The sequence below is a fragment of the Jaculus jaculus genome, chromosome 23, assembly GCF_020740685.1.
Source record: "Jaculus jaculus isolate mJacJac1 chromosome 23, mJacJac1.mat.Y.cur, whole genome shotgun sequence".
Lineage (NCBI taxonomy): Eukaryota > Metazoa > Chordata > Mammalia > Rodentia > Dipodidae > Jaculus > Jaculus jaculus.
In genome coordinates this window covers 4,799,390-4,870,901 of record NC_059124.1, presented here as the reverse complement: position 1 = coordinate 4,870,901, position 71,512 = coordinate 4,799,390, and the positions used below count along the sequence as shown (strand labels likewise).

Here is a 71,512-nt window from a genome sequence, read left to right as displayed (position 1 = left end):
GTAACCTAAGCCAGCATCAAACTCACAGTGACCCTCTTGCCTCAGTCTTGCAAGTTATGAGCCACCAAGCTCAGCCTCACTCTTCTAAGTTCCGTGCATACATATTATTAACTGTTCGTCACCGTAGAACACCTGAACAACTATAAAGAAATAAGTAGAAATACTATTTTAGGTCTTTAAAAAGCTCACAGGGGATATAAAAGTTAAAACTGGAGTAACTATAAAATTTTTAGGCTGGAGAGATGGCTTAGCAGTTAAGGCGCATGCCTGCCTTAGCCTAAGGACCACAGTTCGATTCTCCAGGTCCCACGTAAGCCAGATGCACCTGGTGGCACATGTGTCTGGAGTTCATGTGCAGTGGCTAGAGGCCCTGGCGTGCCCATTCTCACTCTTTCTCTCCTTCTCTCTAATAAATAAATAAATAAATACAAATAAAAAAATTTAAAGGGGGGTTAATCATGCATGTTAACATAGCATTATAATAAATATTCTCATTTGAAGGTCCCAGTAGAAGAAGCTATTTAAATGTGGTACAGTCTTCCATAAGATTTTATCAAGCAAAGTCTTGTGTGTTCAACGGTGCTTTTACGTATAACAAGTGATTACAAACATGAGCCAGGCCACGTCTGAGTCATCCTTGAATACGGCAGCAGTGTCCATGGTGAAGCCTGCAGATACAGCATGTCCCCCAGGCCTCCATACACCTCCATACACCACGCTACATGCTGGATCCTTACCGGGGTCCAGGGTGCTGACTAGAATGGGTTCCAAGCAAGAGCTACCAGTAACATGCCTGACAGACTCAGCATCTTATTCTTTAAATATATAATACTTTATTTATTTATTTTATGTTATTAATATTTCATTAATATAATATATTGAATATGAAATATACTAACTGAGGGTCATCTCTCACTTATAGCGAAGTCCTAAGTTAAATATATTGTTTCTTTCCTATTCTTCAATTTTTCTCACCTACAAGTTTTCAAATCACTCCTTAGGGTCTGTGATTTGATCTGTCCATTCTACGTGCCATATTTTCTCAATTAAAATCCCAGAATTAAAGCTTCAGTTTGAGACTTGCTGCTCAGCCCGTGTAATGGCTCAGCCCATTTGTAGCGACCTGGGGCAGTAAAGTGAGCAGTCATGAAACAGCGAGCCACTGAATCAAGACTGTCGATGATATATGTTCGAAGAAAAGAAAGACTCAATTTTTACTAGAGGAAAAAAAAAAAGACGTGGGTAAAAATATCTCCATATTAACGTTAACTAAAACCAGTTGCTAGCAAGCTGTTTCAGGTGGAAATTGGCATGTAAAGCTTCCTGGATCTAGCTTCAGAGAAGCTGGTACTGGTGAGGGCTGCATGCTGGCACCGTGTGGGCATTTTTTTGAGAAGATAGGATGCGAAGCTCATGCCATGTTCACAAGCAAGACAAGGTTGACATTTTACAGCCAATGAATGCAACCCGTATCCACACAACTAGATTCAGATGGAGAGAGATGTGAGCGTGCATTTAAATGTTGGAAAACATGGAAAACCAGTAAAGAGGATTGTTTAAAGGAAGGTTTTAGCCCCCTACACATAGACAGCAGAGAAGAAATGGTGAGCACTGTTTTATGATCTCATATCATTATTAAAATACCAAGTTGCTATAAAGGTACTGATTCTTATAAGACAGAAATTCTTAAATTTCAATAGCACACACACACACACACACACACACACACACACATTTGAGGCAGGGTTTCACTCTAGCCCAGGCTGACCTGGAATTCACTATGGAGTCTCAGGGTGGCCTTGAACTCTCGGCAATCCTCCTACCTCTGCCTCCCAAGAGCTGGGATTAAAGGCATGTGCCACCATGCCTGGCAGCACTGGTATATTTTTTAAACTAAGTAATTGAGAGACACAAAGTAGAGGTTAGCATGATTTCTTATCCTTTTCACGGGAAAGTGAGGGTGGTTTTCCAGCAGCCAAAGAGAACAAGTTAGTTCTATGTTCTTGGTTAATAAAAGGAGAGGGATAAGAGGAATACTGATGTGTGGCATGCTAATCCAGTGCAGCACACACATACATTACAATTGTTTAAGATTTTAAATGTGCCACAGCAGTCTTATAATTCACACACACACACACAAAAACAGAAGTCATCTTCTCAGAGTTTGTAACATATGCCTATAAACCCAGTATCAGGGGGGCTGAGACAGGAGGATATCGAGTTTGAGGCCAGCTTGGCCTCAACTAAACAAAGCAAGAAAACAAACAAGGGCTGGAGACATGGCTTAGTGGTTAAGGCACTTGCCTGCCAAGCCTAAGATCTCATGTTCAAATCCCCAGTTCCCACGTACCCAGACATACACTGGCACAAGCACGCAATGTTGCACATGTGCCACATGTGTGTGGAGTTTGCTCATAGCAGGCTGAAGGTCCTGGCACACCCATTCTCTCTCTCTCAAAAATAAAAATAATAGAGCCGGGCATGGTGGCACACACCTTTAATCCTAGCGCTTGGGAGGCAGAGGTAGGAGGATCGCCGAGAGTTCGAGGCCACCCTGAGACTCCATAGTGAATTCCAGGTCAGCTTGGGCTAGAGTGAGACCCTACCTACAAAAACCAAAATAATAAAAATAGTAATTATTATTATTATAAATCAATTAAACAAACCCAAATCAAGCAGTGGCTAGAGGACCTGTAACCCCAGTCCTGGTTGGGAAGGCCACTCTGTCAGTAAAAGTGCTTGCCGAGCAAACAGGAGGACTTGAGTTAAGTCTCCAGTAGCCATATAAACACTGGGCATTTGTCATCCCAGGACTGTGGAGGTAGAGACAGGCGAATTCCTGGAGCTCACTCCAACCAGCGTAGCCTACTTGGTGAGCAACAGGCTGATGTGAGAACCTGTCTTATACAGAAGCAGGGTGTTTCTGAGAATGGCATCCGATGGTCGTCCTCTGGTTTCCACATGAGGGCACACACAGGTATCCACATGCATGTGCACACGCATGCACACCATACACGCATAGACATGCAAAAACAACAGAGTGAGCTTGATAGCTTCTATATCTTACTCCTTTTCAACTCTGTTATCACTTGTCCTCTGGAAAACCTCTGCCATAATTTGAACATCTGAATAAACATTGGGATCTACTGAGAGCACTGCCTTGACGTCGCTTCGCACTTTGAGAGCCCTCTCCTGAGGAGATTGCTGTAATAATAGCTAAGCGAGGGCTGGAGAGATGGCTCAGTGGTTAAGCACTTGCCTGTGAAGCCTAAGGACCCTGGTTCGAGGCTTGATTCCCCAGGACCCACGTTAGCCAGATGCACAAGGGGGCGCACGCATCTGGAGTTTGTTTGCAGTGGCTGGAGGCCCTGGCGCGCCCATTCTCTCTCTCTCTGTGTCACTCTCAAATAAATAAAGTTTAAGATATCTATTAAAAAAAACAAAACAAAGAAAGCTAAGCGATTTCCAGAGTTAGCTTTTCAGATAGAACTGGGGCAGAATGGGTGTGCAGAATCAATTACCTTAGTGTTTTGAGAATTATGAGTAAGGAGAAACATGCTTGCTATAGTCCAACTTTGCTTGATTTCCTTTATGATTGTTCAAATTATACAATGGCTGTTATTTCAGGAAGATAAAACTACCACAGGAGGTTTCCATATGCAAGCAAAGCAAAGCCCGAGACATCTCTCAGGATCTAACCTCACACATGCTGCCTTGCTATTCCAGGCCACGGACAGAAAGACTCCAATCCACTAATCAAGACTGTAGATACATCAAAAACAATATGCTTTTCCTGGATAACTGCAATGCTTAGAAATATTTTATCTGCGAGCAGAATGCATTCCGATGCTGCTCCGGAAAGAAGTTTCTCAAAGCCATCTCTCTAACACCAGTCTTGGAAGCAAGCCACTGGGAACCCTTCCGGAAAAGCTGAGAGCAAACAAAGAAGGGGGGCTGGGGAAATAGCTTAGCAGTTAAGGCGATTGAAAGCAAAGCCACAGGACCCAGGTTCCATTCCCCAGCACCCACGTTAGCCAGCTGCACAGGTGGTACGTGCGTCTGGAGTTCGTTCGCAGTGGCTGGAGGCCCTGGCGCGCCCCTTCCCTCTATCCGTCTCTTTCTCTCTCTCAAATAAATTATTATTTTTTTTTTTAAAAAAGAAGGGAACCAATGTGTGGGCTATGAACTCAAGCTTGTCTCCGTATTTACACTTGCAAATAGACTTCAAAGATTTTCAGGCTTCAATTGACATTGTTCAGTTCTTCAGGAGTGAAATTGACCGAGAGTAAGATGACCTGGTGAACAGAGAACAACCCGAAGAAAATCATTTCCTGTTTGTTTGAAGCTCAAAGGGACAGCAACTGCCCCATGAAAGTCTCTTGGTCATTGTGGGGATTGGTACAGTTACCACACTGACAGATATAGTTTTTTGAGGCAGGGTCCCAACTGAGATTATATATATATATATATATATATATATATATATATATATATATACACACATATATATATATGTATATATATATACACACATATATATACATATATATGTGTATATATATACACATATATATGTATATATATGTGTGTATATATATATATATACATACACACATACATACACATATACATACATACATACATACATATACATACACACACATACATACATATATATATGTGTATATATATATGTATATGTATATATTTATATTTTAAATAAACAACTTTGGCTTAGTAAACTTATTGCAAATGTTGCATGTTGTTTTCACCAGGATAGAGAGGCGGATTTCCAAACCGGATCGTTACCGTTTATAACTGACTTGGGCTCCTTTTGCTGTACTCAGATAGAAATTCTGATTATGGGAGGAGAAACTTTCCTATCATGAGGGATGTTCTAGGCCTGTGAGGCACAAAGCCCAGGCTTGGACTCCACAGAAGCGCACGTGGGGGCTCGCAGTTCAGAGACCAGAGGGTAAGGGGCCCATTGCTCTAAGCTCTAGGTGTTCGCCTGAGGATGTGATGCTCTGAGCTTTCATCACCATGGCCCCAGCGGGGAGCCACAGCCGCCGCTGGCAACTGTCGGTGGTGTGATGGCTCCAGAACCATCTTTGAATGACGAGGCGCTCAGCTGAGCAGTGACCAGGGTCATCAATCTCTGACCTAGAATGCGGAGCCCTTAGCCACAGACTATTGCTAGGGTGTCGGAAACCCTTAGCTGCTAAGGCTTGGCTGCTCCCTGGAAGGCTCCCAGACACCTGAGCCACAGTCTCTTTTTCTGTCTTTCTTCAGCCTCGGTTCTCTGCCTCCTCCTCTCCCATTCTCTCTCGGTCCATCGTCGTCCTGGTCACTTTCTGGAATCCTTCAGGGGCTCCTAGTGGACCACAGGGGTCTGCCACCTCTGCTGCGGGTTCCCCACCTTCTTCCTCTCCATGTTGCCAGCTCAGCCCTCTCTACTGACCATAAAGGTCAGAACTGCGGATGAAAAGAGCATTCAGAAAAGGCCTTTTCTTGGGCCTGATGTTGGAACGTCAGGGGGACCATCGGAGGGGCATCTCCCGGCTCTTTGTGAAGCTGAGCGGATCGGCTGGCTTCGCAGCTAGAAAGGGGGCGTGGCCAAGGAGCAGGCGTATGCAAATGAAGGACTGCGATTACCCCAGGCACCGCCCGCCCGCCCGCTGCGCCACTAGGGGCAGTGCTCCCCCTGCTGGCCGGACTGAGCGTAGCTCCAGACTGCTTCTGCAGAAGAGGGTCTTCTTTCTACCGCCAGGCTGGGCTGTGGGGAGGGGTCGCAGCTGGAGCACGCCTCCGGGTGTCCCTGGAGGGGTCCTGTGCAGCTGCTGGAGTGTTCTCAGAGTGACTGCAAAGTGCCCATCAGCTGGGCTGCCCTGAGGGGCAGACTGGCCTGCTGTCAGTACAAGGGCCTCTTGGCTGACAGCTTTTTTAAAAAAATATTTTATTATTTATTTATTTATTAGAGAGAGAGAGAAGGAGAGAGAGAGAACGGGTGCGCCAGGGCCTCTAGCCAATGCAAACGAACTCCAGATGCATGCGCCGTCATGCGCACCGGGCTTACGTGGGATCTGGAGAATCGAACCTGGATTCCTCAGGCTTTGTAGGCAAGCTCCTTAACCACTAAGCCATCCCTCCAGCCCTTAGCTGACAGTTTTAATCATTCACAGAAAACAGTAAAAGTGTGTTTATAGGGCTGGAGAGATGGCTTAGCGGTTAAGCGCTTGCCTGTGAAGCCTAAGGACTCCAGTTTGAGGCTCAACTCCCTAGGACCCACATTAGCCAGATGTACAAGGGGGTGCACGCACCTGTTCTCTCCCTCTATCTGCCTTTCTCTCTGTGTCTGTTGCTCTCAAATAAATAACTAAAAATAAACCAAAAAAGTTTTAAAAGTGTGTTTATAAAACTCCAATACCTAATTAAAAATTCTAACAGTATTTTTTTAAATTTTATTTATTTATTTGAGAGCGACAGACACAGAAAGACAGATAGAGGGAGGGAGAGAGAGAATGGGAGCGCCAGGGCTTCCAGCCTCTGCAAACGAACTCCAGACGCGTGCGCCCCCTTGTGCATCTGGCTAACGTGGGACCTGGGGAACCGAGCCTCGAACCGTGGTCCTTAGGCTTCACAGGCAAGCGCTTAACCGCTAAGCCATCTCTCCAGCCCTCTAATAGTATTTTTAATAAAATTTGATGGGCTGGAGAAATGGCTTAGTGGTTAAGGCACTTGCCTGCCAAGCCAAAGGACCCAGAGGTTCAGTTCTCCAGTACCCATGTAAGCCAAATGTACAAGGTGGCACATGCATCTGGAGTTTGTCTGCAGCAGCTGAAGGCCCTGGTGCGCCTATTTTTTTTATTTTTTTTCTCTCTCTCTCAAATAAACAAAATAAAATATTTTTTAAAACAACACAATGTGACACTTGAGAGTGTTTAGCTGTGCTCCTGAGAGGTAAGCTGCGTTCTTGGGAACTGTCTGAGAAGGAGACAGGCTTCTTGTGAGCCAGCAGAGTTCTGCGGGAGAAGCACACGGGTGAAGGAATAGTCAGGACACTAGCTAGCATCGGATGTTCTCCAATACGGCTGGAAGCTTCCCTCCCCTACTCACCAGTCAAATAGCTTGAGGTCTGAAGTCCTAACAGCCCAACACTATTCAAGTGCAAATCTTAGTCTCTCACTGTCAACTATTTCAATGACTCACTTCACAATAGTGCTGGAAAACTCAATCACAAATACATGTTCCCTTGGAAGCGATGTCCTACACAGAGGCGAACAAGATCAGTTGCCAGCTCTGCTACCTGGGCAAATGACTGATCATTTCTAGGCATTGACCTCCTGTGTGTATTCTGGACAAGAAAGAAAAAAAGATTCCTTCCCCTGTTCACATGCAGGCATAGTAAGAAGATAAAATTTATATGTAAGTTGCCAGAAAAATCTCTGGAAAGAATAGCTGCTCTAATTTTTTTCTTTCAATTTTTTTTTTATTAACAACTTCCATGACTATAAAAAAAATATCCCATGGTAATTCCCTCCCTCCCCCCACTTTCCCCTTTGAAATTCCACTCTCCATTATATCTCCTCCCCCTCTCAATCAGTCTCGTCTTTTATTTTGATGTCATGATCTTTTCCTCCTCTTATGATGGTCTTGTGTAGGTAGTGTCAGGCACTGTGAGGTCATGGATATCCAGGTCATTTTGTGTCTGGGGGGAGAACGTTGGAAGGAGTCCTGCCCTTCCTTTGGCTCTTACAGTCTTTCCGCCACCTCTTCTGCAATAGACCCTGAGCCTTGGAAGGTGTGATAGAGATATTGCAGTGCTGAGCACTCCTGTCACTTCTTTCCAGCTTCATGATTCCTCCTGAGTCATCCCAAGGTCACTGCAATCTGAAAAGCCAAGGTTCTCTACCAAAAGTGAGAGTAGCATTAATACAAGGGTTTGAACATTAAGAAAAGTGCTTACTGGGCAGTTTGACAAGCATAGTATAGGTGTTCTAATTTTAATGACTTCTCCTCAATGAAATCTACCGACTTGCCATTTGCAAAGTCTTCAGGCTCCTTACATCACAGGCTGCTTGTTCTAGGAAAGTGAGTTTGGAAGCACTTGTCATGTACAGGAAGGGGAAATTCACTCATTATTATCGGATCACTTTTCTACCACATACCACTCCTAGAACATCTTTCCACCTAGTAGGCTCTTATAAAATATTTGCTGACTTCAACATCATCCCACTTAATCTTTCGTTCTGACAAGAAGTAGCTGAGAGACATTTGATTCTTACTGTTTCCTTTCTATAAAGAGGCATGACTTGGGCAGAGGTAGTAGGGTCACCATGAGTTCAAGGCCACCCTGAGACTACATAGTGAATTCCAGGTCAGCCTGGGCTAGAGCAAGACCCTACCTTGAAAAACAAAACAAAACAAAAGCATAACTAAAATAAGACAAAAGTAAAACCTGACTGAGGTAGTTGAAATTATTTAAATGAAAGTATATATCCTCTAATTGAAATGTCCTTTATACTGGATGAGGCCTTGTAAGAAAGATAAAACCGGGCTGGAGAGATGGCTTAGCGGTTAAGCGCTTGCCTGTGAAGCCTAAGGACCACGGTTCGAGGCTCGGTTCCCCAGGTCCCACTTAGCCAGATGCACAAGGGGGCGCACGCGTCTGGAGTTTGTTTGCAGAGGCTGGAAGCCCTGGCGCGCCCGTTCTCTCTCTCTCCCTGTATCTGTCTTTCCCTCTGTGTCTGTCGCTCTCAAATAAATAAATAAAAAATTAAAAAGAAAAAAGAAAGATAAAACATGCCTTTGTTTTCTTTTTCTGCATACATCTATGGAATGGCTAAAAGGTGGAATAAGAAGAGAGAAAGAAAGTCCATCCATCAGCTTTCTGCTGGTCCTGGGAACAAAGACTAGGCCAGAAGACAGCAGACATGTGTGCTGTGTTTGGCTTCCACATCTGGCTACTAAATATAATAACCTGGGATAAAGGCTAAACAATGGCCATTTTCAGACCTAAAGACTGTTTGCCTTGAAGATTCTTCAAAGGATTGTCCACCAGCTATGTTTAGAGAAAGGACAGGAACATTTATAATTCTTCTTAGAAAAGTACAATGAAACAAAAGGCAGACATCCTCCGTTGATGTGATAGCCAGGGTAGAGGCTCTATTTACCGCTTAGTTTATCTAGCGTAGATGACACAGCCTCCCCTGCCCCCCCCCACACACAGATGTCTCAGCTTGGAGGGAAGAGGTTTCCCTGCTGGCTGCTCCTGGTCCTGAATACCCAGACTTGAGATATATGCTTTCTATCCTAGTCCCACCAACAATAAATTGGGTATCTTTGATCCAGCTCACTGAGTTCTGAGTAAACTTAAACAAAAAGAGAATATAAAAAAATTTTCTAAACAAAAAATATATATTTTTCTTCACACGTAAACAGGCTTTGTTGTGTGTATTGTACATTAGATGAGCAAAAGAAAACCTGGAATAATAATACTGATAAAGGGCGGAAGAAGATGGCTTAGTGGTTAAGGATTTGCCTGCAAAGCCAAAGGACCCCATTTTGATTCCCCAGGAACCACGTAAGCCAGATGTGCAAGGTGGACCATGTGTCTGGAGTTTGTTTGCAGTGGCTAGAGGCTCTGATGCACCTATTCTCTCACTTTCTCTCTGCCTCCTCCTCTCTCATAAATAAATAAATAAATAAAAATATATTAAAAAATAATACTGACTGAATAGCAATAGGTGTCATTAGAGTCTGAAAGTCTATTCAGCCAATGAAACTCGTGCACCTTCAGTCAGAAAGTGCTGTTTTTATGTCTTTTCAAAAGCTGTCACTGGGGGTTGGAGAGATGGCATAGTGCTTAAGGCGCTTGCCTGCAAGGCTTACTAAGAATTTATGTTCGAATCTGCACGTCCCACCTAGCCAGATGCAGTGACGCAAGCATGCAATATCACACATGCACACAAGGGGGCGCGTGTCTGGAGTTCGTTGGCAGGGGCTGAAGACCCCGGTGAACCCATTCTCTTTCTCACACACACAAAACAACTAGTAATAATATGGCTGCAATGTGAGAGAGGGAGCGAAATAGCTTTGTTAGGCAGTTATGTGCCTGGGCCCCAGAAAATAGAGGCAGGAATGACTGTCCTTGCATTCTCCACTTTGCTAGAGCTCAGAGGAGCTGGCTTCTCCTCATCTTCTTGCCTAAAGGAGTTTCCTGGATCTGCTTTTCTGCAGACACCCTGAGCCTCTCCTGGGAGAGCGGTCCCCTTCCTAGAATTTAAATCTGACCCTGAAGTTGTGACTGGTCAGCTGCAGGCCCCAGAAGTTGGCATCGTGGCTGGCCTCTTCCTGAGACAGCACGTAGCCCAGGACCCATCAGCGGTCCCTCTGGCTCACCTGAGCTGGAAGGTAGGGCCTCTGCAGTAAGGTCTAAACTTGTTTCCCCGGGGAGGGCAGCGCTCTTACCTGCGTTCATCACTGCCGAACCTCCGGTTCTGGTGAGTCACCCCTTCACCCCTGTTCCCGCTCGGGCTCTTTATCCCTTCCCTCCACCCTCCACGGGGCAAGAGCCCTTTCTATTTTCCTTCTTTTTAAAAAAAATTTTTTTTTAGGGCTGGAGGAATGGCTTAGCGGTTAAGCGCTTGCCTGTGAAGCCTAAGGACCCCAGTTCAAGGCTCCATTCCCCAGGACCCACGTTAGCCAGATGCACAAGGGGGCGCACGCGTCTGGAGTTCGTTTGCAGTGGCTGGAGGCCCTGGTGCACCCATTCTCTCTCTCTCTCTCTTTCTCTCTCTCTCTCTCTCCCTCTTTCTCTCTGTCTGTGGTTCTAAAATAAATAAGTAAAAATAAACAAAAAAAAATTTTAAAAATATTTTATTTTTATGTATTTACTACAGAGAGAGAGAATGAGAATGGGCATGCCATGGCCTCTAGCCACTGCAAATGAACTCCAGATGCGTGTCCCCCCTTGTGCATCTGGCTTACGTGGGTACTTACCTGGGTCCTTAGGCTTTGCTGGCAAGCATTTTAAGCACTAAAGCCCCTCTCCAGCCCCTGTATTTTCTTTTCTCTCCTCTCCAGCTGTCTTTTGATGTTTCCTTGAGGCTCACCACATGGGCTCTCAGACCTCATGAGTGTTATCTATTCTCTTTCTCTTGATTTTGTACTTCATTAAGTAAATATAGTAATTCAGTAATTATCCTTCTCAGTCTTATTTCATCCAGTTCGTTGGTTAAAAGTAGACACAGACCTAGGGTTTGGGGCTCAAGGACTTTCCTGCGCCCCAGTATTCCATTTCAGTACCTGACTCCCACACATTAAGGTTGGCCCCTGAGAAAACCTGATAAATTCTTGTATGTAGTTCATAATCTGCGTTATTCCCCAACTCTGAAAATTGGCTCTACACTTCCACACTTCCTGCTGTTGCCGGCTCAGGACCTGTTTCCTGTTGATAACTGGGGAGAGTTGCTTCTAATATCCTCAGGAAAGCCATAGCTCATTGTTACTCAAGGGAACTCACTCTACCAGGAAAGGCCATGTTCCTTGTTTGACTTTTCCGGCAAACACACACACACACACACACACACACACACACACACACACACACAGTCAGAACAAAGTGTTGTTCAGCAGAAAGGATTCTTGTGGGATTCCTCTCTCATTCTCAGCTGACAATTGTCAGCGCCTTATTTTCAAAGTCATTCTGGGATCAGTTCTTATTCGCATGTTGAACGATGAAGGAAATGTTCCGTTCTCTTGAAATGACTATAACATGTCCATACTGTAAATTTTGTGAACCAGAAGGGGGGATTGAGGGCAAGGATGAAGAACATGCCTCAGGAAAGAAAATATATCAAATAAATGCTGCCCTTTCCCTCTTGCTCCAAAAATACCACTTTCCTTGAAGTCTTGGATAGAAATGAGGACACCGTTGTCCACTCACCCAGACTCTTCAATGCATAAGATGCAGGCTTCAAGATGTCAGTGAGTGCCACATCCCCCATTTTTGGTTAATTCTGCAAATTCATTGGCTTACTACAATTTCTGTCTACAGTAGAGAAGTTTAAGAAATTGCTTAATGGAGGATTAACGTTTATTAGCCACCTTCACTGGACACAGAAACTATTCATCCTTCATCATAGCAAGTATGTCAGTGAAAAGAGAGGAAAATATTTTCCCAACTGTTGATGTAGATTCAGTTTCCCAAGGGGGGAATGGCTGTTCATGCACGTTTATGTCCCTTCTATTTCTATGTGAATTACCAAATCCTTTTAAATATCTTCCTAATTTTCCTTCCATTTCACATTGTAACCTAGATTATGAAACTAATTTTGCACTTATATCATATTAATCAACAGTAACATCATGGGGAAATTATGTAAATATTTCCACTTTATTTTTAATAAGTTCCATGGAGATAAATGGTCTAGACATCAAAATCAGATGCATAAAACCCTCATGTTTGTTTCTTACCACAAATGAATGTCTCGTTGTATAACACATTAAAGGAACACAAAAGTTATTCAACATTGAAGACACTTCCTAGCTAAGCAGAAGAAAATTAGAACTTCCCAAGGAAAAATCTGCCAGTAGTGTTTAGATAAGTGACAATCTTATCAAATGACATCTTATAAAAATGAACACAGAATTGTTGTTTCCTCACATAATTACTAATCTAAGACAATTTCATCTCATGACTTATTCATCCTAAAAATAAAATGGAGGCCTTCTAGTCTGAGAGCCATTGAAAAATACTCTAAAATGCTGACTCTTGTTTTAAAATTGATTTTTGTTTATTTATTTGAGAGTGACAGACAGAGAAGGAGAGAGAGAGAGAGAGAGAGACAGAGAGAGACAGAGAGAGGGAGAGGGAGAGAATGGGCGTGCCAGGGCCTCCAGCCACTGTAAACGAACTCCAGATACGTGTGCCCCCTTGTGCATCTGGCTAACGTGGGTCCTGGGGAATCGAGCCTTGAACCGGGGTCCTTAGGCTTCGCAGGCAAGTGCTTAACCGCTAAGCCATCTCTCCAGCCCTAAAATGCTGACTCTTTTTAGTGTTAAACCTCTAAGACTGATTCGCCTCTAACCAAAGATCCTTGCTATGGTTATGCAGACAGCCATGGTGAGAAGCCCGTGTCCTCTCAAGACTCAGGCTATGCAGATGTCACAGCCTCTCTTTATTTTCCATGGCCTGTGCACAACCATGTGCTTGACCATGACTTGGGATACTCAACAATCATGCCTTGATGGCATGACTTTGCTTCCAAGTATTTAATTTTAGGGAAATATAAAAACAATCCTGTTGAAGACAACATGTATTTCACAGACTATTTCTCAGATAATCCCATCAGCAATGTTTTCATAGAGTCCCCACAAAATGCCAAGACATAAGCATTCGAAACAGTGACTGTCACCCACGTTGTGAAAACTACATCTTGCTGAATTCCCGCCCCCATCACAAGTCTGTCTAAAATAACACATACTTCACATTTTTCTGTCATTAAATATTCAGTACCTGAAAGGTATAAGAGGCATCCAACGGGATGAAGGAAGACTTCAAACTACTATCTGTGCAAGTAAAAATACTTCGGCAGCACACATACTAAAATTGGAACGATACAGAGATTAGCATGGCCCCTGCTTAAGGATGATGCACAAATTTGAGAAGCATTCCATATTTTTTTTTTTTAAAGAAAGAAGATACCAATTTTTTTTCACCTTTAGTTTCCCTAGATAATGAACAGGAACAGTAATTCTGATTTATGATGGAGACAGAATTACTCTTTCCTAGGAGAAACGTTTAAGGGAAAACCCACAATTGTTGGAGTCTTACAGGGGAATAAATTTGTACTTAGAAGGTAACATTGTCATATGAGAGTGTTCTCAGTTGCAAAGCTGGCCACGGATATATAAGTATTTAGGGAGAGCCCAGGAATGGAAAAGTATTAACTGTAAACAAACAGAAAGAACCCGTCCTGTATTTAGCAGCATAGGATGGAGAACATCTGGTAATTTCTCTTGGTTTATTGGCACAAATGGCGTGACATCTGTGGTGGTTTGATTCAGGTGTCCCTCCATAAACTTAGGTGTTCTGAATGCTACTCTCTAGTTGATAGCAGTTTGGAAATTAACGCCTCCTAGAGGCAGTGTATTATTGGGAGTGGGCTTATGGGTGTTATAGCCAGTTTTCCCCTTGCCAGTGTTTGGCACACTCTCCTGTTGCTATTGTCCACCTTATGTTGGCCAGGGGGTGATGTCCACCCTCTGCTCATGCCATTGTTTCCCCTGCCATCATGGGGCTTTCCTCAAGTTTGTAAGCCAAAATAAATCCTTCCCCCCCCCACAAAAAAAAAGCTGCTCTTGGTTGGGTGATTTCTGCCAACAATGTGAACCTGACTGCAACAACATCTTTTGGTCTTGTTGCTATCATTTCAGTTTTTGTTCTTTGAGAGAAGGGTCTTATGTACCCTTGATCTTCCAGCGTAGCAGAGCTGACCTTGAACTCCAGATCTCCCGCCTCCCTAGGGCTGGGATGACGGGCAGCACACACCATCACCCAGAGCTTGCTACTCCTTCGTTTCTTTGTTTCAGTAAGTTTCTCACTTTCCCAAATGTCGCGGAGACATAGGAGCCGAGATGGTAATGACGCTGGGCAGGAAGATAGCTGAAGATCATCTGTGAGTCAAGAAGACGACCTCCTTGGTTTCTGGGGTTTGTTGGCGGCCCACGGAGAAGAGTTTTTATGACTGGTAAACATGTACTGCTCCAACCAAAGCTCCTAAAAGCATGAGCCTGTGTAGGAAACAGGACAGCCCCGCATGTCAGTGATAACCTCCCTGTCCTGAATGTTTGCCACTTGCCAAGGTCTCAAGCAGCCCTTGCATGGGCCTCAACGGGGCTCAAGCTCTTGCTGGTCATGCAGCCTGGATGCCTGGGTCCCTCCTGATGCGCCGTGGAGTCTAGAGGAGATGTTCGGCGACCACGCTGCCCGCCTTCTTCTCACAGGCGCACCGCCGCAGCTCCCTGCAGTCCTTCGAGAACGCTCTCCCGTTGAGGATGGTCACACAGTCCCTGTGCCTTGAGGTGGAAGCATCTATCATAATCTCAAACCTTAAGAAAATAAAAAGAAGCTAATCTGACTGTGACTTACTTCTAAACTGGCATAGTAACTAATCATAAAGAACATGAAAAGTCTTCCTGTAGCAATAAAACTCATGACTATGTACTGGGAAGTTGGAATTGCTGAACATTCTGAGCCCCTCAATTTCCATCACATTCTTAGAAACAGCCACTCCAAGCAACCAACTATTTTTAACTAAAACAAAGAAACATGTTCTGATCTTACTATGAATTTAAAGTTAACTACCCTTTCTAATAGTCAGTTTACTTCACTAGAAAATGCAACTGGTTGTGTCAATGTACCTTGTTTCCCGGGAGAGTAAATGCTTTACTGTACATGAGGAAGAATATTATCTGCTTAAATATGGCTTCAAATGTAATACACTTTGTCACAGAATTCCATTCGTGCCCCATCTAACTGTTTCCAGCATCGATAAAATGAGTTGGGCATGGGCTAGAGAGGTGGCTTAGTGGTTAAGGCATTTGCCTGCAAAGCCAAAGGACCCAGGTTCGATTCCCCAGGACCCACGTAAGCCAGATGCACAAAGCAGCGCATGTGTCTGGAGTTTGTTTGTGGTGGCTGGAGACCCTGGTGGGCCATTCTCTCTCTCTCTCTGCCTCTTTCTCTCTCTCAAGTAAATAAATAATACAATTTTTTTTTAAATGAGTTGAGCATGATAGCCCAAGTCTGTAGCTCCAGCCCTTGGGAAGTACAGGCAGAAGGATCAAGAGTTGTTCAAGGTCATCCCCAGCTACAAAGTGAGCTTGGGTCAGCCTGGGCTACATGAGATCATATCTCAAAACAAAAATAAAAGCACATAAGTAAAAGAGTGTTTTTAAGTTTTTCTTTTTCTGGTGTGTGTGGGGGGCATGTGTTGGAAGGGGGTCATGTGTGCAGGCATGTTTACACATGTGTGTTCATGCACGTGGAGGGCAGAGATTGATGTCAGGAGTCCTCTCAATAGCTTCATACCTTAGCTTTTGAGATAAGGTTTCTCCCTGAACCTGGGACTCACCAATTTGGCTAGACTAGCTGGCCCCCAGGAGGGCCCTGTCTCCACCTCCCAAGCACCAGGGTTACAGACCTGGCACGATCAGCTTCTATGTGGGGTGATGGGGATAAACACAGGTCCTTACTGGCTGAGCAACTTCATCATCATCAAAATTGTACTGTCAGTGAATCAACTCTTGGAAGTGTGTTTTTAATATATATATATATATATATATATATATATATATATATATATATATATATATATACATACATATATATATATATATACACATACACACACACACACATATATTTACATATATATAATGGGTGCACCACTGCAAACAAACTCGAGATGCATGCGCCCCATTGTGCATCTGGTTTACTCGGGTACTGGAGCATTGAACCGGGATCCTTTGGCTTTGCAGGCAAACACGTTAACTGCTAAGCCATCTCTCCTGCCCAGAAGTGTGCTTTCCAACAGGTGCTTCTTACCTCCCTGTGGGGACAGCCCTGAAAACCGACGTCGTATCCCGTCTCTGACTAATGACAGCTTGTGTGACCTGTACCATCATATCCTGGGCTTCTGTTTATCTATTAATTCATTCTGGAAAAGATCTCTCCTCTTCCTCTCCTTCCCACCCCCATGCACTCAGTCTACTTTCTGTCTCTCTTCCTCCCCTACCTGCACCCAGCAAACAGTTCCCTGATGTTTTTGAACTAACTGGGGCTCACCAGTTCCAAACCATTCAAGGACACGTCCTGGCGTCCTCCTCCTGCCTTATCTGGTGCAGGGCAGAAGCTCTTCTTACTCGGGCTGAGCCGAGCTGCTGAACTCCATCCCTGACTTTCTGGCTTCCTCAGCACCTCTCCCGCAGGAATGTGCTGGAGACTTACAGTTCCGAGGAGCGCGGGGTTCCATCCGTCCACAGCCAGGCCTTGCCGCTGCTGTTGCGGGAAAGCCCCGTCCAGTACGAGTAGAAAAACTCCGAGTAGCTGTGAGGCATGGCAAAGTCCTGCGGAGAGCACACGGGGAAACCTTGAGCTTTGAGGTGTGCAGGCATCCCTGACCCCATCCTGCCCAATCTGAGCTCTCCCCCACACCCCACAGGCCATCTAGCCCGCTGGCCTCCTGCCCTGAGCACTGGCCCGCACCCTCTCCAGCCCCCCTCCCCCTGGCCCATCAGCCAAGCCCCCAAAGGCATGGGAATAAAAGGCCTGGAAACGTGCATTCACTCTCTCGTCCTCTTCTGGTCTCTTCCTGCAAAGGTGCTTGTCTATCTCTCTTTCTGCCTCAGCCTTCTATTCTGTTTTCCTTATACCAATCAATCCCTCTCTCTCTCTTCCTTGTTCTCTTCCCCTGCTGACCCACTGCAGATTCTGTGCCCCTTTGTGAAGGACTCCCCATCTCCTAAGAGTGAGTGGTCTCGGGCCTCGTCCTCAGACCTCTGTTACAGATGGTCTTTCAGCCCCATCAACAGGGGTAATTTCTTTTTTTAAAAAAAAATTAATTATTTATTTATTTGAGAGCGACAGACACAGAGAGAAAGACAGATAGAGGCAGAGAGAGAGAATGGGCGCGCCAGGGCTTCCAGCCTCTGCAAACGAACTCCAGACGTGTGCGCCCCCTTGTGCATCTGGCTAACGTGGGACCTGGGGAACCGAGCCTCGAACCGGGGTCCTTAGGCTTCACAGGCAAGCGCTTAACCGCTAAGCCATCTCTCCAGCCCAACAGGGGTAATTTCTGATGCCACGATTTAGTGGGCTGTTTCTTTGCCTGCCTATCTCTCTCTCTCTGTCTCTCTTTCTTTCTCTCTCTCTCTTTCTCTCCCTCTCCCTTTCTCTCTCTATCTCTTTCTCTCTTTCTTTCTCTCTCTTTCTCTCTCTCTCTCCCCCCCTTTCTCTCTCTCTCTCTCTCTCTCTCCCCCTTTCTCTCTCTCTCTCTCTCTCTCTCTTTTCCTTTGAATTGCTTCTCCCGAGTCTGTTTTCCCACCACTCCCACTGACCCCGCACGCCCCCCGGCGACAGCTCCGCGGCCTCCGCGTGGATGCCCTGCCTCGCGTCAACGTCTCAGCGCTGAGCCAGGCTCCCCCACGGGGCTGCGATCGCGCTGTCCCAAACCCGAGTGGACTACAGAATCACCTGATCCCCACCGGAATGGCTCCCGCATGGCCCTGGCTCAAGCATTCGGAGGGAGCCAGACTTTGGGGGACGCTCCCTAGCTCTGACTGTCCACCGAGGTGACTTTTTCCCAGCGACTTCCCCGAGACGTCTCTCTGGAGCCAGACAGCTCCGCGGTGGCGCGCGCACGGTCCCACCCGCAGGCGGTGACAAGATGCGCAGCCAGCTCGCTTTCCGCCCACTCATATTGCTCGGTATTAGAATAGCTCCCGCTATAGTCTGCGGACCGCAAAAGGACAGTGGAGCCATCCGCTCTCATCCCAGAAGCTTCCTCCCAGCAGAGCGCCCACTGGCCACTGGAGACAAAGCCAGCTTTTTATATGCTATTAGAAGAAAAGTGCTTTATGCCTTCATTAGCTTAAACAGGTACTACAGGGATGCAGGAAGCCCCCCCCAAATACATACATACATACATACATACATACATACATACATACATACATACATACATACATACATACATAACTTAGGGACTGGAGAGACGGCTTAGCCGTTAAGCGCTTGCCTGTGAAGCCTAAGGACCCCAGTTCGAGGCTCGATTCCCCAGGACCCACGTTAGCCAGAAGCACAAGGGGGCGCACGCGTCTGGAGTTCGTTTGCAGTGGCGGGAGGCCCTGGTGTGCCCATTCTCTCTCTCTCCCTCTTTCTCTCTCTCTCAAATAAATAAATAAAAATGAACAAAACAAAATCTGTGTCAGCCAGGGGTGGTGGCCCACACCTTTAATCCCAGCACTCAGGAGGCAAAGATAGGAGGATCTCACTGTGAGTTCAAGGCCACCCTGAGACTACATAGTGAAATTCAGGTCAGCCTGACTACAGCAAGACACTACCTTGAAACCACGAAATTGTCTTTCAGACTTTGTTAATGATGTTTCATATTGCTGTTTGTGTAATTTGTTTATGTTTCGTGTCCAAGAGAGCTACTTAACTTATTCTGACAATCAAATATTATGATTTCAAAATTTTTCTGACATATTTTTAAATATCTTATTTGTTTATTTGAAAGAGAGAGAAAGAGACAGGCAGACAGAGAATGGGCACACCAGGACCCCTAGCCACTGCATACGAACTCCAGATGCATGTGCCACCTTGTGCATCTGGCTTATGTGGGTCCTAGGGAATGTAACCTGGGTCCTTTGGCTTTGCTGGCAAGCACCTTAATGGCTAAGCCATTTCTCTAGCCCCCTGACATATCTTAAGATGTTAATTGAATTGCAAAATCAATTCTGCATTTCTTTTTTCAATTTTTAAATTTTATTTATTTGAGAGACAGAGAAAGAGGCAGAGAGAGAGAGAGAGAGAGAGAATGAGAATGGGCATGCCAGGGCCTATAGTCACTGCAAATGAACTCCAGATGCATGTACCACTTTGTGCATCTGGCTTATGTTAGTTCTGGGGAATTGATCCTGAGTCCTTAGGCTTTGCAGGCAAGGGTCGTACTGCTAAGCCATCTCTCCAGCACCAATTATTTTTAAATTTTTTTGCTTGTTTTTGTTTTTCAACGTAAGGCCTTGCTCTAGCCCAGGCTGACTTGGAATTCACTGTGTAGTCTCAGGCTGATGTCCACCTCACAGCTATCCTTCTACCTCTGCCTTCCCAGTGCTGGGATTAGAGTGTGCCACCACACCCAGCTTAATTCTGCATTTGTTAAACTAAATAATAGATCCAATTAAAGGCAAAGTTTCTGATGGTTCCAAAAACGTTTACTATCCAAGCATGTTAATTAGATTATCTCAAATGTCCATTAGATGTAATTTACAAGTATACAAATGAAATTTTAAATCCTGAACACTGAATTGTCTGCAAAAAGGTCAACAAGACATTGAGTAGCAGATGAACTGTGAAACGGTTCTAACGTGATTCTCCGGGATCTTATATGAAAGCAAAATGGTTAAATGGTAACTGAAAAGTTATTAGATATGCACAAAAGTTCTGATTCTCTGTTCTATCACCTTTTTTGGTCATAATAAAACTTCAGCTCACTGCTGTTAATGTGCTTATAATATGAGCTATAAAAATCTTCTAATCAAGTTAGCTGGGCTTCACCATCTGTCAAGCTCTCAAGTACTAGGGAAACTGAATTTTAAGATTAAGTTTCCTGAATTTTCTATTATAAGATCATACTTAAATATTATATCTAAAAATGCTGTATGTCTAAAGATAGTTAATCTCCTGTTTGGTTCATAGTAATTCTGTCAAATAGTCATTATTGAGTTTATACTTTTTGTTTAATAAAAGAAATAATCCTATTTTGGTTGCTGTAATCAGTTAGCCCCAAATTATAACACTAAAACCTGTTATTTACAAACAATGTTAGTACCATTTAGACATAAACTATTCATTTTCTTGCCTAAACTTCACCTATTTTAATAGTTATAGGTAAAACATAAAATTGCTTTATATTAATCAGGATTAATTGCTATGTACTTCTATTTTAAGATTTAAAATATCACTTTGCGTGCTTTTCTTCTCCAAACTAAATTTATCAACAGTAGGGTTATTTTAAAAAACAAACAAACAATTTTTTTTTATTTTTATATTTTGTTTTTTCGATGTAGGGTCTCACTCTAGCCCAGGCTGACCTAGAATTCACTATATAGTCTCAAGCTGGCCTCGAACTCACAGCAATCCTCTTTAACCTGATGTTGTTTTTTTTTTTTTTTAATTATATATATATGGAAGGCAGGTGAGAGAGAGAAGGAGCATTCCAGGCCCTATAGCCACTACAAATGGACTCTAGATGCATGTGCCACAATGTGTATCTGGCTTTATGTGGGCACTGGGGAATCGAAGCTGGGTCGTTAGGCTTTTCAGGCAAGTGCCTTAACTACTGAGCCATCTCTCCAGCCCCCTCACCTGAGGTTTTGATGGAAATAAGTGGGAAGACCTGTGCGCTTAACTTATCAAAATGTTCTTGCCTTGATCTTTGGGAAAAGCCTTCAAATATTGGGAGGCCTCGGGACCTTACCAGCTTTTCTTGGGAGTTTATCTTCAGCATGGTGGAATTTTCAGCAATGCATAAGTATTCACAGCCTTGCCAACTTTTACTCTCCTTGTAAAATTGGTAGCATTTATCCCCATGCCACTTCCATTTTTCTGGGCAAGGGCTGCACCTGTGTTCTGGAAGTTAAAGGAAAACAATGTAGTAAGTGAATTTCTACCTGAGGCTACTGTTGCCTCTCATGAAATCATATAGCATTTGATATCCCAAGAAAGAATTGATTCCCTGTCTCGTAGCTATTTAATTGTACAGGTAAGGGTAAGTATACACCTGTACCAACCAGCGCTACGTGGGTAACTGGTCCTCAGAACAGAGGGGGAATTAAAACAGGTGCTGCTTATATGTAATATGGAATCAAGTGATCGCAACTTCTTTTTCTGTGCAATTCAGAACCAAAGAATATTCATTTCATAATTTCAAATCATATGAGTCTATGTATATATATATATATATATGTACACACACATATATATGATTTGAACATGAAATGCCCCCTTATGAGAATATATTGGGGGTGTGGTTGCAAGTTGGTGGACTTTTCGATAATGATTATATCTTGAGGGCTGTGAATCTACCTTGATAGATTCATAATATGAGGGCATTCAGGGGAAGTGGTAAATAAGGGTGCGGCCAATTAGAAGTAGAAAGTGGCTAGGGGCATGTTTTCATGGTGCCCCTTTCCTAAACGCCCTTTCATGTGCTCTAAGTATGCTGTGATGTAAGGCACTCCTCCGTAGCCTCCCGCCATGGTACAGCGGACCTTCTGAACGTCTGCGCTAAATAATCTCAAATCGCTACGTCTGGTGTTCTGCCCAAGCCATGACCAATTTACACAGTTGGGAAACTCAGGAGGCATGGAATTCATTAAGAAAATATCTACATTTTTTTTTCAAAATCTTATCATGTAACAGAAAAAAGATTTTAAAAGTATGCCAGTATGAGATGGGTTTCTCACTCTAATCAAAAAGTAAATTTGGTGAGGCCACCCAGAGATTACATAATGAATTCCAGGTCAGCCTGGGCTAGAGCGAGACCCTACCTTGAAAAATCAAAAACCCAAAAATAAATAAATTTGGGCTGGGGAGATGGCTTAGTGGTTAAGGCACTTGCCTGTAAAGCCAAAGGACTTCAGTTTGATTCCCCAGGACCCATGTAAGCCAGATGCACAAGGTGGCACATGCGTCTGGAGTTCGTTTGCAGTGGCTGGAAGCCGTGGCATGTCCATTCCCTCGTTCTGTCTCTTTCCCTCTCTCAAATGAATAAAAATGAAAATATTTATTAAAAAATTAAATTTTAGAGCTGGAGAGATGGCCTAGTGGTTAAGGCATTTGCCTGGGAAGCCAAAGGACTCAGGTTCAATTACCCAGAACCCACGTAAGCCAGATGCATATGGTGGCACGTGCATCTGGAGTTCATTTGCAGTTGCTAGAGGCCCTGGTATGCCTGTTTTTTCCCTCTCTCTTTCTCTCTCTCTGCCATTTTCTCTTTCTCAAATAAATAAAAGTAAAGTGTTTTTAAAAATTAAATTTTAGGGGGCTGGGCATGGTGGCGCTCGCCTTTAATCCCAGCACTTGGGAGGCAGAGGTAGGAGGATTGCCAAGAGTTTGAGGTCACCTTGAGAGGACATAGTAAATTCCAGGTCAGCCTGAGCTAGAGTAAGACCCTACCTTGAAAAAACAAAAAAAACAAAAAAGAATTAAATTTTAGGAAAAAGCCAGGCGTGGTGGTGCACACCTAGCACTTGGGAGGCAGAGGCAGGAGGATCGCCATGAGTTCAAGGCCACCCTGAGACTACATAGTAAATTCCAGGTCAGGAGCTAGAGTGAAACCCTACCTCGAAAAAAAAAATTAGGAAAAGCACAGAAACAAGCATGAAGTAGAAATGGTAAATTGGCATTGTCATAAAATAAAATGGACATTTAATCCAAAGATGTCAGTGCACAGGCCAAGGGTAAACAGACTCCATGAGTCTTGACTGCATGTTTGGGAATTGGAGCCTGAGAGGCATGTTTGAATATTTGTGTATGTGCTTCGCCTCAACCTTGGAACTTGAAACTGAGTCCCCTGTAGGTGTGTGATGGGGTAGGGAATTTAATCATAACCTTAATGGCTTCTTTATTTCATTTTATTTGTCTTTTAGATATTAGAGATTGAATAAAACCTTCTGCATGCTAGCCAAGTCCTTTATCACAGAAATACATATAGTTCAATCCCCCCTTTGCCCAATCTATTCTTGAATCATTCTGAAGTTCAGGCTGACTTTGAACTTATGTTCCTCCTGTCTCAAACACTGGAGTCGCTAGCAGTATAAACGTGTACCACTATGCCTGGCCTGGTTTCATTCCTTAAGAACAACTGGGCATCAAACTGTTAACATATTAGACTTTTATTGGAAAAGTGGAACAGAATAGACAACCCTGTAATTAATACACATGTATATGTACAACTAATTTTTTTTTTTTTTTACAAATGCATGAGGAACGTACACTGGAGAAGGGACAGGAAGGATGGTGCTGGGAAAAGTGGATATACCTATGCAAAAGCATAAAGCTAGACCCCTATTTCTTACCAGATTTAAAAAAAAAAGAAATTCAAAATGAATCAAAGACTCAAAAGTCACAGAAACTGAAACCACTAGGAGAAAACACAAGAAATACTTCAAGACACTGGTGCTATCCAAAAAGATGCTTTGGATTTGAAACCAAAAGCATAGTAGACAAAAATTAAGAGACAAATGGAGTTCTGTCGAATAACCTGCTACTTCACAACAACTGAGAGCATGACCAGACAACCAGAACGGGAGAAGATTCTTAAAAACTTTCTCTGACAAGATATTACTAGTATACACACAAAGACCTAAAAACTCAACAATAGCAACAAATCCCAGTTCATCCTTAAAAAATGAATAAAAAATCAAAATAGGCATTTCTAAAAGAAGGCGTAGAAATGGGGAGGCAGAGGTAGGAGGATCGCTGGGAGTCTGAGGTCACCCTGAGACTACAAAGTAAATTCCAGGTCAGCCTGTGCTAGAAAGAGACCCTACTTTGAAAAACTGAAAAAGAAAAAAAAAAAAAAAGAAAGAAAGAAATAGGCAAACTAAGTGTATAAAAACATTAATATTGGGACTTTTACCCCCTCCTTCTTTTTCATGGGCAGGAACTCTCTGTATTTTCTCCTCTTTCCTTCTTTTAATCTAATAAAGTCTCTCTAAACTTTAAGAAAAAAAATTACCTGTTACTACTGATCAAAAAAACAAAAATCGGGAGGGTATTACCATGGGATAGTTTTTATACTCATGGAAGTTGTTAATAAAATTTTTTTAAAATAAAAAACAATTTAGAAAAACCAAAAATCAGGCTGGAGAGATGAGTTAGTGCTAAAGGCGCTTGTCTGTGAGACCTAAGGACTCAGGTTTGATTCCCCAGTATCCATGTTAGCCAGTGCACAAGGTGGCGCATGCATCTGGAGTTCATTTGCAGTGGCTAGAGGCCTCAACATGACTATTCTCTCTCTCTCTCTAATAAATAAATAAAATATATTAAAAAGAAAAGAAAAGAAAACAGCCAGGCATGGTGGTGCATGCCTTTAATTCCAGTACTTGGAAGGCAGAGGTAGGAGGATCACCATGAGTTGAAGGTGACCCTGAGACTACACAGTGAATTCCTCAAGGTCAGCCTGAGCTAAATTGAAACCCTATCTCGAAAAAAAAAAAAAAAAAAAGAAAAGAAGACAAAAATCAATACTACAATAAGGTATCATCTAATCCGGGTTAGTGAGAATAATTAAAGCATGAACAAAAGTGCTGCTAAGGGGGCTGGAGAGATGGCTTAGCAGTTAAGCGCTTGCCTGTGATGCCTAAGGACCCCGGTTCAAGGCTCGAGTGCCCAGGTCCCACGTTAGCCAGATGCACAAGGGGGCGCACGCGTCTGGAGTTCGTTTGCAGTGGTTGGAGGCCCTGGCGCGCCCATTCTCTCTCTCTCTCCCCCTCTTTATCTCTCTGTCTGTCACTCTCAAATAAATAAATAAAAATAAAAAATAAATGCTGCTAAGGAGGGCCTAGGGAGATGGTTTGCTGGTTAAAGATGTTTGCTTGGGAAGCCTTGTCAGCCCAGAGTCTGAAACCGGATGACGTGAAAGGGACACTTGCCCTTGCATGGCTGTGACAGCATAAGTCACCCAGAGCCAACCAAGTTCTCCGTGGACAGACCAACGGATACGTACAGCGCATCCCATGTACGATCTATGCATTATTGAGCCATGGAAATGTAAAGATCGAATGAAATCCTGCAATTTGCACCAAAGTATATAGAAGTGGAAGACCTAATGCTATGTGCAATGAGCCAGGCCATAAATGACAAATTCTGCATGTCCTCACTCATAGGTGGAAAAGCTAAAAATCGATCTCATAGAAAGGCACAAATTGCAAAGAGGAAGGCTAATGTCTGGGGGCCTTGTATGAAGTAGGTAAAGCTACCTGGAAATTTAAGATGCAGGAGAGATACATCTTATTTATGTAGTCTTTAAAAATTTTATTTATTTATTTATTATTTGAGAGAAGGGGGGAAAGAGAAAGAGAGAGAATGGGCACACCAAGGCCTTCAGCAACTACAAATTAACTCCAAACACATGCGCCACCTTGTGCAGCTGGCTTATGTGGGTCCTGGGGAATTGAACCTGGGTCCTATGGCTTTATAGGCAAATGCCTTAACTGCTAAGCCATCTCTCCAGCCCTTATTGTCATCATCTTATATTAAGTATTCACTGTTACTTAAGCAATTGGAAAAATGAAATACAAGTGAAAAGAAGTTCATTTCCCCTGGACACAACATATATATATATATATATATATATATATATACATATATACACACACACACACACATATGTGTATATATATATATATATATATACACAACATATATGTGTGTGTGTATATATATATATATGTATGTATATATATATGTATATGTATATGTATATGTATATGTATATGTATATGTATGTATATATATGCCAAATATATTCCAGGGGCCAATGCATGCTTTAGTCAGATTAATTATTGTATGTAGTAGAAATGTGCTGCTTCCAGATATTTGGTTCATGACACATTCAACTGAGGAATTAGCGAAGAACGATGGACAGATGTGCTTTCCATGTGAGCGCTCTTCTCTTACTAATTTCCTGTCTGTAATGTGACATGATATAACGGACAGTTAGAGTTACACGGGATCAGAGAAGCTCGGATGTTCCCATCACGCAGGCCCACACCCTCAGAAGCTCATCTGGTTTTATAAATCATGAAAAGATGTCATCCAAAGATCTGAAACCATTCTTTTTTCATTTTTGTTCTCCCTGTTGCTTTTCTTTTTTACTTTTTCCTGTACTTTGGAATGGAAGTCAGTTTATGTATGTGATAGATTTTTTTATTTCTTGAATATATGACTCCTTTTTTTTTTTTTCAATCTGGCTTTATGCAGGCACTTGGGAATCAAAGCCAGGCTTTCAGGCTTTGCAAGCAAAATACTTCTAACCTCTGAGCCATTTCTACAGTTCCTAGCTCCTGACTTTTGTATATCAACTTGACATTTCAACTAAAAAATGGCTTATTTACAATAGATTTTTTATTTGTTTTTATACAGCTAAATACAAAAAAAGAAAAAGGAAAAATGCCAGAGACTATTGTTTTCAGAGAAGCCTGGAGTATCTTTTTTGATAATGTGCTACCCAACTCAAAGAGAATGCTTGCTGGGCTATCAAAAATGGAAGAAAACGCAGAAAATAATAACCAGTGAGGTCATGGAGCACGTGGGAAAGACAGTCAGAGAAGAGGAAGTGTGCTGAGTGGCATTATTTGCTGGAAACATTACACAGAGGGCTTTCAAGGGGACGTGGTGTGTTGGGGGAGGATGAGACTTTGTCCTAGTTTTAGATTCTGAAAACAAATTAAAAAAAAAAAACAACTTGAAAATGTCAGTTGCTTCCTATGCTTTGCATGGTCAAGAGAGCAGGAGAGAAGACTGATTTGAATAAAGTGGATAAAGTGAATGACCATGAAACCCCCAAAAGACAGTAGAATAGTAAGACAGACTCATACACACGCCCTCCAAAGAAATGCTTCCAGTCTTTGTGAGTGGTTTCTTTTTCTTTTTTTTTAAATCAAGGCATGCTTTGCTTATCGCTGGCACTCTCATTATTTATGGTCCTTAATACAATTTTATTTTTTTTTTTTTGGTTTTTTGAGGTAGGATCTCACTCTAGTCCGGGCTGACCTGGAATTCACTACGGAGTCTCAGGGTGGCCTCGAACTCACAGTGATCCTCCTACCTCTGCCTCCCGAGTGCTGGGATTAAAGGCATGCGCCACCACACCCGGTTCTGATTCTTGTTTTTGATCAGCAACTAAATCATACTCAGTTAAAACAAATATGATTGATTTCAGGTTACCTTCATTTTTAAACTGATGCTTATATGAAAATAAAATCTTAAATTTGAGAACTGCATGGGAGCGGAGAGATAGCTTAGTGGTTAAGGCTTGTCTGTGAAGCCAAAGGACCCAGGTTTGATTCCCCAGGACCCATGTAAGCCAGATGCACAAAGCTTGAGAATTGTGGTTATAACATTATTAGCTCTTTAATGAGGCTGGATTTGTGAAGTGCAATGCCAAGGTAAATTAGGGCATCAACATGTTTTGTTTACTTGTAGTGTTATCTTGCTTACTCCATTCTCTCTTTCTCTCTCTCTCTTTCTCTTGCACACACACACACACACACAAATAAATAAAGATAACATTAAAAAAAAAACACATGCATTCAGGTATGATGATACACGTTTTTAATCCTAGCAGATGTAGGAAGATCACCGTGAGTTCAAGGCCAACCTCAGACTATGTAGTAAATTACAAGTCAGCCTGGGCTAGAGTGAGACTCTACCTCAAAAAAAAACAAAAAAAGCCAAAAAGAAAAAAGTGCAGCCAGACGTGGTGGTGCACGCCTTTAATCCCAGCACTCAGGAGGCAGAGGTAGGAGGATTGCCATGAGTTCGAGGCCACCCTGAGACTACATAGTGAATTCCAGGTCAGCCTGGGCTATAGTGAGACCCTACCTGGAAAAAAGAAAAAAGAAAAAGAAAAAAGCATGCATCCCAGTTTTGTGGACGCGATTTCAGCTCCAGACTGAAAGGCGCTGTTGGGGACCAGGGACGCGCCCCGCTTACCTCCGCTTCTGTTGTAGAGCTCACGACACAGTCTTTCTGCAAGCTCCTCGTTCTGGACTTGCAGTGACCGCAGCTGTCGGGAGAGGTTCCGTAGACTTTCTTCCTGCTGGGAGATGCTGTCTTGCTGAGTATTGGAGAGGTGGTAGAACTGAAAAACTAACCCAAGTGACCAAGTCAGAACGGGCAGCTTACTTATTTCTATTTCTCACTTGTAGGGAAGAAGGTGTAGTTTTCAACATCTGAGGCTCTGAGATCTCACGTTGCCATATTCAAGCTCAGACACTCGCATATGCTGTATCTACCTGTCTGTCTGTCTATCTATCTATGACATAGATAATTTGCATCAGTTTAGGCAAGATAATTTCTTTATGTCTGAAAATGTCGAGTCATAAATTCTTAAGAAGTAAATTCTCAAGCTATTTTACTGCTTTACTATTTACAAATATTTTTATGCAAATCCAAATCTAAAATCAACCTAAGACACACAAATCTATTCATTATGCTGAATATGAAAAGTGAAACATAGGTTATTGTTCAGTCAGTCGTTAAAATGGCCAATTATCATTTCCCTATTTTAATAGTAACTATTAATTTTCAACATAAAGTTTAACTTCAGTTTTCTAAATTTTAAGAAAGATGGTGATTGCAAAAAAAAAAAAAAAAATGTGGGCTGGAGAGATGCCTTAGTGGTTGAGATGTTTTCCTGGAAAGCCAAAATCCCAGGTTTGATTCCTCAGGACCCACATAAGCCAGATGCACAAGGTGAAGCATGCATTGAGTTTGTCTCTCTCTCCTTCCCTCCCTCCCTCTCTGCCTCTCTCAAATAAATACATTAAAAAAACTTTTTAAAGGTATATACCAAGATGAAGGGCAAAGGTTGGAGATGCACACAAAAAGTTTTTTTTTTTATTTTAAATTCAAGATCATAAGTTTTAATGTTTTACTTTAAAATGCAGTTTCTGACCCCATATCTGCTTTGCTATGTGGCCTTTGCCTTTGTTACTTCTTCAGCTCTTCAGGAAGCATGCCAGCCTGAGAGGCCTTAGCCTGGTGAGGCAAATTTAACCACCTCCTTCTTTAAGGAACTCTTATGACCTTAAAATATAAAGGCTGTTATGCATGTATTCTTCCTGGTTTGATTTTTCAAACATTTTTCTTTGCAAAAATCACTGTACAATTTCTCTGCCTTCTATTTTTTAAAAAGGAAAAATGTTTTATTTTTATTTATTTATTTGACAGAGAACAAGGCAGATAGAGAGAGAATGGGCACACCAGGGCCTCCAGCCACTGCAAATGAACTCCAGGTGCATGTACCCCCTTGTGCATCTGGCTTCCGTGGGTCCTGGGGAATCGAACCTGGGTCCTTTGGCTTTGCAGGCAAATGCTTTAGCCACTAAGCCATGCCTCCAGCCCCTAATTTCCCTGCCTTTTAAAAGGAGATAGTGATGCAGCATCTCCTCATATAAATTCTTTCCCCTGCCCTAGTCTGGCGAGCTGTGTGTGGGGAGAGCGGACCCAGGGGTGAGCAGAAACCACTACTGCCATGCTCCAGGTGTGCAGTGGGAAAGGGATATAGCAGGCATGTTTTTAAAAAATGGTAACTTTTAGCCAGGTATTTTGGCTCATGCTGTTTTTTTTTTTTAAATACTTATTTATTTATTTATTTATTTATTTGAGAGCGACAGACACAGAGAGAAAGACAGATAGAGGGAGAGAGAGAGAATGGGCGCGCCAGGGCTTCCAGCCTCTGCAAACGAACTCCAGACGCGTGCGCCCCCTTGTGCATCTGGCTAACGTGGGACCTGGGGAACCGAGCCTTGAACCGGGGTCCTTAGGCTTCTCAGGCAAGCGTTTAACCGCTAAGCCATCTCTCCAGCCCTGGCTCATCCTTTTAATCCCAGCACTCTGGAGGCAGAGGAAGGCGGATTGCCATGAGTTCAAGGCCAGCCTGAGACTGCATAGTGAACTCCAGGTCAGCCTGGACTAGAGTGAAACCCTACCTCGAAAAGCAAAACAAAAGAAGGGGGGTGGTAATTTTAAATACTGACACATAAACGGGCAAAATCCTTATCTGAAGCAGAATGTTTAATTCTAACTGGCAAATGCTGGCTGAGTTTTAACACTTCCACTACCAGTCATTGAAATGTTGCCTTTAGGAAAAGGAAAAGTGGCCCGGAGCGGGGGCGCACGCCTCTCATTCCTGCACTCAGCAGAGGTAGGAGGATCGCCGTGAGTTCAAGGCCACCCTGAGACTACGTAGTGAATTCCAGGTCAGCTTGGGCTACAGTGAGACCCGACCTGGGGAAACCAAAACCAAAACAAAACAAAAACAAAGCCGTAACAAGTGTTTCCCTCAAACCATGGAGCCAGGACCCTCCCTCCGGGCAGAACACTTACACAGAAGGCCCAGGACCACCAGGCCCACCAGCAGCACCAAGCACAAGGTCAACAGGGTGAGCGCCACGGGACGCCAAGCTGATGATGGGGTCCGGGCATCTGCAGGGGACAAACAGAAATCGAGGCTTGGTAGCTGCCTCCTCTTGGATCTAAGTGACCCAGGAGCAAGCCGGAGGAGCTGGACAGAATTACGTAGAACAAAGGCAGTCAGGGTCATTCAACTGTCCTCACGCATGGCCCCAAGGCCCAGCCAACCCTCCGTGTTGCAGCCAGATCCAGTAACAAGCCACACTGCTCTGTCCTCTGCCGCACACCCACTGGGCAAGTCACACTATGCATTACCATGCGTTGCAATCCGGTTCGCGTTGCTGGTAGAAATCACCCAACCAAGAGCAGCTTGTGGGGAAAAAATGAGGCTTATTTTGGCTTATAGGCTCGAGGGGGAAGCTCCACGATGACAGGGAAAATGATGGCATGAGAAGAGGGTGGACATCATCCCCTGGCCAACATCAGGTGGACAACAGGAACAGGAGAGTGTGCCAAACACTGGCTAGGGGACACTGGCTATAACACCCATAAGCCCGCCCCCAATAATACCCCACCTACAGCAGGTGTTAATTCCCACATCTCCATCAGCTTGAACCTGACAGTCAGAACACCTAAGTTTATGGGGGACATCTAAATCAAACCACCACACCATGATATTTAAATGGTTGTTTTTAGAACCTCCCCCCCTTTCTGCTGCTTCCCCCCCCAAAAAAGCACCAGAAAGCCAGACATGGCGGCACACTCCTATAATCCCAGCCCTTGGGAAGTAGAGGTGGCAGGTTGTTCAAAGTCATCCTCAGCTACCGAGAGTTGAGACCAGTCTGGGGAACATAAGACCTTGTCTCAAAAAAATAACTCAAAAACAAAATAGCCTGACACGGCACCTGTGAATCCCAGAGCCTTACCAAGGAACAGCTTTTAACATCATTACGGAAAACATGTAATCAGCTTGTCCTTATCTGCATATGTCTCTTCTAGAAAGCAAAATTAACATCAATCATGAGAAATGATCCTTGTATTGTTCCTCATTTTGGTGCTTCTTTCTTTTGTTTGCTTTTTATTGTTTTGGATTTTCAAGGTAAGGGTCTCACTCCAGCCCAGGCTGACCTGGAATTCACTATGTCATCTCAGGGTGTCCTTGAACTCACGGCGATCCTCCCAGAGTGCTGAGATTAAAGGCGTGCGCCACCACATCCAGCTCGTTAGTGTTTCTTTGAAGAAAGCCTTCCTTTGTAAAAGCGTTGCTTATTCCATTTATTTGATTTAAATCTTTTCCAAAACAGATTATAATAAAGAAACATGATCATCAATTTCTCAAAGATGGCTCAAGGCGTATCAAATTTTGTACCAGTGAAGTAATAGACAAGTACCACCAACAAAAGGGTAGAGCCAACCCCTTTCCCGTTAGTCCATGCAGGCACGTTTGCCTTGGCATTGCAGAGCTGTCACTGTGTGTCACAAGGAGACCCGTCACCTGGTGAGGTCATCTACTTGGATCTGGATGACCAACCACACAGACGTGGCTGGAATAAACTCTCCATTGTAGGCAGCATCCATCATTGTGAATGAGATAAGGTAGGAAGAGTGAAACCTTTGAACTCTGGTCCCTTGGGGACCACGAGTCCTGCTTCATTAAGCATTCAACTCTGGTTCTAAACCACAAAGACTGAGGAAGCACAAATGCACTTTCTTTTTTTAAAATTTTTTGCCTATTTTTCTTTATTTATTTGAGAGTGGCAGACAGAGAGAAAAAGGCAGGGTGAGAGAGAGAGAGAGAATGGGTGCGCCAGGGCCTCCAGCCACTGCAAATGAACTCCAGATGCGTGTGCCCCCTTGTGCATCTGGCTAACGTGGGTCCTGGGGAATCGAGCCTCGAACCGAGGTCCCTAGGCTTCACAGGCAAGTGCTTAACTGCTAAGCCATCTCTCCAGCTCACAAATGCATTTTCTTCTAGTGAGGTTCTCTTACGTAATATGTTCAAGGGAGAGCAATGTGCACTAGTTATTTCCAAAGTGAAGTGATAAAGACAGGATAGAAATGGAAACTGTTGGGCTGGACAGATGGCTTAGTGGTTAAACACTTACCTGTGAAGCCTAAAGATCCCAGTTCGAGGCTCGGTTCCCCAGGTCCCACGTTAGCCAGATGCACAAGGGGGCGCACGCGTCTGGAGTTCGTTTGCAGTGGCTGGAAGCCCTGGCACACCCATTCTCTCTCTCTCTCTGTCGCTCTCAAATAAATAAATTAATTAATCAGACATGCCAGAAGCCGTGGTATTCGTCAGTTATCCCAGCACATCTAGCTGACAATCCTCTGGAAGCTCATGGGCCAACTATCCTAGAGATCGCCGATGTGAGCCGTGAGAGACCCTGCCGTAAACAAGGGGGGAGGCAGGGAGTGGAGCCCATGAAAGGTTGTGCTTTGTCCTCCTCACGTGCATTGTGGCACTTGTGCACCCACACTTGCAAACACAAGCGGTGCACACGCACAACCAAACACACACAGAAAGAATGCACGAGAAAAAGGAAGAAAGAAAGAGATGGGCGTGGTGGTGCACGCCTTTGATCCCAGCACTCGGGAGGCAGAGGTAGGAGGATCGCTGTGAGTTTGAGGCCAGCCTGAGACTGCATAGTGAATTCCAGGTCAGCCTGGGCCAGAGTGAGACCCTACCTGGAAAAATCAAAAAAAGAAAGAAAGAGAGAGAGAGAGAGAAAGGAAGGGAGGGAGGGAGGGAGAGAGAGAAAGATGGAGGGAAGGGAAGGGAAGGAAAGGAAAGTGAAGGGAAGAAAGGGAAAATTTGGTTCTTATCTTCCTGAGTTTATCATATATACTTAAGGAAAATAAAGTTAACATTCACAGAATAGACACATTAATGTGTTTTTAAATGTGAATCTTATTCTTTTTAAAAAAAACACTCTTAATTGACAACTTCTATAATTATGGACTATAAGTCATGGTGAATCTTATTCTTTCTCTATCTCTCTCTCTCTTTCTCTCTCTCTGTGTGGTTTTTTGAGGTAGGGTCTCACTCTAGCCCAGACTTACCTGGAATTCTCTATATAGTCTCAGGGTGGCCTTGTACTCAGGGCAATCCTTCTATCTTTGCTTCCCAAGTGATGGGATAAAAAGTGTGCACTCCCATGCCTGACTGTGAATCTTATTCTTTTTTTTAAAAAAATATTTTTATTGACAACTTCCATAATTGTAAACAATGTGAATCTTATTCTTTTTTTAAAAATTATTTATTTATTTATTTGAGAGCGACAGGCACAGAGAGAAAGACAGATAGAGAGAGAGAGACAGAATGGGCGCACCAGGGCTTCCAGCCTCTGCAAACGAACTCCAGACGCGTGCGCCTCCTTGTGCATCTGGCTAACGTGGGACCTGGGGAACCGAGCCTGGAACCGTGGTCCTTAGGCTTCACAGGCAAGTGCTTAACCGCTAAGCCATCTCTCCAGCCCTGAATCTTATTCTTAATAGCTCTTTCTTTCATTAACAGCTCACATTTTACTTAGATCAAAATTGAAATCACTTTTCAAAGGTTGTTCTTTTTAAAAAAATTATTAATTTATTTGCAAACAGAGAGAAAGAGAGAGAAGAGAGACAGACAGAGAATGGGCACACCAGGGCCTCTAGCCACTGCAAATGAACTCCAGACGCATGAGCCCCCTTGTGCATCTGGCTTACATGAGTCCTGGGGAATCAAACCTGGGTCCTTTGGCTTTGCAGGCAAATGCCTTAACCACTAAGCCATCTCTCCAGTCCCCAGTTGTTCTTTTTCTTGAAACAGAAATTTATTATAATATCTCCTAACAATGAATTCCAATTGCTTTATTGTTCTTGTAACAAAATCCTACAAAATAGTTTTATTTTTTTTTTGAGGCAAGCCCAAGAGACTGTCTTTTTTTTTTTTTATGCAATAGAGAGATGGAGAAAGAGAAAGAATTGGCATGCCAGGGCTTCAGTCACTGCAATCAAATGCCAGATGCGTGCGCCCCCTTGTGTGCATGTGTGACCTTGCATGCTTGCATAAGTGTGCATCTGGCTTACCTGGGACCTGGAGAGTCAAACATGGGTCCTTAGGTTTTGCGGGCAAGCGCCTTAACCACTAAGCCGTCTCTACAGCCCAAACCAGTCTTTTTAATCCAGAAGCAAGTGCCCTCCTTTTGCTGTAACACTGTATTGCGTAGAGCGTTACTTAGACCCATACTTCTGCTTTGTCCTTGGTCGGCTCAGGCTCCTCCCCGTCTGCGCCCCCTGCGCCCCTCCTTCTGCCTTAGCCTTCAGATGAGTCCTGGCAGCTGCTTCTGGCTCCTTTGCTGTCGGTGTAAATGCAAATTCATGATGAGCCCCTGAGCTGAGCTCACCTCCAGCATATCACCCACCCTGCTAAGGGTGTTTGTTCGGTTTTCTTTATCTCCCCTTCCCCTTTATTGTACTGCTGACATTATCTGTCTTGTTCATTCATATATTCACAGCATTCAAAATGGGACCCAGGTAGGAGGGTTGCGTGAGTTCAAGGCCGCCCTGAGAATACAAAATTAATTCCAGGTCAGCCTAAGCTAGAGTGAGACCCTATCTCACACACACACAAAAAGGACCTATTCTATAAGGACTGGATAAATATCCATTGAGATAAAGAGAGAAGGAAATGTAATACTATTATCTAAAGTAGGTTAGCTTATGGAGGTAAAGAAGTCTAGTTAAATTGTACAGGTGAATTTTCAAACATCTATTGACATTTTCAGCAACATTTCTGTCAACACAGAATAATTTGAGGATAAATCCCAGCCACACTCATTTCAGTACATTGACCTGTGTGCGATTACATACCCGGAACACATATGAGTTCATTCATTCTGTTTCCTTCAGATAGCAAACCTGTCTGGATTAGTCTAAGTGTTCCTAGACAAGAAAAGCTTTTCACAGTGTTGACTTTGAGTATTTCACATCAGTAGAACACACAAGGACCGAGAGACTGAATGTAAGTTAAGCTTAACATCTCCAAAACCACAGGGATTTTGGTAATTCAGAGGAGTCCAAGAAAATTAATCATGTGGCTGCTTCTAACTTTTAGAGGGACAGGTGGATATGTGGACTCACCACCACTGTGGATGTATGTTTCCCATATGTTTTATTACCATTAAATGGTTTAAAATTTTTTTTTGTTTATTTTTATTTATATTTGAGAGCGACAGAGAGGAGGAGGCAGAGAGAGAGAGAAAGAATGGGCACGCCAGGGCTTCCAGCCACTGCAAATGAACTCCAGACACGTGTGCCCCCTTGTGCATCTGGATAACATGGGTCCTGGGGAATTGAGCCTCGAACCAGGGTCGTTAGGCTTCACAGACAAGCGCTTAACCACTAAGCCATCTCTCCAGCCCTTAAATGTTTTATACAGCTTACTTTTGGATTTTATTTGCCTTACTCTAGTGGCAAAGGACTATCATGTTGGACAAAGCACTATTATCTATTTAGAAACAGTCTTGCTTGTTTTTGTATTCCAGAGGCCAGATGCCCAGCAGGGTAGTCATTACCTTAAAAATCAAGCTTCTTCTGGGCGCGGCGGCGCACGCCTTTAATCCCAGCACTTGGGAGGCAGAGGTAGGCGGATTGCCATGAGTTCAAGGCCACCCTAAGACTACAAAGTTAATTCCAGGTCAGCCTAGGCCAGAGTGAGACCCTACCTGGGGGAGGGGGGGAGGGACGGTGTGGGCAGAAATCAAGCTTCCATGATGAATGACAATGAACTTGAAAGTTTCATTTTTCCTTTGATGCTGTTTTCCCCTCTGGGTGTTTTTCTTCTAGCTGTGAGTCTAACGTTTCTGATTTCTACCTCAGATGTGCCTAGTCATACTAATGTCTCTCTGGGGACCACTCCCACCCTGAAAGGGATTTTCATGAAAATAAACTGCCTGGGGAGGTGCTTGGGTTTTTGGCTGGACTTTCTTGTGGCTTAATTTTTTGGAAGAATCCCTCTCTGCAGTCTCTTGAGGCATGTTTAGAAAGAGGTGTGGACAGTCCAAAGGCTGATATAAACATCCCTAGGAATAATAAGATATATATAGAAAGAAAACACGTCTTTCCTGTATCCTCTTTCTAGTACTATACTATAAAAGGCTACAGTGCCACGGTCAAATTTGGAATAGAAATTCCTTTGTTATATGAAACTTCAGGGTAGAGTGTTGTCTCAATCATCAGTGACTCTTCGTGAGGGGGCAGAGAGGGGGAACCTTCACCCAGGCATCAGGAAACAGGAGCTGTCTCTCTAAGGACAATACCTCTGAAATGCCAAGCGTCTGAAAAGCTGAAAAAGAAACAGAACATTTAACTAAAATAATCCTCCCAAGGCCACATTGGAAACTTGTGGCTGAGGTGGGATTAACTCATCTTACTCACTCCCTGGGTCACGGATCAGAGACAAATGTGGTCACGTTTGGTGGCAGTGCACTTAAACGTTGGTAAAGTACTTGTCACATAAACATGAGGACCGAGTTCAGATCCCTAGTCCTTTTGTAAAAGCCTGGTGTGATGGCGCACACCTGTAAACTGAGCGCTAACGAGGCAGAGACAGGATCATCCCAGACTCCCTGGCTGGCTAGTCCTTCTGAGTGGCTGAACTCCAGGATAAGAGAGACCCTGTATAAACACAATTAGGTGAAGAGCAGTTGAAGACACCTGATGCCAATCTCTGGCTTTCTCATGCACATATATGTACTCCATCCACATGTGTCCCCACATACACTGTACACATATGTGAAGGACTCAGGAACCAGATGGACGCCATGGCAGACTTCAAGTCCTCAGTAGGCCTAAGTTTCTGTTTCCTGGCAAGATCTAAGTTTTTATTTTCCCATAAGGATGGGTTTAACAGTTACTGGAAATTGATTATGCCATACATTCCTGAAGTCATAAGATAAGTTCAATTCCCCTAGCTCCAGCCCGCCGACCTTGCCATAAGGGTAGGTTTAACACTTAAACTGATTATGCCATACATTCCAGAAGTCATGAGACATTCCCATAGTCATAGATAAGCTCAATTCCCCTAGCCCCAGTCCGCCAACTTGGCCCACCAAAATCTTAAGCCAACCAGAGGAGTGCACTGTTTAAATCAACCAATCATGTACCCGTCCCCTTCTTCTATGTTCAGATCCCTATAAAAACCCTGACCTCCCGCTACTCGGGGCTCTTGGACGGATCCACTGCATTGGTGAAGTCAAGAGACCGAGCTTAAGCCCAAATTAAAGCTCCTTGCCCTTGCATACGCGTTTGGTTCTCCTTGGTGGTCACTGGGGGGCCGAGAACTGGGTATAACAATATGCACACACACTATACACTTACAGCATTTCAAAAAGGTGAAATAAGGGCTGGAGGGATGGCTTAGCAATTAAGGTGTTTGCCAGAAAAGCCAAAGGACCCATGTTCAATTCCCCAGGACCCATGTAAGCCAGATACACAAGGTGGTGTGTGTGTCTGGAGTTCGTTTGCAGTATCTGGAGGCCCTGCTGTGCTCTCTCTCTCTCTTTCTCCCTCTCTCCCTCCTTTTCTATCTGTCTATCCCTCTCTGTCTCTCAAGTAAATAAAAGTTTTAAAAAGTGAAATAAGATAAAATAAAATCAAAATGCCATTAGTGTTAACTGCTAAAATCCTGAAATTTCTGTGATAAATGTCTTTTAAAAAAATCTGTTTACAGGGCTGGAGGGATGGCTTACTTAAGGCATTAGCCTGCAAAGCCAAAGGAGCCAGGTTCAATTCCCTAGGACCTACGTTAGCCAGATGCACAAGAGGGCACACATGTCTGGAGTTCATCTGAAGTGGTTGGAGGCCCTGGTGCACCCATTCTCTCACTCTCTCTCCCTCTTTCTCTGTCAAATGAATGAATAAATAAAATACTTTTAAAAGAAAGGTCATGGTTCAATTCTGTTTCCAGGCTGGAGTGATGGCTTAAGAGTGGTTAAGGAGCATGCCTGTGAAGCCTAAAGACGGGTTCACTGTAAGTCCAATGGAAATGGGAGTTCATTTGCAGTGGCTAGAAGCCCTGGCATGCCCATTCTTACTCTTTCTCTCTCTCTCTTTCTCCCTCTCTCTGACTGTAATAAACAAAATTGAAATTAAAAATCTTCTATTTTTAAAACACCATACAGTATAGAGCTTATTGATCCATTTTTGCAGGTGAAGAACAAAGGTTGAGGAGACAAAGTTAACCACCCCACTCGGAAGCACACAGTCTCTGATGGTAATGCGGGCTGTCCCACCTCACTGGAAGGACACAGCATCTGGTGACAACGTGGGCTGTCCCACTTCACTGGAAGTTCACAGTGTCTGGTGACAACGCGGGCTGTCCCACCTCACTGGAAGGACACAGCGTCTGGTGACAACGCGGGCTGTCCCACCTCACTGGAAAGACACAGTGTCTGGTGACAACGCGGGCTGTCCCACTTCACTGGAAGGTCACAGTGTCTGGTGACAACGCGGGCTGTCCCACCTCACTGGAAGGACACAGTGTCTGGTGACAACGCGGGCTGTCCCACCTCACTGGAAGTTCACAGTGTCTGGTGACAACGCGGGCTGTCCCACCTCACTGGAAGGACACAGTGTCTGGTGACAACGCGGGCTGTCCCACTTCACTGGAAGTTCACAGTGTCTGGTGACAACGCAGGAAGTCCCACTTCACTGGAAGGACACAGTGTCTGGTGGCAACGCAGGCTGTCCCACTTCACTGGAAGTTCACAGTGTCTGATGACAATGCGGGCTGTCCCACTTCACTGGAAGGACAGAGTGTCTGGTGACAACGCGGGCTGTCCCACTTCACTGGAAGGACAGAGTGTCTGGTGACAACGCGGGCTGTCCCACTTCACTGGAAGGACACAGTGTCTGGTGACAACGCGGGCTGTCCCACTTCACTGGAAGTTCACAGTGTCTGATGACAACGCGGGCTGTCCCACCTCACTGGAAGTTCACAGTGTCTGGTGACAACGCGGGCTGTCCCACTTCACTGGAAGGACACAGTGTCTGGTGACAACGCGGGCTGTCCCACTTCACTGGAAGGACACAGCGTCTGGTGACAACGCGGGCTGTCCCACTTCACTGGAAGGACACAGCGTCTGGTGACAACGCGGGCTGTCCCACTTCACTGGAAGTTCACAGTGTCTGGTGACAACGCGGGCTGTCCCACTTCACTGGAAGGACACAGTGTCTGGTGACAGCGCGGGCTGTCCCACTTCACTGGAAGGACACAGTGTCTGGTGACAACGTGGGCTGTCCCACTTCACTGGAAGGTCACTGTGTCTGGTGACAACGCGGGCTGTCCCACTTCACTGGAAGGACACAGTGTCTGGTGACAACGCGGGCTGTCCCACTTCACTGGAAGGACACAGTGTCTGGTGACAACGCGGGCTGTCCCACTTCACTGGAAGGACACAGTGTCTGGTGACAACGTGGGCTGTCCCACTTCACTGGAAGGACACAGTGTCTGGTGACAACGTGGGCTGTCCCACTTCACTGGAAGGTCACTGTGTCTGGTGACAACGCGGGCTGTCCCACCTCACTGGAAGGACACAGTGTCTGGTGACAACGCGGGCTGTCCCACTTCACTGGAAGGACACAGTGTCTGGTGACAACGCGGGCTGTCCCACTTCACTGGAAGTTCACAGTGTCTGGTGACAACGCGGGCTGTCACACCTCACTGGAAGGACACAGTGTCTGGTGACAACGCGGGCTGTCCCACCTCACTGGAAGGACACAGTGTCTGGTGACAACGCCCGCTGTCCCACCTCACTGGAAGGACACAGTGTCTGGTGACAACGCGGGCTGTCACACCTCACTGGAAGGACGCAGTGTCTGGTGACAACGCGGGCTGTCCCACCTCACTGGAAGGACACAGTGTCTGGTGACAACGCGGGCTGTCCCACCTCACTGGAAGTTCACAGTGTCTGGTGACAACGCGGGCTGTCCCACTTCACTGGAAGTTCACAGTGTCTGGTGACAACGCGGGCTGTCCCACCTCACTGGAAGTTCACAGTGTCTGGTGACAACGCGGGCTGTCCCACTTCACTGGAAGGACAGAGTGTCTGGTGACAACGCGGGCTGTCCCACTTCACTGGAAGGACAGAGTGTCTGGTGACAACGCGGGCTGTCCCACTTCACTGGAAGGACAGAGTGTCTGGTGACAACGCGTGCTGTCCCACCTCACTGGAAGTTCACAGTGTCTGGTGACAACGCGGGCTGTCCCACCTCACTGGAAGGACACAGTGTCTGGTGACAGCGCAGGCTGTCCCACCTCACTGGAAGGACACAGTGTCTGGTGACAACGCGGGCTGTCACACTTCACTGGAAGGACGCAGTGTCTGGTGACAACGTGGGCTGTCCCACTTCACTGGAAGGACACAGTGTCTGGTGACAACGTGGGCTGTCCCACTTCACTGGAAGGACACAGTGTCTGATGGTAATGCGGAGATAATGCAACTCTATTGTCATAATGTGAGTAAGGAAAGGGAAAACTTGAATTTTTGAAAGTTTTTCAATTTATTTTTAGTTAAGGTCTTTTTCATAGTCTTTTGATTGGATAACCTTGCATCCTCCATATGAATCTTGCTTGGCCCATCTGTTATTCCATTCTCCTTGTCTTAACCATGTCCTTCATTTGAATTTACTGAGTTTATTTTCAATCTACCTTTAAATTAGGGTATTTTTCATTTTAGAAACTAAATTTAAAAAAATTATTGGGTTGAAGAGATGGTTCAGTAGTACAGGCTCTTTCTTACTAAGCCTGACTCCCTGGGTTTGATTGCCTAGCACTCACATAAATCCAGATGCACAAAGTGGCACATGCATCTGGAGTTCGTTTGCAATGGTGAGAGGCCCAGCATGCCCCCCCCTCCTTGCAAATGAATACATTATAAAAAAATGAATTGCAAAAATATAAAGTAAAATAAATTGCCACTCAATCATGTAATGCCTCTTCAATGAAATTTCATGTTTTCTACACAAGAAAATAGGAAAAAATCTTGAATAGTTTTACATCTTTATCCTAAGTTTATTTTCAAAGGACTACTATCAAAAATAATCATTAGCTAAATATTGTAAGATTACTGATCATTCCATAACTGTGGAACCAGCACTCAAGAGGCTGAGTCTGGAATGTTCTGAGCTGGAGGCAAGTCTAAGACTAAGCTATAAACAGAATCCAGTTTCAAAGGTGGGCGTGGTGGTGCACCCTTTAATCCCAGCACTGGGGAGGCAGAGGTAGGAGGATCATTGTGAGTTCGAGGCCACCCTTAGACTCCATAGTGAATTCCAAGTCAGCCTGAGCTAGAGTGAGACCCTACCTCAAAAAACAAAAATAAAAAATAAAAAAAGAATTCCAGTCTCAAAAAAGAAAAAAATATTAGTAAATGAATTTTTTTTCTTTGATTTTGATTAGGATCTCTCACTCTAGCCCAGGCTGACCTGGAACTCACTCTGTTACCCCAAGCTGGCCTTGAACTCACAACAATCCTCCTACCTCTGCCTCCCAAGTGCTGCGATTAAAGGTATGTTCCACCATGCCCAGCTAGAAAATACATAAATCTTAAGAGAAGAAAAAAAAAAGTTAGTTTTTATCCTTTTTGCTAAAATAAGAAATTGTGTTTAGTCTGGCCTTAAGTACTTTATGGTATGTATTATTTCTTTTTTAAAAATATGTTTATTAACTCTATTTCAGAGAGAAAGAAAGAGGCAAATATGGAGAGACACAGAAAGAATGGGCGTGCCAGGACTTCTGGTCATTGTAAGTGAACTCTAGACATGTGCCACCTTGGGCATCTGGCTTACATGAGTCCTGGAGGATCAAACCTGGGTACTTTGGCTTTGCAGGCAAATGCCTTAACCTCTAAGCCATCTCTCCAGCATGGTAGGCATTATTTCTAAATGTCACTAGTCATTGCTGTTGACTCTTCAGTACTTTTGACTTTCCTGTGTCCTGGCCTCCTGGGTGATTTTCTCCCAGGTCCATCACTCCTTCCACATGGCTCCCATCGGACTCTGGCTCTTCCTGCCTCCAACTGCCAACATTCTTCAAGATTCCCTCCCTTTTAGTAGATTCCTTGACTTTTCGCTTTACATTCTGCACCTCAGTGATCTGACCAAATCCCATAAACTTTAATTATCACTTATTTTACTTAAATACATACTTTACTTACTCACTTTACCATGCCACTGGTTTCCACAAATATAAATAGCTCAGAATTCTTTTTTTTTTTTAATTTATTTATTTGAGAGTGACAGACACAGAGAGAAAGACAGATAGAGGGAGAGAGAGAGAATGGGCATGCCAGGGCTTCCAGCCTCTGCAAATGAACTCCAGACGCGTGCGCCCCCTTGTGCATCTGGCTAACGTGGGACCTGGGGAACCGAGCCTCGAACCGGGGTCCTTAGGCTTCACAGGCAAGCGCTTAACCGCTAAGCCATCTCTCCAGCCCAGAATTCTTAATGCTTAACCCATATCCTTTATATCTCCGTATCTTTAGACATCTCCAAAAAGACCCCCTCCTCCCACCAACCCCACGGGCTCAGACTGAATTCTTCACGTCTCCTGTGCATGCCGTTATTTCTACACGGCTCATCCCAGCACCATCCACGCAATAGCAGGATTTGGTCAACTTAAGCTGTTGCAGTCACGTTTGCATTGCTGGTAGAAATCACCCAACCAAGAGCAGCTTGTGTGAAGAAGAGGTTTATTTTGGCTTACAGGCGCACGAGGAAGCTCCATGATGGTGGGGGAAAATGATGGCATGAGCAAAGGGTGGACATCACCCTCTGGCCCACATAAGGTAGACCCATAGTAACAGGAGAGTGTGCCAAACATTGGCAAGGGGACACTGGCTATAACACCCATAAGCCCGCCCCCAACCATACATTGCCTCCAGGAGGCGTTCATTCCCAAATCTCCATCAGTTGGGAACCTAGCATTCAGAACACCTAAGTTTATGGGGGATGCCTGAATCAAACCACTACACATGCCTTCTTGGATGTAACCAAAAGCCATTTCTTTCTGCTTTTTCTTTTCAATATCTCTCCTCTCCAATTCTCCCTCCTCTTTTTAAGATTTTATTTTTAACTAATTTTTATTTTATTTTAATTTATTTGGGAGAAGGAAAGAGGCAGTATAAGAGAGAGAGAGAGCGAATGAGCACACCAGGGCCTCCAGCCACTGCAGTCAAACTCCAGACGCATGTGCTTGTGGGCATGTACGACCTTAAGCATTGCGTCATCTTGTGCATCTGGCTTACGTGGGATATGGAGACTCAAACATGGATCCTTAGGCTTCACAGGAAAGGCCCTTACAGCTAAGCTGTCTCTGGGCCCTTTCTCCTCTTTTTTACTACCTTGACCAAAGATTCTCATCTTCTACCTGCAGTAGTTAAAAAAAAATGTGGGCATTAGCCAGGCGTGTTGGCGCACGCCTTTCATCCCAGCACTCAGGAGACAGAGGTAGGAGGATCGTTGTGAGTTCAAGGCCAACCTGAGACTCCATAGTTAATTCCAGGTCAGCCCAGGCCAGAGTGAGACCCTACCTCGAAAAACCAAAAAAAAAAAAAAAAGTGGGCATTGGCTCATTCATCAGTTTCATACACTCGCCTTTGAGGTAGAGTCTCACTCTAGTCCTGACTGACCTGAAATTCACTATATAACCCTAGGGTGGCCTTGAACTCATGGCAATCCTCCCACCTCTGCCTCCCAAGTACTGGGATTAAAGGCGTGCGCCCTTATGCCTGGCTTTGTTTCTCCTTTTTAAATCCATTGTCTCATTTTAACGATTGCATAGAACTAAATCACCTCAGTGGGACCTAAAACACACTTTCATTGCCCAGGCCTGCCTTTCTCCAAGTCATCTCTCCATACTTAATGCACACGGATCTCTGAAGACAGCTACTTAAAACCTCCCTGGCTTTACCTTAGTAAGGTACTGGAAGACCCGAGTTGGATACCCAGAACCCACATAAAAAATAAAAATTAAAAAAACAAAAATACTCAAACTGGGCGTGGTGGCGCATGCCTTTAATCCCAGCACTTGGGAGGCAGAGGTGGGAGGATCGCCGAGAGTTCGAGGCCACCCTGAGACTACAGAGTTAATTCCAGGTCAGCCTGGACTAGAGTGAGACCCTACCTCGAAAAACCAAAAACAAAACAAAACAAAAAAACGGAAAACAGCTGCAGACGTGGTGGTGCATGCTTGCATTGCAGTGCTGGGCAGGCAGGAGCAGGAGGATTGCTGGCCAGCCAGGTTATCCCAGTTAGGCAGGTTCTGGACCCCAGCGGGAGACCCGGTCTCCAAATGGATCAGTGGTGCCTGAGAATCAGCACCTGAAGTGATCGTGTGGCCCTTCGTGTGCACCGCCCCCCACGAACCCACATACACGCACGCACGCGCACACACAGCACTCAGCTTCTCTGGCATTCCTCCCATTTCATGCACCTTTCTCTATAGTGTCCCCAACTCTTAACAGCTTCACTCAGGATCCCATATGATACAGAAAATCCTCAAATCAATGGAATACAGTAATATTTCTCTACTTAGTTTCCCTTTCTTTCCTTCTTCCTTCCTTCCTCCCTTCCCTTCCCTTCCCTTCCCTTCCCTTCCCTTCCCTTCCCTTCCCTTCCCTTCCCTTCCCTTCCCTTCCCTTCCCTTCCCTTCCCTTCCCTTCCCTTCCCTTCCCTTCCCTTCCCTTCCCTTCCCTTCCCTTCCCCTTCCTTCCTTCCTTCCTTCCTTCCTTCCTTCCTTCCTTCCTTCCTTCCTTCCATCCTAGGCAGAGTAACCAAGCCTCATTTGTCCCATGAACGTACTCTTCCATGCTGTACTCAAGGCTGAGTTAAGAATACTATTCAGTAGCCAGGCGTGGTGGCACACACCTTTAATCCCAGCACTCAGGAGGCAGAGGTAGGAGGATTGCTGAGAGAGTTCGAGGCCACCCAGAGACTACTTAGTGAATTCCAGGTCAGCCTGAGCTAGAGTGAGACCCTACCTTAGAAAACCAAAATAAAAAAAAAAAAACAAAAAAAAACAAAGAATACTATTCAACTTTCTTTTTTCTCTCCTAATATGAGGTTATATCATTACACTTGGCTTTGTAATCCCAGTACTTTGTTACATGCTTAATATAACATATAAGTTCGTGGGAACTTTGAGCAAAGTTGTTTCCTTCGCTTTGGGCTTACTGTCTTCCAAACTGTTTCGGTATTGTTGATACAAATGCAAGTGCTGTATGAATAAAATAAAAATTGGGAAAATGAATGTGTTCCTTATCATTGCCAATTCTAAAGAAAAGATAAAAATTGCCCACCTGTAAGTTCTCCACAGAATTGCTGTGCCAGAAATTCTGGGTGATTTCTGCTGTTGTGTCTAATGACAACGGTGTATCAGATGTATTTTCTTATGAAATAAAGGTGTGTAATGACAGCCTTCTAAATATTTGCATCATCACAAGAGGCAACCAAGATAACACACGTTTAGGTTTCTGGGAGCTATTGTGCAAATGCCTGCCTTCACGCCCACTGTTTGCATTCCATTCCTTACAGAGAGGCTGCCAGATGTTGGGGCTGGTATTTTGCCTTGCCCGCCTCTACCTCCGCCCCCCAGGCGCGGCAGAACTTATTTGTACACGCTGTGCTTTTGCAGAGATCTCTACGCCTTCACCAGTCAGAGGTGAAAAATAAACATTCGTACACATTCCTCACAAAATCGCAGCCCTAAGAACTGCGTCTCCGTAAGACTGGAAGCAAGCCACAGCCCGTTACACACATCCTGTGGCTACTGGATCTGACAGACCTCTTGTGACCATTGAGTTTCAGGTCAAGGAAACTGGAAAATCCCAACGTTCCTGACGGATATTGGTATAATTGAGTGGGGAAATAAGAAGCCCTATCAATGGGGCTTAGGTGAACATCTATGAATAGTAAGTGCACATAATGGCTTAGCAGAGGAAAATGGGGGAAAGGAAAAACTCTAAAGTTTCTGGATAAAGGAGAAAGGGAACAATGAGAAGGGTGTTCTGATTTTTTTTTAAATTTTTATTTATTTATTTGAGAGCAACAGACACAGAGAGATAATGGGCGTGCCCGGGTTCCAGCCATTGCAAACGAACTCCAGATGTGTGTGCCCCCTTGTACATCTGGCTAATGTGGGTCTTGGGGAATCAAGCCTAGAACCGGGGTCCTTAGGCTTCCCAGGCAAGCGCTTAACCGCTAAGCCATCTCTCCAGCCTGGGTGTTCTGATTTTGCTTGGTTAGGTGTCTTGTTAGTGCAGTAGGTATTGCGTCAGCTTCGAAATTTATATTGGTGAAGAAACCCTGGATGTAGGCAGAAGGGAAAGGATGTGGTAAGACGCAGGCCCCAGGTGAATACCCTCTAGTGGAGAATGACCCAAAAATGTTAAACAGAACTAACTAGGACTTCTCAAGGAACGGAATACCAAAAGAACCTCACATCTTTGGACCAACCATTCTCCATTGTCTCCGTGTCTTAATATTCATAATTTGCATCACAAGAGGTTGTGATTCATGTGTCTGATGTTAGTTTAAGCTGATAGGCCTGGAGGAGCATGAAGTGCTTCATGCGATGCTGGGCCTCGCCTCTAGAAACCTGCCTTTGGCTATCAATAAATCCAGAGCCACAGATGACTTAATTAATTTGTCACATGGAGCTCACATAGATGGTAAGTGGCCGGCTTGGTATCGGAAGCTAAGAACCTTTCTGTACTGTGGTGTGAGGTCTGCCCTAGAACCAAGTCACATTCTGCTGCAATGGACTCAGAGGCCAAGAGGTAAGCCGCCGCCCAGAGTGTGTGAAGAACAGAACTAGAAAAAGATTACGAAGTGACAGCGTGAATGCTGGTGGATAAAATAATAAGATGGATGAGAAATGCACAACTAAATCAAACATGTTCTTTTTAAAAAAAAATATTTATTTATTTATTTACTTGAGAGAGAAAGAGGGAGAGACAGATAAAGAAAGAATGGGCGCACCAGGGCCTCCAGCCACTGCAAACAAACTCCAGACCCTCCAGATGCCACCTTGTACATCTGGCTTACGTGGGTCCTGGGGAATCAGAGGTCCTTTGGCTTTGCAGGCAAGTGCCTTAACTGCTAAGCCATTTCCCCAACCCTCAAATATGTTCTTTTTTAAAAAAATATTTATTTAGAGAGAAAATGGGCGTGCCAGGGCCTCTAGCTACTGCACATGAACTCCATGCGCATTCCTCGTTCTGCATCTCGCTCACGTGGGTCCTGGGGAATCGAACCAGGATCCTTTGGCTTTGCAGGCAAATGCCTTAAGTGCTAAGCCATCTTCTCCAGCTCCTCAAATATGTCCTTAATATGACTCTATCTTTCTGATAATATTCTGAGATCAAAAGAGCAAAAGGTTAGCTGAACATCATGGCGTCTTGTTGTCCCAGCTACTCGGGAGACTGAGGCAGGAAGGCTGTTAAGTTTAAGGCCAGTCTGGACAAGTGAGCAACACCCTGTCTCACAAAAAGGGGGCTAGCTCGGTGTGATAGTGTTTGCCTAACACAGCGAATACATGGCTTCCACTCCGGTGCCGCCAGGGCAACTGAATGCAATTAAGTCTGAAGTCACTACTTTGGTGATCAAATCCACAGATCAAATCCAGGGCTAAAAGGACACATTAAGAAGCAGTTATGTTCGTCACCCATCATCTCGCCCAGGATAAAACCAAACCCTGGTGCTGATATGACTCTCCCAAGGTCTCACAGCTTCGATGCACAGTTGTCAGAACAAAATACCAGATTAAGGGCCGGAGAGATGGCTTAGTAATTCAGGTGTTTGCCTGCAAAGCTAAAGGATACCAGTTTGATTCTCCAGGACCCATGTAAGCCAAACGCACAAGGGGTGCATGCATCTGGAGTTCATTTCCAGCGGCTAGATCTCCTGGTGTGCCCATTCTCTCTCTCTCTCAAATAAATAAATAAAATATATTTTTTGAAAAATAACAGTGAATTGGCCCACTTAGAAATCTCCCTCTTTTTAAAGTCAAGCTCAAAATTACCAAAAAGGTGTTTGTTTTTTTAACCTAAACTTCCAAACAAGTTCACAGATTACAAAACAAAACAAAACTACACTAACAGCAAACTGCCTGATTTCCCCTTTGGGAAAAAGGTTATCAAAGAGACACTGCTGCAATCTACACCAGCTCTCCCCTTTCCATGCTATTCCCACTCAGAAAAAAAGCCCCCAGGCCCTCCCTCTACGCCACTGCGCCCTCCATGAGTATGCACTGAGTTGACATTTCCAGATGTTTCTGAACGAGCAGTGGAGAAGCTGTGGGAAAGCGCAGACACACATCACTGTGAACTTGAACCAGAAAAGAGCTCTTCCCTTGCACGGCTTTGCTGTCTGGCTAGGAAAGGAACCCCAACTCACGCAGGGCTCTAGGGTGCCAGTCTGCAGGAGACCCAAGTACCTGAGCGCCCGGACTCTGCCTGCAGGGCGGTGGAGGCTCGGGAATACAGGCTGGTGGCCGTGTCCGCGTCGTCCTCCAGCATGTCCCTGGCGCTGCTGTGTTTCGCCTGCATGCTGACTCCTGCCGGCTCGGGAGACGTCAGATGGCTTCAGGCAGCTTGTCATAGTCAGTCGGGGCTCAGGAAGCCCGCATTCCTGATGTCCTCTCCCTGCCGGCTGCAGGGGAAGCCTGGGGCTCCAGTTCCTGCCTGGGAGGCCCAGCCCCTCCTCTGTATGCACAATGCCAAGTTGGCCAGGCTAGGGTGGGGGGCGATCGCTTGTTTTTCTTGTCTCAGCCAGTACCTGGGCAGTTAGTGAACTGATGGGCCTTCTCAGACCTCTTGTTTATGTTTACTCTTCTTTAAAAACCGCAGGGCACCGACTGTGAGTCCTGGAGACCTTGCAATAGCCCTGCGGGTCCTTCTGACTCCAGAGAATGGGTATCAGACAGAAGGACACAGCTTCTTACCCACCCAGGGTCGCGGAAGGAGATGAGACTCCACCACCCAGCCCCTCCCTGTCTCCAAGGGCAGGGGCATGGTTTACACGCGCGCACACACAGCGTCAGCTCAAATCTTTTTCCTTTTCCACAAAAAGGAAACTTCAGTCTGTCTAAGTGAAGTGACTTGTCCAGAGTCACAGAGCTGGGCTGGAGAGATGGCTCAGTGGTGAAGGTGCTGGCTTACAAGGCCACACCAACAAAGCTGGACACGTTCTCCCCTGTTTTCTACTTGGTGGCTTCTCTTACGACATCTGGACTTGATCTAGCATTTACAGCACTCTTGGGGCATTGCTATTAGGAAGAATTACACGTTTTATTGGGAGTTGGAACTTTCAACACTGCAACTTGGGAAGCCCTTGTACAATTTGTACCTAAGTTTCTTAAGAAAGGAGATAACATTGTTTTAGACGATGCCCCCGAAAATCTTTTTGACTCAGTACAGTGCAGTTATCTACCTTTGTAGCCTGTGCTGCAACAACAGAATGCCTGCAACTGGTATTTATTTATTTATTTTTGTTTATTTTTATTTATTTGAGAGCAAGAGGATGGGGGGAATGGGCGCGCCAGGGCTTCCAGCCACTGCAAACGAACTCCAGATGCGTGCGCCCCCTTGTGCATCTGGCTAACGTGGGTCCTGGGTAATTGAGCCTTGAACTGGGGTCCTTAGGCTTCACAGGCAAGCGCTTAACCACTAAGCCATCTCTCCAGCCTGCAACTGGTGTTTGTAAGTGATGAATATTTATTTCTCATGATTCCAGCAGCAGGGCCGTCTAAGATCAAGGTGCGGGCAGGATCCGTGGTGTGGCAAGGGCTGAACCCCTGAAGAGTGTCGTCACACTGCAGAAGGTGACTGACTGGTCCAGCCAGCTGAAAACGTGTGTGGTCCATATGTAACAGCCAAGAGAACACGTATTGCTATACCAATTCATCCACCAAGGCTTTTCCAGCTCTTAGATGATGCCTGGGCTAAATCAGACATGCAAAATGCAAACTGGTGTAGAAATTGCTGGAGTTGGGAAACTAGAGCCCATAAGAGATCAATCAGAAACTATTGATGGTGAATGCATATGTGCATCAAGCTGCGTGCTATTTAGTATCAATTTTAAAAGAAAAATATAGCCGGGCATGGTGGCGCACGCCTTTAATCCCAGCACTCAGGAGGCAGAGGTAGGAGGATTGCCGTGAGTTCGAGGCCACCCTGAGACTACTACATAGTGAATTCCAGGTCAGCCTGAACTAGAAGTGAAACCCTACCTCGAAAAACCAACAAAAAAAAAGAAAAGAAAAATATAAAGGATTCTTTTTTTCTTGAATAGTGATGTTAGAGAATCAAGATATATTTGCTTACTTGCACTGGGTTGACTATAAGTTGAATGAGAGAAAAGGCAATAAGAATCTTGAGGGTCAAGGCATCTGGAGTACGTGTGAGAGACATTAGGAAAGGTAGAATATTGAAAACCTGCAGGCCAGGTGTCACGGAGCACAATTGTAATAAAAACACAGGACCCTGAGCAAGAGGGTTACACGGAGAGACCCTGATCCAAAAGAAATAATAAAATAAATAAAGAAAGGTGGGAAGAGAAGAAGAGAAAGAAGAACAATAAAAAGCCAGAAAAAATGTAGTTGTTGCTGCTAATTATGGCTCCAATGAAACATAAAACAACAATTACAACTGTTGCCTTAGCTTCAGTTACTCAGGTGGAACCTTGATAACTTCCCCAAATCTCTTCTGACATTTATATCTTTTTGAAGGGATAAAGAACTTAGTATAATTTTGGCTCACATGTTAATTAGTATGAGAAAGCTACAGATAGCTCCCAAGTAATTTAGAAATCTCTGTTGGAAATGTAAGTGGAACTAATGGGAAAGTTCAGACAATAGTGAGACCCATCACCTCTTAAGGAAATGCAATTACATTTCAGTAGAACCTTACTTTACAGTAACGACTACAGGATTGTTGAAAATTCCAAAATAGCATATCAGAAAAATAATAAAATGTGTTTTCTATTCCAAAGTATTAATACTGATGGGTTACACTTTCAGGTTTCTTATCAACTTACTTTTCGAATTACAATATTTCAAAAGGAGAGCACTTTGCTCTAAGAGCAGCCTTCCTGTGACTTCCCACCATACATTCAACTAGTCAGAAATGTGGGGGGCGGAAGTGGCGAGGGGGCCTACTCTCTGGGTTATTTAGTCGAGGAAAAAAAGTTGGAGTCACTACTTTTTGATGATGACAATCTTAACCACTATCATAAAGGTGAAAATCAATGCTCTGTTTATAATGAATGAATTATATGAATGCTTATAATGAATGATTTACAGTGAAGAAATTTTCCCCTCCATTTCTTCATTTAGCAATTCCTAAGTGAATTTGCCTTCTACTGATGTCCTATGTACTGCTTGTGGTTGGGGAGAGATTCATGAACTAACACCGTATCCTTTCCAGTAGCAATTGTTCAGGACAGAAAGAACTCTGGCACAGGCTGGCGTTAAGCTTCCTGGCAGCCTCAAAGACGTAGCTTGTCCTCAGTGAGTTGTTAGTGGCAGAATAAAAATTCAAGCTTAGCCGCCCTCACTGCATGTCTATTAGCTGGAAAATAGTGTTGGCATCGAACTGAACCTGACAAGAGAAAGCACAGTCTCTTTATCCAGTTCTCAATGAGGATTTAAGTTCAGCGGGTCTCCTAACGTTTTCGGCTATTACTTTGACCTCCAACATCACTCTTTTCTGTTGTGTTTTCTCGTCCTCATCCAGGTCTTGTTTCCTCTGTGTGTGCACGGGTTTGCCCTTTGTACAGTCTCACCTGCTTATCTCTTCTCTGCCCACCTCACATTGAGAGCTGCTTCTTGCAGATACTGAATGAGGCAACATTGCAGACTTGGTTATAAACCTCTGACCCATGAATCCATGCACAGTTGTGAAGTGAGTTCTTCTCGGTCTCTGTGCTTCTGATAGGAAACCTGTTAAAACAAAGGGCAAGGTGGCACTTAAGACAAACGTTAGAAAAACTCTCTAAGGGTTGAAAATTAATAAGGACAGTGTTAGCTGGGCGTGGTGGCGCACGCCTTTAATCCCAGCACTGGGGAGGCAGAGGTAGGAGGATCACCGTGAGTTCAAGGCCACCCTGAGACTACATAGTAAGTTCCAGGTCAGCCTGAGCTAGAGTGAGACCCTACCTTGAAAAAAAAAAGAAAAGGACAGTGATTAACATGGTTCTCAAATACCAGTATGATTAGAATAGGAACCTTGGATTTGATTGCACTGATTCTTTTTTTTTCTTATTTTATTTTATTTTTTCTCAATTTTTTAAAAAACATTTTCCATGATTAATAAAAAATATCCCATGGTAATACCCTCCCTTCCCCAACCTTTTCCCCTTTGAAACTCTGCTCTCCATCATATCCCCTCCCCTCTCAATCAGTCTCTCTTTTATTTTGATGTCACGATCTTTCCCTCCTCTGATGAGGGTCTTGTGTAGGGAGTGTCACGCACTATGGTTGTACTGATTCTTAAGTGGTAATAGAATTGTGTCCAAAATAAAGAAGAAAAATGATTCACTTGTTTGTCAAGAAATACTACTGGTGGGGGAAAGGGAGGGAATTACCATGGGATATTTTTTTATAATCATGGAAAATGTTAATAAAAATTAAAAAAAAAAAAAAGAAAGAAATACTACTGGTGACATAAATGAGCGCCGTGTCGCTTAGTCGTTGGTCCTCAGTGCTGAAGCCGTGACCTAGTACACTACACCTTGAATATCTGTTTCTTCTTGACCCTGAGAGGAAGGAAATCCTCCTTAGACGTGACGAGGGCCCAGGCCAGCACCTCTGACTCAGGCCTCAGGGAGAATTCTGACCAGTATTCTAAATGTTCCTGATACTCAGATGAGTCCTGGACACAGGACATAACCTGACTAAGTCATTGCCACTTAGAAAACCAAGAAGTTTCAACATGTGCACACACACACAAGCCCCTACACACTCATGAACAAGCATGCACAAATATACGAGTACTAATTTAAGCTCATATTGGGAAGAATCCTCTAATTGCACGTTTAAAATTTCAAATTAACCAGGTCACTGGCGCATGCCTTTAATACCAGCACTTGAGAGGTAGAGGTAAGAGGGTCACTGTGAGTCTGAGGACAGCTTGAGACTACATAATGAATTTCAGGACAGTCTGGGCTAAAGTGAGACCCTACCTTGGAAAAAATAATAAAATAAAATTGCAAATTAAACTCAAGACAAGTGCTATGGATATATATGGAAATATATCTTGCAGACTGTTCATGAATGAATTGTGATTGGATTAGAAATGAAGAAATGAGCCAGGTGTGGTGGTGCATGTCTTTAATCCCAGCACTTGGGGGGTAGAGGTAGGAGGTTCACCATGAGTTTGAGGCTACCCTGAGACTACATAGTGAATTCCAGGTCAGCTTGAGCTAGAGCAAGACCCTAACTTAAAAGGAAAAAAAGAAAGAAAGAAAGAAAGAAAGGAAGGAAGGAAGGAAGGAAGGAAGGAAGGAAGGAAGAAGGAAGGAAAGAAGGAGAAAAGAAAGAGAGAGGAAGAAAGGGAGAGAGAGAAAGAGAGAGAGAGAGAAAGAAAGAATGCTAGATTAGGCTAATTGAGGTAGGCAGACACCATCCCAGGGGCTGGGGAGCTAGACTGCGCATAAATGAGAACGCTAACTGAGCCCCGGTTTTCATCCCCCGCCCCTCGGTTGTGACTGAAGATGCCTTGTCATAGAGACGCTGGAGGTAACGACCACAGCACACAAGCGTCAGGACTGGCGTTTGGACCCACAGCGTCCGTGTGAATGCTGGGGTGCCGGTGCAAGCCTGGAGTCCCAGTGGTCAGGAGGTGGAGACTAGTGGACCCCAGGACAAGCTGGGTGAGCCAGATGGGTAAGCTATGGGCTCAGCTGGGAGACCCCATCTCAGAAATAAAGTGGAGAATGGACCTCTGGCCTACACACACACACACACACACACACACACACACACACACACACACACACGCAGGCACGCACACACACACACACGCATGCGCGCGCACACAAAAAAGAGAAAAAGTCATGTTAGTTTACGTCTATTATAATGGGAAAGTGGGTGTCATTAAAGTGCATAAATATAAAGAGAATCTGAGTCGGGAGGCAGAAGTAGGAGGATCGCCATAAGTTGGAGGCATCCTAAGACTACATAGTGAATTCCAGGTCAGCCTAGGCTAGAGTGAGACCCTACCTCAAAAAAAAAAAAAAAAAAAAAAAGAAAGAAAGAAAGAAAGAAAGGAAGGAAGGAAAAGTAAAGAAAGGCTGTAGCTCAAGAGTCAGCATCCAGTACAAGAAATTGGAGAAATAACTCAATTTGTCACCAAGAAATTAGATAAAAGGAAGTAATAAAGATCAGGATCAAAATTAACCAAAGAAGTGATTAAAAAACAGAAAACAGGGCTGGAGGGATGGCTTAGTGGTTAAGGCGTTTGCCTGCAGAGTCAAAGGAGATCAATTCGATTCCCCAGGACCCACTTAAGCCAGATGCACAAGGTGGCACATGCAACTGGAGTTTGTTTGCAGTGGCTGGAGGCTCTGGTGTGCCTGTTCTCTCTCTCTCTCTCTTTCTCTCTGTTAAATAAATAAAAATATTTAAATTAAAAAAACTGAAAACAACAACATATAAAATTGTGTTTAAAGAAAAATCCTGGGCTGGAGAGATGGCTTAGTGGCTAAGCGCTTGCCTGTGAAGCCTAAGGACCCAGGTTCGAGGCTCAATTCCCCAGGACCCATGTTAGCCAGATGCACAAGGGGTCGCACACATCTGGAGTTCATTTGCAGTGGCTGGAGGCCCTGGTGCGCCCATTCTCTCTCTGCCTCTTTCTCTCTCTGTCTGTCACTCTCAAACAAATAAAATTAAGCAAATAATTTTTAAAAAATCCTTGCCGGGCGTGGTGGCGCATGCCTTTAATCCCAGCACTTGGGAGGCAGAGGTAGGAGGATTGCCATGAGTTCAAGGCCACCCTGAGATGACAGAGTTAATTCCAGGTCAGCCTGGACCAGAGTGAGACCCTACCTCGAAAAACCAAAAAAAAAAAAAAAAAAAAAAAATCCTTAAGGGTTCAGAGGTGGTTCAGCAATTGAGGCGCTTGCCTATAAAGCCTAAGGACCCAGGTTCAATTCCCTAGTACCCACGTAAAACCAAATGCACAAAGTGGCACATGCATCTGGAGTTCTTGCACAGTGGCTGGAAGCCCTGGTGTGCCTAAGCTCTCTGCCTGCCTCTCTTCTCTCCATCTGTCTCCACTTGCAAATAAATAAATGAAATATTTAAAAATTCATTAAATAAAACCCAGAGATTAATGAAAACAGAATAAAAACACACACAGACGTATACACACCGGTACTAGAAACTTAATATGGGAGTTTAATTGCATATTACACAAATAAATAGCAAGCAAATGAATGAAAACTGGCTCCACATAATAAAAAATGTGCGATTATGCAAATGGTAAAACATGTTGAAAATAACTATATAAGATGAGCTATTGCATGTTATCTATGTTCCAAACACAGCATATTGATCCAGAGAATCTAGTTGATTCTCCCTGAGGATCTCTCTGAGAAGGAGGATCAAGGGTGAGCGTTGTGTGTGTGGATACTTACAAACCGGACGAGAATGCCGAGCTGTCCACCCACAGCCATGGTCCCTCGGGCGGAAGGCGAGAAAGCCCTATCCAGAACGAATGAGCACCATGAAGCGACAGCTGGTTTTTGATAAAATCCTGTAAACAAAATGGAAAGGAGAAAGAGAGGGGGGAAGAGAGGGAAGGGAATGATTGAAAATGAATAGAACCCTTTGGGGAAGAATGCCTCTGCAGGCTGATAGTCTAGGAAGAAGCGGCAATGCTTGACTGTTGTTACATGTCTTAAAAGATGTAGCTCATAAAATTTAAAAAAAAAAATGTATATATCTTAGGGGCTGGAGAGATGGCTTAGCAGTTAAGGCGTTTACCTGCAAAGCCAAAAGACCTCGGTTCGATTCTCCAGGACCCACGTAAGCCAGATGCACAAGGTGGTGCACGTGTCTGGAGTTCATTTGCAGTGGCTGGAGGCTCTGATGTGCCCGTTCTCTGTCTCTCTGTCTCTCTCTCTCTCTGTCTCTCTCTCTCTCTCTCTCTGCCTCTTTCCCTCTCTCAAATAAATGAATTAATGTTTTTGTTTAAAAAAAAAACAAAACAAAAAATGATGTAGTTCATTTTCTAGAGTCATTGTCACTTAATTTCCCATAAATAATTTGAGGTCAGAATGTGTTAGTGAGTTCCAGCCAGTGAGCTGGGCTAATATACTTTATCGCAAAACAAACAAACAAACAAGCAAACAAAAAAAGTTCTCTCTCTCTTTGTCTGACCCAGTAATTGCAAAGAAGAAATAACTTGTGAGGGGAGGGAATTACCATGGTTTATTGTCTATAATTATGGATGTTGTAAATAAAAATAAATAATTTTTTAAAAAAGAAATTATTTGTAAATGTGTATTATCATTGATGTTATTTTTTGATAATTAAAATAAGTGGGTCTTTTTTTTTTTTATCCCTATCATGTTTAGACATTGAAATGCAATCCCACAAAAATTTATAGAAACCTGACTACGGTATACAAACAACCATGCAGTTTGTTTGAAATTATTTACTTTAAAGCAAAATATAGAGTTTTTTAATTAATGAATCAAAAAAGCATGTATTAGGCATCATTCCAAATTCTTAGTGCAAGTGGAATTTGTAGTCATGGAGAACATTTAAGATGTTATTATTACCACTTGGAATCTCCCTGGATTTTCCTGCTGCATATATTACACTGAAGTCCACATTTGCACATTATTTTATATTATTGCTTATGAACTGTCTCCTACTTCCATTCCATGAATCTAGCGACATGCTAAATAGATAACAGCTCCTCTCATGTACAGTCCAATTAGGGGGACAAGACGGCAAAAAGTATCCTATAAGCAAAAGATAATATTATGACTCTTATGAAAAAAAGTGTGTTGGTCATATTCCCATCAAAGTATACAGTTTTTTTTTTAAATTTTTTTTTTAATTTACTTGAGAGCGACACAGAGAGAAAGACAGATAGAGGGAGAGAGAGAATGGGCGCGCCAGGGCTTCCAGCCTCTGCAAATGAACTCCAGACGCGTGTGCCCCCTTGTGTATCTGGCTAACGTGGGTCCTGGGGAACTGAGCCTCCAACTGGGGTCCTTAGGCTTCACAGGCAAGCGCTTAACCGCTAAGCCATCTCTCCAGCCCTACAGTTTTTTTTTTAAACCACTTTATTTTTAGTCTTATTCATTTTAGTTGAGAGAAAGAGGCAGAAAAAGAGAGAGAAAGAGAGGGAGAATGGGCATGCCAGGGCCTCTAGCCACTGCAAATGAATTCCAGATGCATATGCCACCCTGTGTATCTGCTTTATGTGGGTCCTGGAGAATCAAACCTAGGACTTTTAGCTTTGCAGGCAAGCACCTTAACAGCTAAGCCATCCCTCCAGCCCCCATTAGATTCTTATTATCCTCTTCCCCACCTGTATTCCACTGAGGGCCCTCCTCAGTGAGGTTATTGATATTCACCATGGGTTAATGACTATACCAGTCTCTGTAGAGGGGACAAGGCTTCAGGACACTCCATCCCCCTCTTCTGCAATGTTCCCTGAGTGTTGGCAGGTGTGTTATAAGTCTACTTTAGTGTTGAGCTCTCTGCAACCTCTGGATTTCTGTTCTGATGAGCTTTGAGTGTCCTCAGTGTCTATCCCCATGTCCCTGGAGCTGGTTGTCAGGCTAGCAGTGAGAGCAGCACTCATGTTTACATTGCAACTTCCTCCATGGTGTCTTCTGAGCCCTGGCAGATGTAATAGAGGAGTCTTGTCTTGTGCTAGGCCATCAGCTATTACTCACAAATTCTTTGGAGTTTTCTATCTTCAGTAGGCTAGAGCCCAGCTGGGAACATTGTCTCCTACTTCCATTCCATGAATCTAGCGACATGCTAAATAGATAACAGCTCCTCTCATGTACAGTCCAATTAGGGGGACAAGACGGCGAAAAGTATCCTATAAGCAAAAGATAATATTATGACTCTGATGGTGTCCACAGTGTAACAATTCATTCTTTTGGTGTAAGTACCATTATCTCACAAGTAATAACCAATGAGTTGCCATTAATGCATATTTAATTTTTAATTCAAACTATACAGATCTTATCACAAAATATGTTCAAATCCTACCATTCATTCTAAAATTTAAAATATGTTGAGTAACCACAAATAAACAGTGTCTTAAGTGACAGCCATCTTTTCTTTTGGGCTTGTCTTCTATTACTTCAAAGTCAGCCCAAAACTGTTTCTCTACTTCAACTCCCTAAAATAAATATTCTCACAATTGTGGCCTTGGCCTGCACAGCAATTTCATGCTGCCTAGTTCATTTTATGGAATGAGGTCCATTTTAAACCAGGGGAGCATAAGGACAATTGTTTCTATTTCAAAGAATCTTTTTAGGTATTATTAGCTACTTGATGAAAGCAGTGAGGAGATGTGAGTCCAGAGGTGTAAAATTGAAGAGACATAATTTCTCTTCATCATAATCAACTATAACTCAATAAGAAATAATTGTCACATATGTAAGAATTATCATGAAATCAATGAAATGACATGATTAAATGCAGTTAGGTAGAGTTTCCAGTAATGTATGTATTAGATCCATCTCTTCTACATAGATATTATACATACTATATTATAACATATATAATATATTTTATATATTACATTATATATATATATATATATATATATATATATATAATTTTTTGTTGTTGTTGTTTATCAAGGTAGGGTATTGCTTTAGCCCAGGCTGACCTGGAACTCACTATTGACCTTGAACTCAAGTGAACCTCCTACCTCTGCCTCCTCATGCTGCGATTAAAGGTATGCACCACCACACCCAGTGCCCCCCCTTACATGTTTTTAAGTTGCTAACATTCTTCCTTTTTCTCCTGACATCCTTTTTTTGTTTTGTCTCATATGTTGTTTCTTATTCTAATTGTGTCCCTTTCAAGTAAATCAGTTCCTGAAGGAGGAAAAGCTTTCTCCTTTCTTTTTCTATCAACTGGTATACTGCCCCTCAGATGCAGGCACATGGTGGGAGCAAGCCTGTTGGTAATGTTTCCAAAGAGGCGACTTACTCCTGTTCAGCCATGGGTGTCATGAACTCACTTTACTGTGAGTCTGCCAGGGACATGTCATCTACCATGGCAGTGACAAGTGTACTTTGAATCCATGCTGGTTAGATCTAAGCACATGTTCTCTCTTTTTCCCTGACCCACACCCCAGTACCAGGAAATTCCCTTTTGAATCACAGATTCCATGGAACCTTGAGTTCTGCCCTTGCCTGTGGTTTGGGGAACCTTGGAAGGAGCCACAGTCTTGCTTAAAGATGACTTTGTGGGTTTGTAGTTCTCATGACTCCTTGAGGGGAAGCTGTCGCTCTCCACTGGCCTTCTCCCTGAATTGGATAATGCTTCATATCACATACACACAAAAAATAATAGCAACAGAAAAAAAGTCATCCTGTTGTGTTTGAAAATTAAAATGCCAAATCCATATTTTATTGAAACACAGAGGGAAGCACTCATGGCTAACTGTGAATAAATGATATATTGCTGAAGGAAAGAGAGAAGATACCAAATGATTGATAGATAGATAGATAGATAGATAGATAGATAGATAGATAGATAGATAGATAGATAAAAGATAGAGGAAATGTCAAGGACTTAATAACTTCCATAAAGGAGGTAGAAGATGGTCAGCATAGTAATCCTTCTGATTTTTTATTACTTAAAAATGACAACTTCTTGAGAACTACCCAGCCCCAAGTACATAGAATATATCATACTCAGCAAAGCACTTGAGAATCTCAAGGAAACTCTCTGAAGGCATAAGAAAATATTGACAACAGAGATATACAAATCCAAGCAGATTTATTCATCTTCTGATGAATATTGCAAAATACCTACTTAGTACCTAACCAAAGTACCTCAGGCAACTCCTGGTATACAAAAAAATGCTTCATGTTAAAGATTAGGCATACGGGCTGGAGAGATGGCTTAGCGGTTAAGCGCTTGCCTGTGAAGCCTTAGGACCCTGGTTCGAGGCTCGGTTCCCCAGGTCCCACGTTAGCCAGATGCACAAGGGGGCGCACGCGTCTGGAGTTTGTTTGCAGAGGCTGGAAGCTTTGGCGCGCCCATTCTCTCTCTCTCCCTCTATCTGTCTTTCTCTCTATGTCTGTTGCTCTCAAATAAATAAATAGATAATTAAATTAAAAAAAAGAAAATTAAAAAAAAGATTAGGCATGCAACAATGTTCACGTCATATGAGACTCACAAAATAGCATGCAGCCTATTTGGTAGACATATTTCATAATGAAGATGATATTCTACTGTATTCCTTCCCCAGCTCCACACGTTTCCTTCCACTAACTTACCCTCCAAATTGTGTTTTGTAAACAGCTCTTCACTGGGAATAATAGAACAACATAGTTAATATATGTCTTTTTTTTTAAAAAAAATATTTTTTGTTCAATTTTTATTTATTTATTTGAGAGTGACAGACAGAGAGAAAGACAGATAGAGGGAGAGAGAGAGAATGGGTGCGCCAGGGCTTCCAGCCACTGCAAACGAACTCCAGACGTGTGTGCCCCCTTGTGCATCTGGCTAATGTGGGACCTGGGGAACCGAGCCTCGAACCAGGGTCCTTAGGCTTCATAAGCAAGTGCTTAACCGCTAAGCCATCTCTCCAGCCCTTAATATATGTCTTTAAACAGTGTCTAAAGTTCTAATCATGATCTCACCACTAACTATTTTTTAAAATTTACTTCTTTTCTTTTCTTTTTTTTTTTTTTTTTGAGGTAGGGTCTCACTCTAGCCAAGGCTGATCTGGAACTATGTAATCTCAGGGTGGCTAAAACTCACAGCAATCCTCCTACCTCTGCCTCCCAAGTGCTGGAATTAAAGGTGTGTGCCACCATGCCCTGCAATTTATTTTCTTTATTTGAGAGAGAGAAAGAGAGAGAGAGAGAGAGAGAGAGAGAGAGAGAGAGAGAGAGAGAGGCAAACAGAAAAAGAGAGAATGGGCTCACCAGGGCCTTCAGCCTGTGCAAATAAACTCCAGTGTAAACAAACGTCACCTTGTGCGTCTGGCTTACATATGTACTGGGGAATCGAATCTGGGTCCTTTGGCTTTGCAGGCAAGGGCCTTAACCGCTGAGCCACCTCTCCAGCCCACTGACTTGTTTTCTGACTGTGGGAAAGTGCCCCTCCTGGTATCCCAACTCCATTATAAGTGAAGTGGGGATTAACGGCACTGTCCCAGTAGGGTTAATGTACAGATGAAATTATAGTGTACATGCCAAGCCCTTACAAGAGTCCCTGACGCATACGTGTGTGACCGTCCTTAATCTTCCTCACCCATACTCACCCAGGGCACCCAAGACTGCAGCAACCACCAGTAGAACCAAGCACAGTGTGCCCGCAATCACAGCAATGAGCCGCCAAGGAGGAGATGCCGCTTGAATTCCTGAAGCGAGAGAGCCAGACACAAACTGAACCAAGAAGACTTTGGGCAGAACCCTCTAATTCAGCAGTTCATTAAAATGTGGCCAATTCTAAAGTAATCAATAATCGCTGGTGGCTAAGATAATGCCATCTTACAGGATTAGTCTCCCATTTTCCACACCTTTAAGATAGCTCTTCTTCAATTCCTTGCAATGTAATTTGAGCACACTGCCAAAGTATCTGCCCATTCCATTCCATTTCTATGTGTCTGTCAGTCTTGACATTATTCACCTGGGCCGCTGAAATACCACTTGTTCTCAGAGGAAACAGTTCCATGCAGGGAAATAGCATTAACACCATGGAAGCTTGCTGCTTTCATTTATTGTGCATAACTTGGACAGATTATGTCTTTTTTATTTTCTGTTTCTGTATAAAATTGGTGTAGGAACTCCCCAAGGATTGTTGTTGGAAGTCAACAAGGTAACACGTGCAAAACCATCATTTTCAGAAATTACAAGCATATTGTAGGTTGCTCATGTTTTGTTAAAAATATTTTTTATTTATTTGAGAAACAGAGAGAGAAGCAGATAGAAAGAGAATGGGCATGCCAGGGCCTTTAGCCACTGCAAATAAACTCCAGACTCATGCGCCTCCTTGTACGTCTGGCTTAAGCTGGTCCTGGGGAATTGAACTGGGGTTCTTAGCTTTGCAAGCAAACGCCTTAACTGCTAAACCATCTCTCCAGCCCCTGTTTTTTTCTATGTATAAATGTAAATACATGCCTGCTTCTTTTCTTTACTTAAGTTTTCTCAAGAAGTTACCCAAGCCAAAATAAAAAAAAAAATTGTGTAAGCTATAAGAGGAAAATAATTGCATAATGTGGCTGCAAAACAAAAGCAAAAGAAACAAATTCTGTTGTCAAGTGTCAGTGAATCATCTCTATCTTGAAGATAGCAGGAGTGATTTTTGTATTAACAACACCACATCAAGAAGCAAAGCAGTGAGAGAATTTCATAGAGCTGTCAATGGGAGACTCAGCGAACACTCAACACACATTCCATTCAGAGAGAGAGCTGGTAGTGTCTTCCTCCAAATTTTATTCTTTACTTTTAAGAGTCCTGTCCTACTAATGAGGTATTTTTTCATGTAACATGTTTTCCTTGGCTGATATGCCAAGAACCCATTGTTGCTTGAAAAAATTGAAGCAGGGCTGGAGAGAAGGCTTAGCAGTTAAGGCATTTGTCTGTGAAGCCTAAAGACCCAGTTGTGATTCCCCAAAACCATGTAAGCTAGATGCATAAGGTGGTGCATACGTCTGGAATTCATTTGCAGGGGCTGGAGGCCCTGATGCTCCCATCCTCTCTCTCTCTCCCTCTCAAATAAATAAATAAATAAATAAAATATTTTTAAAACTTGAAGTAGGCCGGGCGTGGTGGCCCATGCCTTTAATCCCAGCACTCAGGAGGCAGAGGTAGGAGGATTGCCATGAGTTCGAGGCCACCCTGAGACTCCATAGTGAATTCCAGGTCAGCCTGGGCTAGAGTGAGACCCTACCTCGAAAAACCAAAAAAAAAAAAAAAATTAAAAAAAAAACTTGAAGTAGATTCATTACCATAAAACCACTCCAGATTTGGGATTTGATTTGAAATTTCATGACTTTTAGATTCCCTTTGATTTTAGCTATAAAATGCATGCTTTTGCTTTTTCTCACTTTTCTCGTTGATATCTCCTGTGAGTTGTGGAGACTGCATGTGTTGTTCATATATGTTTCTTTAAGCTTCCTAGCCCTCTTCCTCAATGCATTCCTTTTAGTCTATAAAACCATCAGCAAGTCATTCTACTGAAATTCTTTCATCTCTGTATGCCATGATACATCACCAGCCCCTCACCGATGAAGTGACAATGTCTAAATATCATGACACACATCATCAGCCCCTCACCGATGAAGTGACAGTCTCTATGTAACAGAGAAGTTAGCTTCCCTCGGACTCATGATAAGTAAATGAGATGACAATGGTTGGATAATTTCTAGGAAAAGAGGCTTAGCATATGTGCAAATGAGCTGTGGCAACTTCTAAAAACCTTGTACAATATATATTAATGAAAATTCTACAATTCATAAATCTTTCAAATTTTCTCCACTTAAAATATTTCAGAAGCTGAGAGTGCATGGCTTTTAGTCCCAGCACTTGGGAGGCAGAGGTAGGAGGATCACCATAAGTTCGAGGCCAGCCTGAGACTACTTAGTGAATTCCAGGTCAGCCTGGGCTAGAGCAAGACCCTATCTAAGAAAAAGAAAAAAGAAAAAAGAAAAAAATCATTTAGATGCTAAAGGCAGAAAGAAAGACTATACCTTTTTTTGAGACCGTGGGTCTTCTGGTGATGTCACGCAAGTTAAAGTTTAATTGAGTATATCCATCTTCATCCAGAATTTCTAAATTATTTTTAGAGTGCATTGTGCTACGGGAGTTTAAGCAGACAGAGTGTTTGAGGGTTCCTTCCTTTCTTCCTACTAAAGTGACTGCCCAGACAAAAGAGGATTTCACTTTAAGTCAAATCATGTGAAATGGGCATCTTCAACTAGTTCAGTTTACGTAGGCCGACCAGATACCCAGAAGCAGGAAATGAAAACTTTTTTGAAGCAATTTCCCATTTTTACCTTTAGATCCTGTTTTTCAAGCTGTGAATTCCTAAGAAAACTGAAATATTGGGTGGCAGTCATTGTTTCAGGCTGACTCTGTGACAGCTGCATAGGTTGTCATTGTATGAGGCCTTCATTATACCCACAACTGAATTTGGCATAATTAACTGACTTGGCCTATGTAAACTATTCAATAATTTATAAAGCCACTTGAATTCACTCTCCATTTCTTTCTTTTTGTTTATTTATTTTATTTATTTGAGAGCGACAGACAGACAGTGAGAAAGAAGCAGATAGAGAGAGAGAGGGAGGGAGAGAGAGAGAGAGAATGGGTGTACCAGGGCTTCCAGCCACTGCAAACAAACTCGAGACGTGTGCACCTTCTTATGCATCTGGTTAACATGGGTCCTGGGGAATCGAGCCTTGAACCAGGGTCCTTAGGCTTCACAGGCAAGCATTTAACCGCTAAACCATTTCTCCAGCCCCTCACTCTCCATTTCTTATCACTCTATATGCATGCACGCATTCCAGTGTGTGTTCATTCAGTAGATGCCTATTAAATACCTCCTGGTTGGCGAGAGATAGAGATACATGGAAAATGATATTCATGAAGAAATCCATTGCCTGATGGATGAAACTTTAGATACGCATTAAAAGGACGCCAAAAGGAGGCACAGTCTTATAACAATAGAGGGGAAACAATTCTCTTTGGGATTTATCATGGATGAAAAATATATACAGGGTTGGGCTGGAGAGATGGCTTAGCAGTTAAGGGCTTCCCTATGAAGCCTAAGGACCCTGGTTCGAGGCTCAATTCCCTAGGACCCACATAAGCCAGATGCATCAGGTGGTACATGTATCTGGAGTTTGTTTGCAGTGGCTGTAGGCCCTGGCACACCCATTCTCTCTCTCTCTCTGCCCCTTCCTCTCTCTGTCTGTCACTCTCAAATAAATAAAAATAAAAAATAAAGTTACAAATTAATGAGTTTAATATATAATATATATATATATATATATATATATATATATATATATATATATATATACACATTCATATGTATATACGTACATACACACACACATATACAGGGAGGCCTGGCATGGTAGCACAAGCCTTTAATCCCAGCACTTGGGAGGCAGAGGTAGGAGGATTGCCGTGAGTTCGAGGCCACCCTGAGTCTACACAGTGAATTCCAGGTCAGCCTGGGCTAGAGTGAGATCCTACCTTGAGAAAACAAAAAACAACTATATATATATATACAGACATATATTTCAAGCTGGGCATGGTGGTGCATGCTTTTAATCCCAGCACTCGGGAGGCAGAGGTAGGAGGTTCACCGTGAGTTTGAGGCCAGCCTGAGACTATGCAGTGAATTCCAGGACAGCCTGGGCTAGAGTGAGACCCTACCTCGAAAAACCAAAAACAACTACAACAACAAAAAGAGTAAATGGAAAGCAATGCCCCTTCAACTGTCATTAGCCCTAGGAAGTAATGACTACCATTGTCTGGTTAATGCATATTTTATGGCCACCAAACTGCCCTGTAGGCACTGTTTTATGTTTATGTTTATGCCTGTATATTCATGCTACTTTCACTTTTGGTTAGAGAAGCTTCTCTTTTCAGATGGCAATGACCACTGGGGTGACTCAAAAGTCACCATAGTGCTGAAAGGCATGAACATGAAGTGCTCAGCACTGAGACATCTCTCCTCTCTCCTCCCCCCACCGCCTCTCCCTTCAAGACTCAGGGTCTGTGGTAGACAGCTTCAGGTTCACTGAGATGAACTTCCAGACCAGGAATAGTTATGGAGGAAGGGATTTATTGAAGCTTACAGATCCAGGGGAAGTTCCATGATGGCAGAAGAAGCTGGCCTGCTTTCATAGAGTGCAAACACAGAGAGGAAGAGAGAGAGAAGCACAAGCCTAAAAGCCAAAAGCCACACAGCACACTTCAGGAACTCCAGCTAGGCACACTTTGCATATCTTTAGATTGAAATCTCACACCCACCACCACACCTTAAGATCCACCCAGTGACGCTGCCTCCAGCCAGGTGGCTGCAGATGCAAACTACAAACAAATAAAAAACTGAATGTGGGCTGGAGAGATGGCTTAGCGGTTCAGCGCTTGCCTGTGAAGCCTAAGGACCCCAGTTCGAGGCTCAGTTCCACAGGTCCCACGTTAGCCAGATGCACAAGGGGGCGCACGCATCTGGAGTTCATTTGCAGAGGCTGGAAGCCCTGGCGAGCCCATTCTCTCTCTCTCTCCCTCTATCTGTCTTTCTCTCTGTGTCTGTTGCTCTCAAATAAATAAATAAAAAATTTAAAAAAAAATAAAAATAAAATTAAAAAAAAACTGAATGTATTGGGGGCCATCTATTCAAACCACCGCAGGGTCCATTGTGGAAGAGGTGGTAGAAAGAACTTAAGAGCCAAAGGAAGGGGTCTGCTCGCAATGCTGGCTTCCAGATACAAAGTGGCCTTGATATTCATGGCTGATGCTACCTACATAAGACCTGCATCATAAGAGGGGAAAAATGATGACATCAAAGTAGAAAAGAGCCTAATTGGAAAGAAGAAGAGGTACAATGGAGGGGGGATTTGGGAGGAAAAATGGGGGTGGTGGGAGGGTATTATGATCATATTATATTGTCTGTACTTATGGAAGTTTTCAAGAAAAAGATAAGGGCTACAGAGATGGCTTAGTAGTTAAGGCACTTACCTGCAAAGCCTAAGGACCCATGTTCAATCTCTCTCCAGATCCCACGTAAGCCAGATGCACAAAGGTGACGGAAGCACAAGGTGGCACATGCCCACTAGGTGGCGCAAGCATCTGGAGTTAGCTTTCAGTGGCTGAGGCCCTGACATGCCAATTCTCTCTTTCTCTCTCACTCTCTAAAAAAAGGTTAAAAAAAGCTGGGCATGGTGGTGCACACCTTTAATATTATCTCCCCCCACGAAAAGCTAAAGAATAAATAAAAATAAATAATCAAACTGATGACTCAAATGGTCAGCAGACTGGCAAAAGAAACCCCCCCCCATCAATTCAAGATAGTGTGGGGGAGAGTCCATAAATTCTGAGAAAAAAATGCCCCAGATTAGACAGACATTAATGCAATAAACTGATGAAAACAAACCAACCTAACCAATAAAGAAACAAAATGACAATTAATACTAAAAAGTCCCCCAAATTATCTAATTCATATTCTCAATGAAATGTGAGGAAAAAGTACATGTGAGTTAAGAATCTTGCATGTTATCCACTGAAGTTTCTTAAGAAAATAAGACAATATGGTAGCTTCTGATTCATCAAATAAGTCTGAAGAATTCAACGTGTTGACTTAATGAATAAATCAATATCATTATGAATTTTATGCATTTGTAGAAATTAAAAATATAGGGCTGGAGAGATGGCTTAGCGGTTAAGCGCTTGCCTGTGAAGCCTAAGGACCCTGGTTCGAGGCTCGATTCCCCAGGACCCACGTTAGCCAGATGCACAAGGGGGCACATGTATCCGGAGTTTGTTTGCAGTGGCTGGAGGCCCTGGCACACCCATTCTTTCTCTATCTGCCTCTTTCTCTCTCTCTCTCTCTGTCACTATTAAATAAATAAATAAATAAAAATGAACAAAAAAATTAAAAATATATATTTCAGAGCCAGGCATGGTGGCACACGCCTTTAATCCCAGCACTCAGGAGGCAGAGGTAGGAGGATCACCATGAATTTGAGGCCACCCTGAGACTACATAGTAAATTCCAGGTCAGCCTGAGCTTGAGTGAGACCCTACCTCGAAAAACCAATGTGTGTGTATATATATATATATATATATATATATATATATATACACACACACACACACACACACACACACACACACATATATATGCACACACACATATATATATGTGTATATATATATATTTCAAAAAAAGCAATCTATCATTCTTCATGTTGATGATTTCTTTGTTTGCTGACACGCCCATAATCTCAATACTTGAGAGGCTGAAGTGAGAGGATTGCAATCTCGAACAAGTCTGGGATAAATTATGACCATGGTTTCACACATACACAAATTATTTGTATTTTTTATTAAATGATTTTACTTCAAAAGAAAATGCATCATATATTACCGCCTAAGCGTCGACATTCTTTGTAGCAAATCCTATTGTCTGATTCAGTTCATAATCTTCAAGAGGAAGAGCAAGGGCCTCTGAGTTCAGGGTTTGGCACCAGCCTCAGCAATCCCCGCCTGGTGTCCGGCAAGGAAACAAGCAGCCACGCTTGTACGTACATGCAGGTGCGCATGTGTGGGGGCACACGTGTTTGTCCAACTGAGTGGAGGCCAGAGGCTGATGGCTGTGGTCGTCCTCGATTGCTCTGCACACTCTTTACCGAGCCAGAGTCTCTCACTAGAGATCTGAGCTCTTGAACCCAGAGCTCACTGATTGGGCCAGTTTGCATGGGGATTCCGTGTGTCTCCCTCCAGAGCACTGTAGCTCCGAGGAGCTGCCACACTCACTCGGTGCTCACGTGGGGGCTGCGGATCTGAACTCAGGACTTTAGGCTTCTTTCCCTGAGCCATCATCTCGTCAGCTCTAGTCCTGAGCTCTTCAAACAAGATTCATACTTGATAGCAAAACAGCAGAATAATAAGGTTCTCTCAACTGGTGTCACTGCTTTGCTTCCGCAATAGCATCTCTGAGGTTGCTTGTTTTATACATGGGAACTTAATGAACAATGTTATCTAGAATGAAGCAATTGAGCTAGAAGACATTGGAAGCAATTCACCTAGTTCCCCCCCCTCCCCCCGCCCAGTGCTTTTATTTATTTACTTCTTGGTTTTTGAGGTAGGGTCTCACTCTGGCCCAGGCTGACCTGGAATTAACTATGTAGTCTCAGGGTGACCTTGAACTCATGGCAATCCTACCTCTGCCTCCCAAGTGCTGAGATCAAAGGTGTGTGCCACCTGCCCAGCTTGTTTTATTTTTTTATATATATTTTATTTATTTATTTTTTTGAGAGGGGAGACAGATAGAAATAGCAAGAGACAATGGCTGTGCCAGGGCCTCCAGCCACTGCAAAGAAACTCCACATACATGCACCATCTTGTGCATCTGGCTTATGTGGGTCCTGGGGAATCTAACCTGAGTCCTTTGGCTTTGCAGGCAAGCGCTTAACCGCTAAGCCATCTCTCCAGCCCAAGGTTGAGCACTTGCCTGTGAAGCCTAAGGACCCCGGTTCAAAGCTTGATTCCCCAGGACCCACGTAGCCATATGCACAAGGAGGTACAGGCATCTGGAGTTCATTTGCAGTGACTGGAGGTCCTGGGGTGCCCATTCTCTGTCTCTCTCTCTCTCTGCCTCTTTCTCTCTGCCTGTCGCTCTCAAATAAATAAATAAAAATAAACAAAAAGATTAAAATATAGAGAGAGGTATGTACATTTTGACCAGATGTGCCCCAGATCACCGTCTTTTACTCTTCTCAGTCTCACTGTGTTCCTTCTCATCCCTTACCAATGGCTGTGCACAGAAGCGTGAGCCCCTCCCAACCTTTAACTGTCATGAGCTCATTAGGAAGGGGCATGGCCACCCAAGACTCTCCACTATCTTTTTAATTTTAATTTAATTTAATTTTAAATATATTTTATAATTATTTATTTATTTGGCAGAGAAAGAAGGAGAGATAGAGAGAGAGAATGAGCATGCCAGAGCCTCCAGCCACTGCAAATGAACTCCAGATGCGTGCACCCCCTTGTGCACGTGACTGACATGGGTCCTGGGGAATCGAACCCGGGTCCTTTGGCTTTGCAGGCAAATGCCTTAACTGCTAAGCCATCCCTCCAGCCCAATTTTTTTTATTTTATTTATTTATTTTTTATTTATTTATTTGAGAGAGACAGACACAGAGAGAAAGACAGATAGAGGGAGAGAGAGAGAATGGGCGCGCCAGGGCTTCCAGCCTCTGCAAACGAACTCCAGACGCGTGCGCCCCCTTGTGCATCTGGCTAACGTGGGACCTGGGGAACCGAGCCTCGAACCGGGGTCCTTAGGCTTCACAGGCAAGCGCTTAGCCGCTAAGCCATCTCTCCAGCCCTTTTTTTTATTTTAAAGAGAGAGATAATTGGTATTCCAGGGCCTCGGCTACTGTAGTCGAACTCCAGACGCTTGCACCACCTAGTGGGCATTGCAACATTGTGCTTGCTTCACCTTTGTGTGTCTGGCTTATGTGGGATCTGGAGAGTTGAACATGGGTCCTTAGCCTTCGCAGGCAAGTGCCTTAACCACCGAGCCATCTCTCCAGCCCGACCCTGTGTCATCAATAACAGAATGATGAGGGTCCA

General features: G+C 43.7%; 2 protein-coding genes and 1 non-coding gene across 4 annotated transcripts; 1 reads left to right on the top strand and 2 right to left on the bottom strand.

The window, feature by feature from the left end:
- Nucleotides 1-13,574: 13,574 nt before the first annotated feature.
- LOC123456502 lies at nt 13,575-13,686 on the top strand. Its single transcript, XR_006634577.1, has one exon. It is a non-coding gene; the product is annotated as a U6 spliceosomal RNA (small nuclear RNA).
- Nucleotides 13,687-14,354: 668 nt separating this feature from the next.
- Nucleotides 14,355-49,612, bottom strand: Clec1a (C-type lectin domain family 1 member A). The gene is made up of 6 exons (XM_004668629.3): nt 49,410-49,612; nt 30,908-31,006; nt 28,511-28,666; nt 21,267-21,418; nt 17,015-17,133; nt 14,355-15,114 (listed from the first exon to the last, which is right to left on the bottom strand). Exons 1-6 carry the CDS (start codon nt 49,519-49,521, stop codon nt 14,964-14,966), a joined length of 789 nt encoding a protein of 262 aa, XP_004668686.3. The 5' UTR covers nt 49,522-49,612; the 3' UTR covers nt 14,355-14,963.
- A 2,978-nt stretch (nt 49,613-52,590) lies between these two features.
- LOC101612519 (C-type lectin domain family 7 member A) lies at nt 52,591-65,013 on the bottom strand. Of its 2 annotated transcripts, XM_045139728.1 has the most exons (6): nt 64,888-65,013; nt 62,458-62,556; nt 60,374-60,487; nt 58,889-59,040; nt 56,609-56,727; nt 52,591-52,913 (listed from the first exon to the last, which is right to left on the bottom strand). In XM_045139728.1, the coding sequence occupies exons 1-6, from the start codon at nt 64,988-64,990 to the stop codon at nt 52,781-52,783; spliced, it is 720 nt and encodes a 239-aa protein (XP_044995663.1). In that variant the 5' UTR covers nt 64,991-65,013; the 3' UTR covers nt 52,591-52,780. The 2 variants fall into 2 exon arrangements, with proteins under 2 accessions (XP_044995663.1, XP_012806703.2); XM_012951249.2 differs by lacking the exon at nt 60,374-60,487.
- Between the last annotated feature and the right edge of the window lie 6,499 nt (nt 65,014-71,512).

Bases quoted from the DNA above. Each gene is read 5' to 3' on its own strand.
- Clec1a (XM_004668629.3), bottom strand. From the start codon at position 49,521: ATGCAGGCGAAACACAGCAGCGCCAGGGACATGCTGGAGGACGACGCG. The intron at 31,007-49,409 runs GTACTTGGGTCT...TGTCCCCTGCAG, and splicing joins GGCAGAGTCCGGGCGCTCAG to ATGCCCGGACCCCATCATCA. The intron at 21,419-28,510 runs GTAAGCGGGGCG...TTTAACTTCCAG, and splicing joins GCTCTACAACAGAAGCGGAG to AACACAGGTGCAGCCCTTGC.
- LOC101612519 (XM_045139728.1), bottom strand. From the start codon at position 64,990: ATGCACTCTAAAAATAATTTAGAAATTCTGGATGAAGATGGATATACT. The intron at 62,557-64,887 runs GTATAGTCTTTC...CTCTCGCTTCAG, and splicing joins ACCCACGGTCTCAAAAAAAG to GAATTCAAGCGGCATCTCCT. The intron at 56,728-58,888 runs GTGAGTAATAGC...TTTTGTTTACAG, and splicing joins TAGAAAACTCCAAAGAATTT to GATTTTATCAAAAACCAGCT.